At 40.7% G+C, this 72089-nt stretch overlaps 2 protein-coding genes and 1 long non-coding RNA gene across 6 annotated transcripts in view; 1 reads left to right on the forward strand and 2 right to left on the reverse strand.

Annotated features, from left to right (window-relative positions):
- Positions 1–11129: 11129 nt before the first annotated feature.
- On the forward strand, positions 11130–32911 carry LOC122082560 (multiple organellar RNA editing factor 1, mitochondrial-like). The gene is made up of 5 exons (XM_042650213.1): positions 11130–11677; positions 21992–22089; positions 22205–22270; positions 24327–24955; positions 32626–32911. Exons 1-5 carry the CDS (start codon positions 11277–11279, stop codon positions 32635–32637), a joined length of 1206 nt encoding a protein of 401 aa, XP_042506147.1. The 5' UTR covers positions 11130–11276; the 3' UTR covers positions 32638–32911.
- Positions 32912–36861: 3950 nt separating this feature from the next.
- Positions 36862–38137, reverse strand: LOC122080639. 2 transcript variants are annotated; one of them, XR_006140871.1, is made up of 4 exons: positions 37766–38137; positions 37440–37638; positions 37005–37072; positions 36862–36918 (listed from the first exon to the last, which is right to left on the reverse strand). It is a non-coding gene; the product is annotated as an uncharacterized LOC122080639 (long non-coding RNA). The 2 variants fall into 2 exon arrangements; XR_006140861.1 differs by having other exon boundaries at positions 36862–37072.
- A 17484-nt stretch (positions 38138–55621) lies between these two features.
- LOC122082569 (TOM1-like protein 5) overlaps positions 55622–72089 on the reverse strand; it is a 19286-nt gene continuing 2818 nt past the window's right edge. For all 3 annotated transcript variants that reach the window (XM_042650240.1, XM_042650225.1, XM_042650234.1), the window contains 9 exons: positions 72021–72089; positions 71250–71328; positions 67609–67707; positions 67380–67493; positions 64971–65134; positions 63270–63345; positions 62150–62235; positions 58008–58166; positions 55622–56472 (listed from right to left, as the gene is read on the reverse strand). The exon at positions 72021–72089 is cut by the window's right edge and continues 106 nt beyond it. In XM_042650240.1, the coding sequence (XP_042506174.1) occupies positions 56169–56472; positions 58008–58166; positions 62150–62235; positions 63270–63345; positions 64971–65134; positions 67380–67493; positions 67609–67707; positions 71250–71328; positions 72021–72089 (1150 nt within the window). In that variant the 3' untranslated portion in view covers positions 55622–56168. The remainder of the gene's footprint in view (positions 56473–58007; positions 58167–62149; positions 62236–63269; positions 63346–64970; positions 65135–67379; positions 67494–67608; positions 67708–71249; positions 71329–72020) is intronic.

Here is a 72089-nt window from a genome sequence, read left to right on the forward strand (position 1 = left end):
TTCCTGTGGGAGTAATCAAATTTTTTGTCATCTTTTCTCTTTTCCCTTTTTTTTTTTTGCGTCCCTTCAGCCTTATTCCTTCGGCTTGGCTTTAGTTCTGCTTGCGACCGAGACCTTCGGCCAGCAGTCGTGAAGACCTTCGATCAATTTGGCTCGGCCTTACCTGAGCCCCCGACCGAGGTGGGGACCTTCGATCAGGTCTGCTCGGCCTTTGCCTGAGCCTCGAACCGAGATGAGGACCTTCGGTCAGATCCGCTCGGCCTTTGCCTGAGCCGCCAACAGAGGTAAGGACCTTCGGTTAGTTCGGCTTGGCCTTGCCTGAGCCCCCAACCGAGGTGAGGACCTTCGGTCAAGTCCGTTCGGCCTTGGTCTGAACTCCCAACCAAGGTAAGGACCTTCGATCAGGTCCGTTCGGCCTTGGCCTGAACTCCCAACCGAGGTAAGGACCTTTGATCAGGTCCACTCGCCCTTTAACTGAACTCCCGATCGAGGTAAGGACCTTCGGTTAGGTCCGTTCGGCCTTAGCCTGAACTCCCGACCGAGGTAAGGACCTTCGGTCAGGTCTGTTCAGCCTTGGCTTGAACTCCCGACCGAGGTAAGAACCTTCGGTCAAGTCCGTTCGGCCTTGGCCTGAACTCCCAATCAAGGTAAGGACCTTCGATCAGGTCTGCTCGGCCTTTGCCTAAGCTCCCAACCGAGGTATGGACCTTTGGTTAGTTTAGCTCGGCCTTGCCTGAGCCCCCGATCGAGGTGAGGACCTTCGGTCAGGTCCGTTCAGCCTTGGCCTGAACTCCCAACTGAGGTAAGGACCTTCGATCAGTTCGGCTCGACTTTACCTGAGCCCCCAACCTAGGTGAGGACCTTTGGTCAGGTCCGCTCGGCCTTGGCCTGAGCCCCCAACCGAGGTGAAGACCTTCGGTCAGGTCTGCTCGGCCTTTGCCTGAGCCCCCAACTGAGGTAAGGACCTTCAATCAGTTCGGCTCGGCCTTGCCTGAGCCCCCGATCGAGGTGAGGACCTTCGGTCAGGTCTACTCGGCCTTGGCCTGAGCCCCCAACCGAGGTGAGGACCTTCGGCTGTATCCGTCCGGCAGAGTTAAGGTCACCAAACAGGAGAGTTCCTCTTAATTGCCGTAAACCAGCTTACGTATTTTTCATGAATAAGACCCTCCGGAGTTTAGGATGAGGAATTACAACTTGAAAGTGCATAGGAGCAAAAATTGTAAAAATTACAAAAACAAGTGTGCTTGCTACTTCACTACTGATAGAAATTTCTTACCACTGTTACCAAGGCATATGCCACTTTCTCCGTCTTTCTGTATCTTGTTTCGGCATCTAGCAAGGTTCGGTTGACGTAGTATATTGGCCGTTGTTGCCTTCCTTCTTCCTTCATCAGTACTGCACTTACCGCCACTGCTGATACAGCAAGGTACATCTACAAAGTATCCCCGGTGTTTGGCTTCGTCAGCAGTGGGGGTGCGGCCAGGTACTCCTTCAGTTGTTCAAATGACTTTTCGCACTCCTCTGTCCATTCGAACATTTTGGTCCCCTTCAAGGCTTTGAAGAATGGAGGCACCTGTCAGTCGACCGAGACATGAATCGCCCTAGGGCGGCAACTCGACCTGTTAGCTCCTGGACTTGCTTCACATTCTGGGGTGACCTCATATCCCGAATGGCTTGTATTTTCACCGGGTTGGTTTCAATTCCCCTCATCGAGACAATGAAGCCAAGGAACTTTCCCAAGGCTACTCCAAATGCACACTTTGCCGGGTTCAGCTTCATGTCGTACCGCCTTAGCACCTGGAACGCCTTTTCTAAGTCTTAAATGTGTCGTTCCCCCTTCAGGATTTTTACGAGCATATCGTCCATGTACACCTCCATGGTTTTGCCGATCATCCCCTTGAAGATTTTATTCACCAACCTTTGATAGGTGGCCCCCGCGTTTTTTAACCCGAAGGGCATGACTTCATAGCAGTACAATCCTCCCTCGGTCACGAAGGATGTTTTCGGGACATCAACCTCTGACATCTTGATCTGATTGTACCCCGAGTATGCATCCATGAAGCTCAGCGCCTCGTATCCTGTCGTGGAATCAATGAGGATGTCTATTTTCGGCAAGAGGTATGCATCCTTCGGGCAGGCCTTGTTCAAGTCGGTGAAGTCGATGCAGATCCTCCACTTTCCATTTGCCTTCGGGACCATCACCACGTTGGTTATCCACTCCGGGTATTAGATTTCACGGATGAACTGGGCCTTCAGCATCTTCTCTACTTCTTCGTCTATTTTCTACTACCTTTCGGGGGTGAAAGTCCTCTTCTTCTGTTGCACCGGCTTCTTCACTGGGTTAACATTCAGATGATGCTCTATTACCTCTCGATCTATTCCAGGCATGTCTGAAGCCGACCAGGTGAAGACGTCAGAGTTGTTTTGGAGGAATGAGATTGGTTTTTCTCGTTGTTGCCTTGGCATTGAAGCCCCGATCTGGAATTGCCGAGCGTTATCCCCCTCTTTGGCCTCAACTTGTACCAGATCCTTAATCGGTTCTCCCCATTGATAACTGGCGTCATCGCGCAGATCTTCTATCGGGAGGGCCTCGCCCACCTTTTCTCTTCCCCACAAGGTAGTGGCGTAGCACCTCCGGGATTCCTCCTGATTGCCTCGACATTCCCCGACATCGTTCTTGGTTGGGAATTTCATCTTAAGATGGGGTATGGAGACGACAGCCTTTAGTAGGTTCAAACCAACCTTCCCTAGTATGGCGTTGTATGTCGAGGTAGTGCCTACTACCAGGAAGTTGATTATGACTGTTACTTGGCGATCTCCGGTGCTGGCTCTTACTGACAACTTAATTGATCCTTCCACTTTTACTGGGACACCGGAGAATCCTTGCAACGGGTGTTCGACTTTCTTTAACTTTCCCTCATCCAGGGCCATCTTCTGGAAAGCCTCAAGGAACAGGATATCAGTTGAACTACCGTTATCCACTAAGATCCTCTTCACTCTGCAATCCTCTATGGTCATGGTGACTACCAGGGCATCATCGTGCGAAGTGTGCACCCCTTCCAGATCGTCGTCTGAGAAAGAAATAACCGTCCCGGTCCTCGCCTTTTTATTCGACCATTCAGCCACATGTATGCTTCTCGCATAGGCTTTTGCTTTCCTGGCTGAGATTGAACTTTCTCCAGCTGCTAGGCCTCCACATATGGTCGCTATAACTCTATTTGGGCTCTTATTCTCGTCCCGGAGGGGATGGTCAGCTTCTTCAGGTGTTCGGTCCCTTTGTCATTCCTGATTGCCTCTGCGGGCTGCTCCCTTCTCTCATAGCAGCCTCTGCCATCTCTACGACGGTTGTCCCTATAGTCATTACCGTCTTGGGCATCCTCCTTTTCGCGGTCCATGAATCGGCCTAGATATCCTCTTCGGATCATTCGTTCTATTTCCCCCTTGTGGTGCCAACAATCTTCGGTGTCGTGGCCGTGGTCCCTATGGAAGTGGCAATATCTGTCCATATTGCGTCTCTCGGGGTGCCGTCCCATCTTCCCTGGCCACTTCATGACTCTGGCATCCGGGGAGTCCTTTATCTGCATCAGTACATCCGTTCGTCTTCGGTTCAGGGTGCATATTTCTCAAACTTCCTTAGTGGACTGGGTGCCCGACCGCGCTCAGACTTTCGTCTTTTGCCTTCTTCGGAGTGTTTGTCGTCACCCCTAGAGATCTTTTTCCTTCCCGTCTTCCTTTTAGCTTCTTCATCGGCTTGGAGGGTTTCTTCCATCTGGATGTACTTATTGCACCGAGCTCTCAGCTCAGCCAGGTTCCTCGGTGTATACTTCGCCAAAGACCTTTTCAGCTCCTTATCCTTGACGCCTCCCAACAGGGCTGTGAACTCTTCTTTTGGGTCCAGACCTCTAATCGTGATCTTCTCTTGTTGGAAGCGCTCATTGATTCTCCTTCATGTTGCTTGACGTTGGTCAAGTTCAACGTAGTCTTCTGAAGGGGTTGGCTGAAGCTGTGGATCGACTTCGTCGGTAGACGGTTGTACCATAGCCTTGTCGCTCCTCTGAACGTCAATGGCAGGGTGTGACACATAATGTTTTTTGAGACTCGATGGAACTGCATAGCGACCTTGAAGCCTTCCAAATGATCGACGGGGTCCCCAGACCTGTCGTAAGTGTCATACTTTGGCAGGTGAAAGCTGATCGGGAGCGGGTCCCTCATGACCTCATCAGTTAGAGGCATGTCATTAGTGAGGTTTGGCTCGCGAGCTCCCGTCTGATTTTCTGTCACCTTCTTGATCTCGTCTTTTAGGTCCAGGATCATCTGCTTTAACCCTAGTCCTCATGTCTCTGTTTGTCTCCTTGGCGTGGTTCCCCATGTCGGTCTCCGGTGGCATGCCGCGTCCTTCCCCTGGGTGCGGGACTTTCCCTCATTGCTCGGTTTCAAAAATTATGACCAGACCTTATCGATCCTGTACTGCTTCGGTCCTCGTCTCGAGCTCTCTAGGCTAGATGTGGGGGCCTTGCGGTGCTCTGCTGGTCTTCTGAGAGACAACTTTGGAGACCTCCTTCATTGCCTCGGCCATTCGGTCATATTTGTCCTGGAGGGCTTCGAACTACTCCCTTGTCACATATTCCTGTGCTCCAAGAGGGGGCGGAGGATTACTATCTCCGCGTACCAAATATCCGGCCAAACGCTGGTACCTCACGGAACTTTCCTGATCATCGTTCCCCCTTTCTCGTCCAATTTCCATTAAGGGAGGGAGCCCTCCTGAAGGTTCCTCCTCCCCTATGTTCATGTTCGATGTTGCTCTCGTTTTCTTACGATTGGAGGTTCTCCCCATCATTACTGTCGTTCCCACAGATGACGCCAATCTATTGCTGCCAAAAATTCGTATGAGCTGATCCTGCACAAGTACAGACGCAGAGGCCCGGAGCTCTGTCCGGGGTTAGTCCTCCGACACTCAAGTTAGAGATCGGCCTCACAGTTTTTTTACAAGAGTAATGGTGTGGGTTTTGATGCTTACCTTCTTCCCTCCTCTCGGGCCCTCTTATATTGCTCGTAGGGTTTTAGGCTTTCCCCTTTCCTTGGAGGAGTCCTCCTCGGGTCCACCTCCTTTCCTTTTAGAGTCCTACTGGGAGACATCCTATCCCCTTCGTGGGGAATATTCTCTTCACGCGGTTGATGTGGTAGAGTCCTTGCAGCCTCTATCAGGTGGGTGACACATGTCCAGGTGAACGACGCGTGTCCTTACCCTACTGGGCAATCAATTTGGCCGTATCAAAATGCTTTAAAAATGCACCTTTACTCACCTATCTTCCTTGGCATTCATAGGCTCCATTGAAGCCACCTTGAAGTGTTAATGAAATTCCATTGATAAAATAGTATTTTCCCTACAAGAAAGTAGAGTGGAAGAAGAAAAGAAAAGAGAAGGAAGAGGAAGGAGGAAAGAAAGGGAAGAAAGCAAAGAAACGAAAGAGCGAAAGAAGAGAGAGTGTATGTATCATACACTACTGCTAGAGGGTTTCAGGCACTGTCAGATCTATGGTCCATTATACATTTGAAAATTTCAGTTTCTCTATCAAATGGTGGAAAATGAATATTCCAATAGCCAATTAGAGTTCCCAATTCGATCTCCGAAAACCAGTGATCAGAGACAATACAGGGTTGTAAGTTATTCTACACCCATTGACCTGCACATTTGATTTACTGTATTTCCATTGTATGCTTGGTTAAGTTATACTAACATAGACCTATGTTATGTGGGATTTTATTGTAGAACATTGATATACGCCCAACCCTAATTTTGTATTTGGTGTCTAGTGGGTGTTGGACACAGGGACAATGTGTTCCTTAGTAGTTAACACTACCTAAACATATCTCTCATGGGTGTGGCCTCTCAAATCATTCTAACATTTGTTTGGTCAATGATGAAAATAGAGAATGTGTTCCCTAGTTGTGGGTGCAATTATAATTGGTATTGAGTAAATGCTAAGCCTAACAGTAGGCATTACTCTATGCATGTAGGCAACTGGCCAAAGCACATATTTTTTTTATTATGGTTATGCTTATGTTTATTATATATTAGAGCGTTTGTCTACAGTATGGGGTGTGTATATTTGGTAGACCTAGCCACTTGTTTGTGTAGTATGGATGTGTATACGATTGTGTATGTATAATGCGATAGAACTTGCAGTGTAAGGGTTGTGAGATAGCTCTGGGTAGCATCGGTAGACTATGTGTATATCTATTAAAATATCAACAATGATTGCCATATCATGGGTACATTTGGAAAATGAAAAATGATGTGGCATATTGATTCACCCTTCTCCCTCAGTGTCAGTTGGGACCCAACAGATTATGTTCCTCAGATTATGGTCCTCCTTATTGTTGCTTTTGTTAGGCATGGTTGGAAAGTAAGGATCACCTATTTCCCCATGCTCATTCACTATCAAGATATATGGTGATACCTTGATTGATTGCTTCCTAAATAAGCTCCCTTTCTCTTCTATGTTGTCAGAGTCAGCTTAGGTATCAACTTTTGGTAGGGACAACATTGGAGATATTGGAAAATTGGCCTTTTGCTCCACCATATATCATATACAGGTTGAGAGTCCAGGAAATTTCCAGACAAAACTAGGACCCGCCCTCTCACTGTTTAAGATACCAGGGTTGATGTTCACTGTAAGGATGTGATCTTCAAAGAAGAATAATCTACCTCTAATGTGTTCCTTATCTGAAATTGAGGACCCCATGTGCTTTAGAACATTTTTTTTTTTGGCAAAGTGAATCCTTTGTTTATCCAAGCTTCTTGTAGATTCTTCCTCCTCTCTTTCTTTCCTCCGTAATAAATTTGATATAAAAAAAAAAAAAGCAACAACGACTAAAGAAGGGGAATGCCCATATATTCGACGGAGCATTAAGTTTAGATAAACCAATTAAGTGGATCTCAGATCTATTTAATGGGTTATATGTGCCAAATCATTTTTTTTTTTTATGGGTAAATATGATGTATCACTTAACCTGTTATAAATATATGAGGACATTCTCAAAATTGGACAAGGGGAAAAATAAATGCATTCCAGAAAAACTCTAAGCCATTAACAAGGTTCTACTCTACAATGGTAGAAAACAAAGTCACTGAGATATTACAAGAATTGGTAATATGCCAACTGCTGGGAGTATCCAAACAATTTCTACATTTAGAGTAGTTTTATTTTGAACCTCAAAAGCAAAAGAATTCCACAATTGTTAAATAATTCTTAAGTTGGTTGTCTTTCTTAGGGGTGTCAATTTCAAGCCCGTATCGGTAGGCCTGATCGAGCCTGACATGTTTATGGTTGATTTGGATAAGCCCGTTTATAAATAAGTAGTACACGGTGTAAGGGGTAAGGCCTATGGGTCTTCAAACCGGGCCGGCTAGTTTACAAGCCTGACTTAGAACGACACGTTTACCCCGACCATTTATATAGGTATTTTGATTTTTTTGGATAGAATATGATATATATTGATATATTTTTTTTTTATCAATTATTGACTGTAATTAAGTGTAATATCTTTTCAAAATTGTCGATAACTTAATAAAATAAATTAAAGTATCTTAAATCTAAGAAAAGTAAAGACCGTTTAAGACCCGTTTAAAGCTTTAGTGGTACATTACCCCGTTTAGGGCCCGATTATAGCCCGATTAGCCCAATTAGGAGAACCCCGATTAAAGCCCAGAACCCGATCAAGCCCGACACAATACCGATCGAGACCGACTCATTCCTTAAATAAGTAATTCATGGTCTGAGGATGTAGGCCTGCCAGGCTTGGCCCAACCGATTGACACCCCTAGTCCATCTTCTCATATTCTTCTCCACCCAAATGTGGCACACTGCTACACAAATCACCAGTTTATTCAAACTATAATAACATGATTTCCCTTTAAAAATCCTCTTCACCCATCTCCATTCTTCTTCAAAGGAGCTAATCCTCCCCAATCTAGGTCGACATTTCTGCAATAATCTTCCCTACACAGAAGCTGAGAAGGGACGACAAGAAAAAAAAAAAAAATGAGGCACATCCTCCACACCATTCCAACATAAACAACATCTGGAATATGCAATAGTTCCTTATATCTTGAAGAATATATTGAGTTGGAAGATATCATAACTAGGCTTTAGAATTATGGAAACATCTTCTCAAAATTTTTTTGCACAAATAAAGTATCACACACACACACTAAAAGTGTAGAATGGAATCTTACGTACATGCTAGCATCTTATTGATTGTTGGATGAATTAGGAAGCTTCTCAACCATTGATTGTTGCTGCCATGTATCACTCATGATCCGCCATTACAAGTTGCAACCATGATCCATGCATCCATCCACCGCTGCTACCCATGCACATGCCTGCCACGATGCTTCTTTACCTGTTAGAGAGTGGAGTACATGGATCAAGAAAATCTCTAGTGTCGAGGAAGAACCCGACCCGTTTGAGGTTAAGTTTTAAAGGGTTAAAGAATGAAATTCAGGAGACATTGATCGGGTCGACCAATGTTTGGGATTCCACACTTGATAGAAAAGGGATCATGGATCCAAACTCAGGCGGTAAAAGAGTAGAGTGGACGACAAATTTTATCACGTGGCAGGAGTTTAAGGATAAGGGAGTAGAGCAGCATATGTCAACTACAAACATCCACGTAGACTCCCCTTCAGAGGGATCATACCTTTTCCATTTTACTTGGAATTATTTTTTACAGAGAGATCTAATTGAGATATCAGAGAGTCCCTTAAGTCTCTGTGCTTTAGGACTCATGGACTCTATAATGCTTAGGAAATGACCAAATGCCTTTAAAGCCCTCCATTATGGCAGTATATAGGCCATATAAAACTCAAAAGGCACATATTTGTGACATCTTGAATCTTTCTGCGAGGTTTGCTGAAGACTTGTATTTGATTCAAACTCATTCTTTATGCTCTCTCCCACCTAGGAGTCGTCCAGTTGGAAAAACATGACAGCTATTTCATCAACACAACAAGCTTGATCTATGCCTCACAATTGACATGAGGAATCCCTTGAACCATCTAGTTGATCTGAAATATGTAGGCGTTGCCCTATTTTTAGTTGGAATTTGGGAAAACTTTTACCACCATTATATCCTTTCAAGAATAAAAGGGAAAGATGACCATGGATATAAGATCCCCAAGGGAGGTATGCTCATTCAGTATGGGTACCATTTTGTACTTGATTGGAAGGAGTTATGCTACAAGAAAATGGGACCTCTCCAAATTTGAGAGGATGCAAGCCAAACGAATGTAACTTAATTGAAGAACTTAGTTTTCAATACAAACCATTAACGTATTGGGAAATATATATATATATATATATATAGTAATATGAATCTGCCATACAGTAATTAAGCTTCAAAGTAGAATGAAACACATGTTGCACATAGGTAGGGAATTGGTGGATGAAGAATTGGAGACCAATCAAATCCTTGTGTGGGAGGGAGACTCGATACCAAGACAAGTCTTTGACCCTGGAAACTACTCCTGCACCCATGGCCATGGTTTGAGGAATTGGATTAGAACGGTATCAGCCTTGATTGATCTCGATTCTTGTCCAATGCTGTATCAAGTATCAATGTATTGGTACGAATGAAGGGTGAAACAATAAAAGAAACGATTTTGAAATTGAATCCAAGGGTATTTCAATCCAATCCAAGCAGATCCAAATTAGGATCGACCTTGATCGAACCCGATCCCAATTTTGTGTTCTTAAACTATGCCCAGGGCACAACCAATAGGCCTAGCCAGTGTCCTCCGAGTATGACTATTTCACCAACAGGTGTCAACCGGTCAGGTCAGGCCAGTCTCCGTCGGGCTTAGCTGGGCTTGACTACTTGGAAGCTTTGCACCGTGAATGCCGGTTAAAGTAATCGGACCTAGCTTTGGGGGGTATGGTATTGTTTATAATCGGGCCAGTTGGTATCGGGCTTTAATTGGGCTATGCACCTATTTAAATCTAAATGAGCTTTAAACGTGCCTACCCTAAAATTCTTTTTTCAAGTGGGTTGAATGCATAGAAATATGTGACACAAATCTTTAATAAATAAGAGAAATGATATGAAATTATGGTTGTCCTTAAAAAAAAAAAATTATGATCATTGCAATTTACAAAACAAAGCTTAATTAAATGAAATCCTTTTACGAAGCAAATGGTAAAAAATCTTAATTATTTACCTAAAAAAAGTTTAATTAGTTTCTTAAAAGCAATGGCAAAATAGAAAATTTATGTAGTAGTAAAGGGAGTCGAGTCGCGTTGGGCTACAACGAGTTAGTTCAAGCCAAGCGTATAAAGGTGTCGGTTTGATCAGACGACTTTCGTGCTAGCTACCTGCACCGTAAACGCTCGTTTAATAAACATATCATGCTCAATTGGACCAGTCTAAGTTGGGCAATAAATGTGTCGGGCTTGGTCGAGCCTATTAGTATGGGCTCAAAATTGACACCCCTAATTTCACTTATAAAGTATTGCATAACTGAGATTAGGAAAACGTGTTGAGTCGTTGAGTCGTTGAGTCGCGCTTCACCCGACCATTCACAAACCGCCTCAACCGGACATAGCCAATCTTAGGGGTGTCAATTCCTAAACCGAACCGGTAAAACCGGCCAGACCAAACCGATAACAACACGGACCAGACCAAACCGAACCAAAGCCTTATTGGTTCGGTTTGGTTTGGAGTATTGCAACCCCAAAACCAAATCGAATCGCACCGAAAACCGAATGAACCCGAAACCAAACCAAAATCGGCTCAAAACCCAGACCGAAATTGAAACCAAACCGGTAAGAAACCGAAACACTCCAAAATTCATTAAAAAAAATCAAAATTTGCATAGTTTTGTATACATTTGTATGGAAAGTCGAATCCAAACTGGACCAAAACCAAAACCAACCCGGTTACAAATCGTTTTAAGAAATCGAAGACAAATCGAAACCAAACCGCATCAAAACCGAAATTTTCTTATTGATTCGGTTTCGATTTCAACTTTTCCACACCGAAACCGACTCAACTCGGACCGAATCCGAGCCGGACCGACCGATTGACACCCCTAGCCAATCTATTATTATTCACTGTCGAAGTCCCGTGGACACTCTACGTTTCTACGTTCACTCCTGCCGCGCTCGCTGACTGCAATTTCTAAACCCTTCATTTCTAAAACCCTAGTAATCGCTCTCTCGCTCTATCTTCTAAACCCCTCATTTCTAAAACCCTGATTTCTCTCTGTCTTGTCAGCGATGGCACTGTCTGGACTGCGTCTTCGTCGATCTTTGACTCTCTCTTCTCTTGTCCGTCACCATCGTCTCTTCTCTTCAATTGCATCCTCTTCTTCTTCTGCTTTACACCACTGCATTTCTTCACCATCAATTTCGAATTCTGCTCGAAGCCCTAGCGTTCAGTTACCCATTAATCATCTCGCGAACCAAGCTTTATCTTTCCACTCTTCTTCTGTATCGTTTTTGTCGGCGAGATCACGCAACAACAACGACGATGAGAAGATATCCCCTGACACAATCCTATTCGAGGGTTGCGACTATAATCACTGGCTCATCACCATGGACTTCCCCAAAGATCCCAAACCCACTCCCGAGGAGATGGTTGAGACTTACGTTCAAACCTTAGCAAAAGTCTTCGGCAGGTAAATTTGTCCTTATTGTTATGTTGATTCTTTTAATTTCTTTCTCTCATTTGATTAATTGATTCCGCTGTTTTATCAGCTAATTACTGAAAAGTTTTGGGGTATCTACGAACTTTGTTAGAAATCGGATGCTGATGGTTGAAGGAATTTTAAATGAATGTTTAGTTGTAATCTAGTTTTTATGTATTCTGTCAGTTGGTAAGAGTTGTAGCGATACAGTCTTTTTTCACTTAGGTCCTGTTTGTTCATTGTGATTTTAATGGGTTGGAAATGAGTAAGGGAAAGTCTGATAACTTTCTCAGGTAGCCAAATACCACATTTTTCCATGTTTCTGAAACTTGTTAGATGGGTTCAGTAGGTCGGGTTTTCTTTGTGGTGGGTTTTTTTTTTTTTGGGGGGGGGGGGTTTGCTATCTTCTCCATCCAATCCGTTTCAAAATCCCACTGATTCGGTGGGATTCATGAAGGGGAAACTGAAGGGAAAGTTGCAACAGTCATAAATCTCACAAAGGGGTTTGATGGGGGCAGTGGTTGCAAGGGGCGGTGGTTGATTTCTCTTTGGTGCCTGAGATTGCATGAGGCTGAGCTGGGGGTAAAGACTTGCAACTGGAGAGTCAATGTGTTGCAAAGGACGAGAGATATTTTGGAATTGGGAGAGTTGGCCCAGAGGTAAAACGAGTCTGAGAGAAGATGCGACTGCAACAAGTGAACTAAAGGGGAGGTAATCGATGATGTGGAACCAGATCCAGTGATTTTGGGCTGGTTCAGCCTAGAGGAAGGAGATTCTGAGAGAAACTGAGAGAACATTGTCTCTAGTCTGCCCTTTCTTGCTTCAGACTCTCTCTCTCTCTCTCTCTCTCTCTCTCTCTCTTTTCTCTCTCCTCTCTCCTCTCTCCTCTCTCCTCACCCCCCTGTCACCTTGTTCTTTGCTTTGACCTCTTTCTCCTCATCTCCGTTTCTTTGGAACATTAGTAGTAAAAATCTAGCCAAACGACATGTAGTGGTAATAAATAGTGATTTTCTCTCCATTTCATAGGGAGGTGGGTCCCACATGTTGGGGGGTGGGATAATAGGGATAGGTAAATGGAGGATACATCATTATTCATTTCCGCCCTATTTTGTTTGGTTGGCCTAGAGGAGGGTGTTAGGAGAGAAAGAGAAAGAGTGTGGATAGAGTGTGGGTAGAGCTGAGAACCATATTTGAGCTTTGTGGAACTGCATTAAAACAGAGATTGTCATCTTTCTTGTTAGCATTTTCCTTATGAAGAAAGGAACTGGCGAGAAGTTGGTGGCGGATAAACTTCCAATATCTTTTGACATGAGTAGCACTTCTCAAATCTTATGAAATGAGTTGCTTACATTATAGAGCTTGTGTAGTTTCTAATTTGGTGATTACACTTCCATTAGGGTTTTGAGCTAATGACTTTATTCTTGGATTGTCGTTTAGATATTTGGGATCTATCATTAATATAGAAGGTGATATAGAGGATGACGTTTCATATAGGATTAAGGTGGGATGGATGAAGTGGAGGAGTGCATATGGAGTTTTATGTGACAAATGCGTTCCGGTAAAACTTAAGGGAAAATTCTATCGGATTTTCGTGCGCTCGGCTATGATGTATGGGTCGGAACGTTGGGCCGTTAAGAAGCAACATATTGATAAGCTAGGGGTAGCGGAAATGAGAATGCTAAGATGGATGTGCGGGAAAACTAGAAGAGATAAGGTTAGGAATGATCATATTAGAGTAGACCCCTGGAGGTTGCCCCAATTTCTGACAAGCTTCGAGAATACTGTTTGAGGTGGTTCAGGCATGTTCAACGAAGGCCACCTGATGCACCGATAAGGAGGAGTGAGTTGATTCAGATAGAAGGATCCAAAAGAGCAAAAGGCAGACCTAAAATGACAATAGGAGAGGTTGTGAGAAAAGATATGCACAAATTAGGTCTAGTCCCAAGTATGGTTTCGAATAGAGCATATTGGAGGGCTAGGATTCAGGTAGCGGACTTTTTGTAGCTGTGTTCTACTTTTGTCTGTGATTATCAATATGTCCCTATTTAATGCCTTTTATTTTCTCTTCCTTTGGCTTTCTTTGGATCCATGTAGCTGACCCCATTAAGTTGGGACAAGGCTTTGTTGACTTCATTCTTGGATTGCTCTCATCCTTCACAAGCTCGTTGGTCTACAATATTGGCTTGTTACACTTACCGCCCCATTCACTTTCGTTTGCCTCAATTCCACAAATGTGCAAGCCCTGAAAATCATGCTTTAAAACCTGATGCACAGTTTGAACAGTCTTCAACCCCCCCCCGAAAAAGAAAAAAAGTTTGAACAGTCACACCTTTGTCTTCTGCGATTGTCACCTCCTCACAGATAATGGTTTGGATTCCGCATCTTTGGAAATTCGATACCAATCCATTTGGACATAAAAAATTCATATAGTAAAACGTTTCTTGGTTATCAAACACTCATTTGATAGTCTTGTTGATCAAATCATCCTTTATGGAAGGTCAAAATCTTCTTCAATCCTTTGTTCTTTTGCTTAAGATTATTTGACTTATCTCCGGGATAGATAAGATCTACATCTCTACCATTTCGATGGAGTGGATTTGAAGTCTATGTGTACAAGATAATTTATTTATCACTGAATATATCATTGTTTAGAGTATTGAAAGAGAGCTTTCTCCTGCTGCCCCCATTCATGTTCCCTCTAATTTCTTCTCCTAACCCTATTCCACTTGATAAAGCCTTTGCTCAAGCGTTCTCCCCATTGTGACCACCACCCCCTTCGTGACATCTCAGGTTCCCAATTCAACTATTGCAACTTTCCCTATCTTATGCAAGAATGCGACTGCAATTAGTATGATTTAAGATGAATGGGGTGGAGAAGATGGCCTCCGACAAGGAGATCCTAACATATTAAGCATGTCTAACAACTTCCCCACCCTAAGTATTTAAACACCTTCATTTTCCTATGTTTTTGGATAAGTCATCAGACTTTTTCTCACTGTTTATTCCCATTTCTTTAAAATCCTGACAAACAAACAAGGTCTATGGGGAAGTTGGGAGATTTCGCCCCACATGATGGAGGGTGAATGGTAAAGATAATAAAGTGCAAGAACAAGGCACAATTTTGCTGCACCGATGCTTGTTTGGTTGGCCTTTTCTACGGGTATGGGATAATTTTTTATAGGACTGTAACATACTAACATCCCTACCTTTTTTTCCACATTGTTTCTTGGGTTGGCCTTTTCCTTAGGTATGGTATAATTATTTAATCTTAAAATTTACAGCATGATCTTATCTGATTAAATGGGGAAGAAATCGGTTGCATCCCATATGTGTATGTGTGTTGGGGGGGGGTTGGGACAAAGATGAGAAAAAGAAGAGCGAAAGAGGAGAGAGGCAGAGCAGAGAGGGAGGAGAGAGGGGGGGGGGTGAGGAGGAGTCTAATCTCTGCACTTCTTTTAAAAGTACAAACTTGGAGATGATCCAAAAGCATTTGTTGTTGAGTTTGAGGCGGCAGCCATGCAAGACAAACCCAACTCATTATAACATTTGCTAATGTTGGAAAGTAGCCATTCCAATATCTTGGCATATTTGTTATTGATGGAACCGTTTGACCGCCAATCCTCTATGGATAGAGCAAAGGAGCTATGGTTTGAGCAACAATGGAGGAGGAGATTCACCTCTCGATGGTTGATTATTGAAACCAGCAGTCCCCACTCAGGATTGAGGACTGTGGTATGGGTCTTACAAGTTGATTTGGTGTCATTATGTGGTAATGTTCCCTGCTAGGGGTGTCAATCGGTTGGGTTTGGTTTTCACCAATTTTGGTGTGAGAATGGATGAATCTGAAGCCAATCCAATAGGGGAAGATTCATTTTCGGCTTGGTTTCTTATCGGTTTGATATCTGGTTCGATCCGGTTTACCATGTATATATAAACATATTTATGGGTTTTCTTTTTAGTGATTTTTGGGTTGGTATCGGATTCTTATCGGTTTGGGCTTGATTCTGGCATAGTTTTTAAGGCGGTAAGGCGACAGGCGTTTGAGGGTCTTTCGGAGCGCCTTAGCGATAAGGCGGGCATAAAGCGTCGCCTTATCGACTAAAGTGTTCTTGTGTAATTTTTTTATAAAACTAATCTATTTGGTTCAAATCCTAGTTGAATTCTATTACTTATATGTTAAATAAATATTAAAGTTTCATATTCATACCCATGTAAGATATTCATCAAAAAACAAATCAATTAAGTGAATAAACTAAGTTCATCTTCATCAATCATCAATCATCAATCATCATAATATTAACATATAATATAAATACATAATTATGAAACAAAATTATAAATATAAAGAAAAGAAGACAAAAAATATAAGTATTTATTATACTTACCTCTGATGCAAAAATGAGTGCCTAAGCTCTAAGGTCATCCACTATATTTCTACTCTTGTTAAAGAAGAATGAAGCTCACCACTGCCAGAGCAAGCTCACCGTTGCCGGAACAAAATGGTCACCTGGATCAGTGGTTCTTACTTGTTCCTTGATTCCTTCTCAAAGCCCTTTCTTAAACCCTTGACAAAATCCAAACCCTGTTTGTGAATCGTGTTTTTGTTTTGTTTGTTTTGGTTATTTTTGGTGGAGTAAAGCTGGTCTCATACATCCCAAGTGTTAACCAAATCATACACCTACCAATAAAAAATCTATATTTGGAATCTTCATCAAGTAATTTTAAAATGTGTTAAAAAAAAAAAAACCCATAAGGCGCCACTTCACATAAGGCGGAGCACTGCCTTACCATCTCTAGACCGCATCACCTTAGCAGCGCCTTAAAAACTATGGATGCTGGAATGCTTTCCATGTTCGGTTTGATTTTGGTCGGTTCTGGTGCGGATCGGTTTTCTGTCGCCTTACCAACGCCTTAAAAACTATGGATTCTGGAATGCTTTCCATGTTCGGTTTGATTTTGGTCGGTTCTGGTGCGGATCGGTTTTCAACCGGCTTCACAATCCCTCAATCGGAAGCCAATCCAATAAGCCTGGTTTGGTTTGTTTCGGGCTAGTTCGTTCACATTTTTGACACTTGTAGTCCTTGCTATGATCTTAGCTCCCTTACCTTTGCTCCACCCCCTCCCCACTGCAACCATCGCCCCCTCCTTGAAGTCTTACAAGCTTATGACATTCCTTTGATTCCTGCAAGATTCCTACCAAAATGGGTGGGATTTTGAGAAGGTGGTGAAGTGTAATGCCAGAAATGAGAAATCCCGCCCCATGGATACCAAACAACTCCATGTTTTAAAACCGCAGTATAAGTTGTCAAACTTTCCTTCACTATTCATTTTCATCCCACCAACTCACAGCGAAACAGATGGAGCCTAAGGGCTCGTTTTGTTGTTAGAGAAGCGGTGAGGCTAGATGCTACAATGTGGAAAAGCTGTCAAACTTTCCCAAAAATATGGGATATAAGGCTCTTTGTACGTCTAAGGTGGGAAAGTTGTCAGACTTTCTTGTTGGTTCCTGTCCTATCCACCCCCCTTCTCAAACTCCCTTCATTTTTAGTAGGGATATCATAGGGAAGTAGAGGGTAGGTGCAACAATCGGTTCTTCCCCCTCTTTGTTTCACTTGTCTCATCAGTTTCAATCATAGCATAATTGATGATTGTTTGAGAAAATCAGCAACTCATTACTTATCCCCAACCCCCTAGGATGTATGCAGATGCCTTAAATAACAATCAGGGTCGCTCTTTTTTACTTATCAAATCTAGAGAGATCGTTTTTTTTTTTCAGGGGAAAATTTTGCTTTTTGAAGGAGCTGTTAGTGTCTCAAGGATCTTCCTTTTCCTTCATTAATGGAAGGTTTTCCAACCCTCACCGACCTCTATGCTTTGGGACCCTTGTTAAACTCGTGCATTCTTTTGAGATTTCTCCATTGATTCTTTTGCGGGTGCATTATGAGTTCACCTGATTTAGGACATGGGTTCTTTCTGGAGGAAGTTGTTCTTCAGATACTTGCAAGATTGCCCAATGAGTCCCTCTTTCAATGCAAGTGTGTCTGTTAGTCTTGGTACAGATTGCTTTCCAACAAGTACTTTATTAAACTCTATAATGAAGTATTGTCAAAAAAAACCCTTGGTGTTGCTAGAAGTCCTGGTGGGTTTCTAACCCCTTTTGGCTGCAGCCCGCTTGATTCATTCTTTGACTCATTTTTTATTTGGAGATCAACGCATGGTGAAGTCTCTTTCCTCTCTATCCTATGCGTGATTTCACCATAAGAACAAGAACCAAGTTTTGTTTGTTAGCGGGCTTACCACTGGTTGACGGCCAGTATCTTGTATATCCTTGTGCTTGATTTCGATGATGTGGTTGCTGGCTGAAGTGTGGAGATTGAGGTTTGGTGGCTGCCGATTGAGTTGAGGCAACTCCCCAAGCCAACCAAACATGCAATGTGGTGGGAAGTGTTAATTTTCCCCACTTTACTATCTTTGTCACTCACCCCTGCAGCATGTGGGGTCCACTTTCCAAACTTTCCACCCCACTGGCCCTGCCAACCAATCAGGCTCTTAAGGCTCTGTCTTGTTGCAAGGTAAATAAAGGAAGGGAAGTGAAATTAAATCAAAACTAAAAAAGAAACTTTTGTAATCATTTTCTAACATGATTGTGTAACTAACTACAACTCCTTGTAAATTTATTAGATTTTACTTTACTTCGTAAGCAAATTCCCTTGGGCTGGAAAAGGAAAATAAAGAGGACATCTGAAAAGTATAATTTTCAAATATTGTAAGAGTTTTAAGTAGGTTATGCAATAATGATTACAATTTACAAAAGTTTCTCCTCTCTTTTTTCAAACGAATTTTACTTCCCTTCCCTTCATTTTACGTGCAAGCAGATGGTACCTGTGGAAATTGGTCAGGGATCCATCTTAATTGGCTTGTTCTGAATGGGATCAGTGGTGTCGTTATGGTCTCTGATCTCGGACGAAATCCTTGGTTTCATCTGTTTTCCAAACTTGAAGCGCCTGGTTTTTTTCACTTATTTTCAGTTTTCTAATTGCTTTTCTGTCTCAATTCTGCGTAGTTTAATCTCAGATTTCATATATTAGTTTCTGGATATATTTAATATTCAGAGTTGTGGTCCACAACTCTGAATATTACTGTTGGAATCTCAGTTCTATACATTTCACCCCTTTTTTCTAGTGTTACTAGGATTGTGTCCCACAGTTTTGATCTCAGATCTTTGAGATCTTCTGTTGATTGCTAATGCCCCTAGAGTAGAGTACATAACCATGATATTGGTCCTACAGTTCTCTCCTTAAATTGCGTAGTTTTCTATGTTTTGGAGATCCTGTGATTGCAAACATGCAAGTATCTTTTCTAGTTCTCTAGTTTGGAACTGGTTTTGATGCAGTAGCACTAGCGGGATGGGTTGATATGAACCAGTTTGGCAGCCCAGACCATGGAGAACAAGGCCTAAACTAGGTTTTCAGTTCCAGTAGGGGTATTTTGGGTATTTCATTTTTATTTCGGGTTACTTTTGTAAATTGAAATCAATTTTTTTATTACGGGAGAGTGGCTGTCGATTGGTAGGAGTATATTTTATTTCAGTCTTCCAAGTTGAGTCACTCTTGTTTATCAATAAGCTATACATATGTAAGCATCCCCTGCCTCTCCAAAGAGCCAAAAAAAAAAAAAAAGAAGAGAAAATTGCAACGCCACCCCCTGAACTTTGGTCTTTATTCAATGCCACCCCCTGGACTTTTCGAAATACCAAAGACACCCCATAAAAATTCAAACAATATTAAATCTGTCCGTGCTGTTAGCAGACCCTGTTAAGTGATGGAATGTTTGTTAGTTTTTGTTTAAAATGCCCAAAACACCCTCATATGATGTGAGTGGACCATATTACCCTTGCCCCTTCTAAACTCATAAGCATATGAATGCTTCACAAAACCGAGAAGAGAAAGAAGCTACAACCATCGCCCTCCCTGAAACCTGCAATTATCCCTTCTCCTTCGTACGACCGTGTGCACCTCTCCCCTCTGGCGACTATCCATCATGTCCGGCCAAGGTATTTCCTTCAATGGTTGTTAGTTCTCTTAGGGGTTTTTATAAACACAGGATCACTAGGGTTCTTTTGTCTTTATAATCATCTTCAAACTTGCATAGCAGATTGGAATTGATTATAAACAATATACCCAGATGGCGCTTTACTCCATCGATGGCGAAGAAGGTTCATACTTGCACTCAATCCATCCACTCCTTTTCCTTTTTCGTTTAACTTGATATTTACTTACACGTTACATGCTCTGCTGCAGAAATCTTAAGAACAGTAAGAAAAGAACCTCCAACTCACTTTGCACTTAGGATTAAATCATTTTCCTTGCTCTCAAACTCCTCACTTGAAAGATATGATTCTGGAGATTTCGAATCTGGTGGATACAAATGGTCACTTTATTCATCTTATTACTTTTGCTTATTAAGTCTTCCAATACCCTTTTCTTTTCTGTGAATAATATTGGACACACACATATAATTGGTGCATTACAGGAAACTGTGTCTTTACCCAAAAGGAAATAAGGATAAAAATGCTGAAGGGCACATCTTTCTCTACTTGGTAATGTCAGAGACAGACTCCCTCTCTTCAGTTTCAGAGGTCCATGCCATTTTCAGGTTGTTGGTGCTTGACCAACTTAGGGACAAGTACTTGATCCTCCAAGGTTGATGTTAATACTAATAGCTTTATTTGATGATCATGACTTATAATGAGACCCAAATCTAACAGAAATTCCTCTGATAACTCTGGGTTATTTTTACTCTAGATGCCAATGGAAGAGCAAGAAGATTCTGTACAACAAAGACTGAATCTGGGTTTGACAGATATGAGGATGTTTTGGGCATTTTAAACAAAAAAAACTAACAGACATTCCATCTCTTAACAGGGTCTGCTAACGGCAGGGACTGATTTGGAATTGTATAAAGACCAAAGTTCAGGGGTTGGCGTTGCAATTTTCTCAAAAAAAAAAAAAAAAAAAAAAACCATCGATTGCAACTGGATTGAATAGTCATCTTTGAGTTTCATATGTGGCGATGTGTTGCTGTGCACGTCTGGATTCTTCTTCTTTCTTTGCTCGACTCCATAACCAATTCTTCTTCTTTCTCTGCTTGATGCCATAACCAATTCTTCTCTTAGATGTGATCTTCCCCTTCTCACCATCTTCTAATTCTTCTTCTCCTATGATCTCTTCATTGATTCCTTGTTTTCTTCTTTGTTTTTTTACTTCCTTCCCTGCCATTGGTAACACAGGGCTGAACAGAATGGTCTGCCAATTCACCCTAATGGATTGGTTTAGCCTGAGATTCTGTGTATATGTTGCTCTTACTTATGCTACCCAAATCCTAAGACCTTGCCTCCTAAGTCCCCCTCTGTTATGAGAGAATCGTTGGCAAGTGGGGTTGACTCTGAAACTTTTGCCTGGTACCACTTGCAAGATTTTCCTCCACTTACTTTGGGTAATTGTCGATTGGATTCAATCATCCTATGAGTTAGGGACCTTCACCTGAATTTTCAGACTGAACAGAGTCCATATGGGTGAGTTCTATCAACTGTAATTTAGGTTCACCACTGGTTTCTGTTCTATTGTGGGAAGCAGACCCACTTTCATTCTTTGCAAGCAAGGACAGAACTTATTTCAATTACTTAAAAGCCCTTCTTGTCATAAGTTTCTTATATATTACCCCATTCTAATTTTGAATATCCATAAAGGTCATTCCCTTGAGTTTATTTACTTATTGTCCAAGGTCCTATTCTTTCCTAAAAAAAAAACCCTGTTCTGAAAATTACAGCATTTCCACTGTCCTCTTAGTTTGAGATGTTGTCACTTGGGGTGGGCTTTAGTGACCTAAATTAGAGTTTTGGAACCCTAGATTGCTTTGAATTAGTTGACCAATGTGTATATGTACTCTCTATAGAGTCTTTAGTTAGTCTTGCTGTATCAAGTAAATTTTGGCCTGGGACTGTGCAATCAAGCCTTCCAACATGCACCAGGGTGGTTGTGTTCCCCATTGTTCGTAAACCGTGTTTTGTAGTCAATATGAAAAGAGACTCTAGAGTTTTCTTGTGGATTGAGCAGCCATTTGTTGGTGGCTAATGGTTTGCATCCCCAAAATGTTTTTTCCACTGAAGTACTGTTGTGCTTTCTGGACGTTCTCTTTGGGAGACTTTGTGCTGTTTTCTACTCGGGTCTATATGGACTTTGTGTTCTGTGGAACTATAAAATAGGCAACTTCATTTGTCTGAATGTCCTCCTTGTATGATTGTAGTGTGGAAGAGGCAAAAAACAGGATGTATGCTTGTAGCACGACAACATATAATGGCTTTCAAGCTGTGATGACAGAGGAAGAGTCTGAAAAGTTTCGAGGTAAGCTTCTGTAACTCTCACTTTCTGTGTGAGAAATGAGTTTGGATTACTGATGGTTCTTATTTCTCCTGCTGCACCCTTAATTCCGCCCATTAACGTTGTTAGCTATAATCAGGTTTGCCTGGAGTTGTTTTCATTCTGCCGGATTCCTACATTGATCCAGTGAACAAGGAGTATGGAGGTAAGACTTTCTTACTGAATCCCTTTTAGTTCTTGTAGGCTCATACAGTCTTAGTGATGCAGATCCGGGTTCCAAAATCGGAATCTGATTGCTTATGGGCCCACAAAAGAGCAGTTTACTTCAACCTCAAACAAATCAGGGGCAATATTGTAATTTCAGAAGCACTCATTCACATCATATGTAAAATAATAAGTGAAGGGGACAAACTGGAATAGAAAATTAGAAGAGGGGTTTTCTGGAGTTATAAAAGAAAAGGGTAATAACAGAAATCATTCTTTAAAACAATAGAAGAACCTTCTTCTTCCTCTCGATGGGGTACCAGCGGTATCCCAAAACTTGTGGGGTATCGATTCTCTGCCACCACTCTACGACTCAAGCCTCAACAGTCCTAGGTCAGATGTATCTTCGACCCTGCAACTGGATCTGGCGGTAGCAAAGCTCAGATCTGAATCTGGCTTTTATTTTTCACCAGCAGGATCAAGCTTTGGAGGAGATACTCTAGGGTCTGTGTCACCTAGGAGGTAGCAACCTTCGGTCCAAATCTCAGACCTGATTGATGGGTTTTCAAGGTTCAGCAACACTTTTTGTACACCTGTGATCACTGCCCAGAACAGAGCATGGACAGCAAGCAAAGAAGGAAAAGAGAGAAACAAGAGAAGAAGATAAGAGAGGGAAAAGAAGAGGAGATCAGGAAAGGGAAGGAAGGTTCACACAATTCATGGCAGCCATAGCTTTAACCAAACGATCAATCAATTCTCAAAATTCTAAAATCTCCGTCATCTTACATGACTAACATAGAGGCAAAAAAACAAAACACTTAAGGAAAATATTTGAAAATGGAAGCTACTCTAAATTAGTAACTAGATTCCTACTCAAATAATCTCGACTCCCAAGCTAATGTAAATTGTTCCAACTCTAAGAAAGAAATAAATCAAACTCAAAAGGTAACTAAAGAATCCATTGCCCAAACTGCCAAACTGCATTACTTAGAATGTGGAAAATACCTGCTGGTCACAAAGGGCAAAAATGTAATGTGGTACATGCATTAGGAAAGTTGGAATATTTGGTTATTTGCTATGTTAACAGGGGGTTGGGTATGTACTGGTCGAAGACTAAGTTCCACTTCATCCTGACCCTGATAATTAGATACGAGGGCTTGTTCCTAGCTGGGTTTTTTTTTTTTTTTGGGTGAATACCAAACTGGGTATTGGTATGGCCTTTTGCTAAAATGTGTGATAAGAGGGGCTGATAGTCTTCGTTTTATTTTCTTCATAGTGACATTTGATTGCCAACTGTTGTATGCATGTTAGACACATATCTGACCCGATACTCATGTCATGTTGCGTTGAGACTTGAGGGTACCGTGGGGGTACATGAAGTGTCCTAAGTGTCCTGGTGGATGGTTGAGAACTTTTATTTTATGGAAGTATCTAATCCATTAATTAAAGAATTATATCTAAAACCCTAATATATAAGCTAAATAATCTATTATACACAGCTAGTCATTAATAGAAGAGTGAAACCCTATCTTCTAATCCCTCTTCAAGGCACTTTAGTTGCTAAGATTTATAAGATGACAGGACAGCCCATTAGCTCACAATTTTACATATAACTAGTATCCTTGAAAATTATAAATCTTGTAACTTTTTGAAGACTTTTGGTGGTTATAATATGCTAGTGTTAGAAATACAGAGACACAAATTTTCATTTTGGAGAGTTATCGACTTGGGGGTGGCGGAGGGGGAAGAAAAGCCATTTTGGAATTATTCTTTTGTGTATTTGGGTCATTATATGATTAAAGGATCAAATTTCTGTAACAAGAGTGAGAGAGAGTGTATTTGAATGGGTTTGATGGACATGCAAATTAAACACGGATTTTTATATAGGGTTCTTTCATGGAAGGTTCTTTTGAGATATTCTCCCCCCCCCCCCTCCCCCTCCCCTTCTGTGTCTCTGGTAAATAGACCTGCTGGTTAGGACTAAGCAGAATGTGACATGTTACTGGCGTCTTATGTTGGAACATTTGGTTATATATGTCTTGTATTTTTTTCCTCAGGGGACAAATACATCAATGGGGTGATCATACCCAGGCCTCCCCCTGTTCAATATGGGAGGTCTCAAGGGCGATATGGTGATCGAAACAGAAGCTATGACAGGCCCAGGTATGACAGACAAAGAGATCCACTGCCAGCACAAGGGAACCCACCCTATGGTCGGCAGGGATCTATGCAAGGAGATGGAAGGAATTATGGAGCACAGCAGAACTTTTCCCCACAGCAAAACTATTCCCCTCAGCCAAATTACCCACAGCAGAACCATGCACCACAACAACACTACCCACCTCAGCAGAACTACCCGCCCCAGCAGAACTACCCGCCACAGCAGAACTTTGCACCTCAGCAGAACTACCCGCCACAGCAGAATCATGGACCCCAGCAGAACTACCCCCCACAGCAAAGCTATTCACCACAACAAAGCTATGGTCCAACTGGACAGGGTGAACGAAGAGATCCCATGCCAATGGGCAATAGGGATTATACTGGAGACAATAGGAACTTTGGCCCTTCACGTGGTGGAGAATATGGGCAAGGAGCAGGCACTGGCTATGGGCAGGTGGGACAAAGGGATGCTAATCAAGGAGAGCAGACGAACTATGGATCCCAAGGACAATTTGGGACTGAACAGGTACTTACTGTCTTTTCAATGATAAAACCTGTACTCTTCTTCTAATTTGAGGAAAACAGGACCCTATATTTCAGCTTGCTGGGTTGGGTTAATGGGCAAGTCTCTTTTGTGAGCAAATTGCCCTATTGAGTGGCTAATGAATACTAATCTCAAATCAGAAGCAGATACTAGTTCAAATAGGATTGCTCGCAGAACAGGGAATATAAACCAGAATCTGGAGAAAACATATTACTCGGAACCATGGATTTAAATCATGGTATCGAGATTGGTTATCGGTCCTATCAGACAGTTTTGCCCTCATTTTTTGTAAAAGGGCCACTTTTTGGACCATTTTGCCCTCATTACTGACTGATACACTGCTACTGTATCAGTCAGGTTATGGTTTCAGGTACCAGCGATACTGATACATACCAATACCTTGAACCGTCCTCAGAATAGAAAGTTTAGAACAGCCTAAGTTCTAGTCAAGTGGTCTAATTCTGCATTCTGCCAGTGGAATAGGCCTGTAGAATCTGAAGAATTTCTGACAACAGAACAAGTAGTTATAGGAAAGTCCTAGTGCTACTAGGAGTGATAAGTAGCAGAACTAGAACTTCCAGAATTGATTAGAATTCTTTAGAAACCCTAACTGAGTTTCGAAGAGCAGGATAGCAGGAATTCATCCCAGTTTATAGTTAAAATAGTGCAGTAACTAGAGAGAAATGTAGTTTGAAAAGCAAGCTGTAAATTGATCTTGAACAGGGGTACCACAGCTTAAAAGTAGAAAAGTAGGAGAAGAAGAATAGAAGAAAGGATTAAAGAGATATCACCTCATTTGCAGTAGAATTCAGAATTAGAAGAAAGCAGCAGTAGGCTAGAACACTTAACTTATAAAAAAAATCCTAATTACTCTCGCACACTGAATAAAGTAAATAGATTCAACATAGAACTCTTTTACTTGTTATCTTAGTTTACTAGGATTGCTGGTTTTCTTAAGTTCATTTCCTCATTTCGAGAGATTCTGCTCTTACTTTTGTTCACTACGAGTCTAGTTTTCAGCTGAGTTTCCGAACCTAATCCCTTAGGCTTCTAGAAACCCATCAGTTTTGGGTATACTCGAACTATACCTCTAAGTTTGAATCTTGCACAAATCTTAATCAATTGCTGCAAATCTTCACTGTAGTAGTACCCTATACTTTGTTCTGCCAAGAAATGTAGGTGGTTTGGCCAAATCTTTTTTTTTCTCCTCAAGTTTTCCCCTCTAACAAGTGAAACACTTGAAACTCATGAAATGGGTTAAAAATTTGACCCATTTCGATTAAAACAGTGGTTTTTGTATGCACTGTTTTGTACCAAAACCAAAATTTTGGCCGAAATGCCAAAATTTAAGTTGAAATCCTGCATTCCTTCGAGTCGCACAAAGTTCTGTTTTGACTTTCATTGAAATCAAAATATTTCACGAAATCTCGGTGGTTTTGACTGAGATTTCGAACAATGGCTAACCCTTGGGGTTTCAATCGGTCAATCTTGATTGCATAAGTAGCCCCCCTATAGGGTGCATAGGTTGTGGATTCTTCTTGTTATCATACTATATGATTCGTCTTCCTTATTTGCAATAAAACTTACCATCTTCCTCCCCCCCCCCAACACACAAAAAATAAAAAATATTAGAAAAAAAGAAAAAGAAGAGCTCAAGTATAAGTTTCACTTCTTAAGATTGATTCATTTGTTTTGCTGATGACATAATGGGTTGATATAGTAAGGTATTCAACTCAACCCAGCCTTATCCCAACAAAGTGGGCTGGCTACATGGATCCTTACCCTCCAATCCGCTCTGCTCAAAATCATACTTGATACAAAGCCCGAGTTATGCGCATGTCTTTCCTCACTTCTCCCAGAGTCATTTTAGGTTTGTCCCTAGCTCTTTTAGCTCCTTCAATCTGAATCAAATCACTCATCCGTGCTGGAGCATCTTAAAGCTTTTGTCGTACATGGCCATGCCACCTCAAACGACTTTTTTGTAGCTTATCATGTATCAAAGCTACTCCCAAATCAACTCTATTTTGTTCATTCCTTACTTCATCCTTCTAGTTTTACTACACATCCATCTCAATATCCCCATCTCAGCTACACACTGAGTTTATTTGTATGATGTTTCTTAACTGCAGTATATTCCGCAGCGTACATCACAGTTGGTCGTATGACTGTCCTATAAAATCATCCTTAAGTTTTAAAGGAATTCACACGACAGTTTGGGTGCACCTCTCCACTTCATCCATCCTATTTTAATCCTCTATTTCTCTTTTATTTATGATTGATCCTAGATACATAAAATAATCATTTTGTGGAATCTCCTCTCGTCAATTTTCACCACCTCATTATCCATCCTAATGTAACTAAAGTTACACACCATATACTCTCTTCACATTCTACTTATATTAAAACATTTTGATTCCAAGGTTTATCTCTATAATTCCAACTTGGTGTTAACCTCTGCTTTTGTTTCATCCACTAAATCAATATCATCAGCAAAAAGCATACACCAAGGGACTCGATCTTTAATTTCTCTAGTTAAATCATCTATAATAAGGGCTTAAAGTTGATCCTTGATGCAACCCAATTGTGATTGAGAATTCACTACTGACACCCCCCACATAGATTTTACATTGGCCACCGCACCATTATACACACCTTTGATTATGTCTACATATGTTGAAACACTTCTCTTCTCTCGTACTTGCCAAATTAGCTCTCTGAGACTCTGTCATAAGATTTTTCTAGGTCAATAAAGACCATATGGAGACCTTTTTTGCAATATCTAAGTCTTTCAATGAGTTGAAACCAGAGGGCACACTACATGCCAGGGGTAGGTAGTCCGATACTTCTCTGATTTTAAAGAAAATAAACCTCCCAAAATTCATGTTGTACTGTATTAGGGGAGGTGGTCCGCAATACATCTCCATCACCATTCTTCCCCGGGGCCGATTAATTAGGCTAAGGAAAATATGAGGTGATCTTATTAAAAGAGAACATTCAAGGATACATTGAGTCTCTTGGATTTCACGTCATAGCATAAATACTTGGACTGAGCATTTCCAAGAAAGACACAAGATAAAATCAGATTGGTTCTTTGTAATAGTAGTTTCTTGTATCTGAGTGAGTTTTAATTAAATCTTTCCCATAAGTTATTGAACGTGAATATTTTAAATTGCAGTATTCTTATTTAACAGCCTTCTGTCCTCTTCTCCTAATTGAGATACCAATTGTGTCACATGAACTTGATTTACATGAGTTTATCAGAGTTATACCAATGTCACCTTCATACTTCATGATTTAATTGATTGCTGGAATGTTGCTGATGACCACAGCCATATGGTCCTAAGCTGAGAGTTTACTCCCTCCTAGTTGCAATTATCCCTTATGCTCGTACCTACTTGTGAATTTGATTTTAGTGGGTGGAAAAGTGATTAGAGGAGAATCGGAGGAAATGGGGATGGAATAGTCCAAAGTTTGTTCAGATGCTCTTTCCACACTACTTATTTGTTATTAGGCCGCTTAATTTTTTTGATTCAAAAAGAGGAAAAACCAGACTACATGGCATTCATAGTTTTGTACAGATCAGACGTATTCTTAAACTGAGATTTGCTAGTCATTGCCTCATAGGCAATGTGCTTAACCAGGAGGACTAGATTGTTGTTAGCCTTTACACAAAAAATAGGTTTAAACATAAAATGCTCTGTTTCTAAATGGAGAGGGATGGTAATCCATGGCCAAAAGTTAGTTTTGTTTTCTGTCAGAAAAAGTCCAAGATCTTCCTCATTGCTCCAGATCTCATTGGCTTCCCACCCTTCCTCATGAGCTTTTGTCATCCCACATAAAAGGCCCCATGCTGCTGCCTTAGAGCTTTTTCCTATCATCAAGTAGTTAGCATGAAAAACTAAGCATCTTGCTTGTGAGAATTAAGCAGTAGCCCAACCAGTGTTATTATTAGATTTATCAATTACTGCAGTAATAATTATGATTTTTTTAAATTTATTTAGACATCCAAAAAAAAAAAAATGACTTTTTTGTCAAAAAAGGCAAGACTTGTTAATTGAATAGGTATAGGTATGACAACATGCACCTGTGAAGCAACTGGTTTGATGTAGATAAGTCACTTGGGCTTATTTTATTGCAAATAAGCCTTGGGTTGTGTTCTGTATGTGTTGGGCCTTTGATCCCATGGGTTTTCTTTGAAATGTGCCATTTTAATATGCCTAAAATATGGGTAGAAGGTAGGAAAACGGGATTTTATTCATTAGTTTAATTAGTTGCTATATAATTCAATAAAAGCCCATTACGCCATTAGTTGGTTGTAAAGTCCCATATGGACTATTAGTTAGTTAGTCCTACTTCATGTTGGAGTCATAAAGTCAAGTCCTAGTCCTATTTTGAATTTCTAGTTGTAGTAGGAGTGTCTAATCCTATTGGAAAACTAGCTCCTAGTTGTAGGAGTGTCTAGTCCTATTGGAAAACTAGCTCCTAGTATTAGTATGATTGTAAACTTCCTCTCTATAAATAGAGAGGCATATGTACCATTATTGGACAGATTTGAATGAAAGAAAGTTTGCATTTATGAAAGAAAGTTGGAATTAAATGCTTAGAGTAGCTGAGATAGCTGTGGGTGAGAAGCTCAGGTTGAGATAGCCACTTCTTTTATTTTCTTTCACCCTTCTCAACCCCCCATTTGTTTTATTCTTCTTTTTTATTTTATTTGCTGTAACATTCAAGAGGTATAATTCAGATTCTGATAAAAGTCTCCAGAAATCAGAACCGATCAGCAATCCTAGTGGGAATAGGAGAGAGATCGATCTCCTCTCTTTCTCTTTTCTGTACTCTGTTCAGCCAGGTCTTCAATCAGGGTATTCCAGGCCTCATAAGGGTCCCACGATCCTTACCTAGTCACTGTTGGAAGCATTCAACTGTTGTTCTTGAAGTTTTTTCTCAGTTTTCTCTCCTAGGTCAGAAAATCAAAAAAAACTTGTAACTTCACAACCAGCCGCCAGAATCCTCTCAACTTTGGGGGTTTTTGTACCCTCCCTAGGGACTATCTACGCCCAAGAGTGCAACTCAATCGGACTCCTACAGCCCTGGCCGCACCTCTTTCTCTCCAGCTCTATAACAGGTCTTTCTCTCTCCTATCGGGTTAGGTTTTGGGCTGGTTTTGCTCCTATATGGGTATTGTATCCTTGGGGATTTATTTGATCGTATTATTTCTTTGTTTCTTACTCGTATTGTATTGTTTGGGGTTATAAACTGCGGAGTTAGTTACTTGTAATCTGCTCCTGCATTATGGTTGGTCTATAAGACCACTGGTAATCCAATCTCATACCTGATTTAAAATGGTACATGGGTTTGGTTGCTGAGATCCAAAAGTAACATGGTTTCTATGCTTCCATGAAATAGCAAATTATGATAAACTTGCTGAAAAAAGAAACCATATTATTTCTAGGAATATCATTAGAATTGAAAAAAATACATAATTAAGTGGGGAAGGGAAGATAAAGGAAGCTGATCAGTTTTGAGTCCCAATGGACCCGCAGCGCATACTCTTCTTGAAAAATCACAAGTAAGAAAGAACATACCAAATATTCTCATGGTGGTTGTGGCACAAACCACAAGTGGGATCAATATTCACCCATTTTCGTAGTATCTTTAGTGGGGATTCTTTCAAGTGCAACTCTCCAAAAGAAAATTTTAAATTTGGGTTAGATTTTGAGTTTTCAAAAAAACAGTCGCCATTGTGAGCATGGAGATAAGCAAGTACACCTGTTAGAGCATCCATTAGTGTTACTGAATACGTTGTTACGGAGAAATTTGGCAGCTAATTTAGTTGTGAGAGACCCCTCTTTTGAAAGATGGCACGACTTGTATGGTTATACCCTTGTCTTAACTTTTAGCTTTATCCCAACTAAATTGGGCTGGCACAAAATATGTAAACTAAAAGATAATACCTATTACGCAACAATAATATTTGCAATCTTTTCACTTTCAAGTTTTTCGTGTAACTGGGTCCTATAATGATCAAGGTACTCTCTTTTGCTTTCCAATGCATGTGAGGACTCAATGGATGGTTGCCTTGATTTTTCGTTCTTAGTGGCAAGCGCAAGATCTTTTTCCACATTTTTTGGGTTTCTAGGTCTAATTGCGGTCCTTTAGGAATTTTACTGCTATGTAGTGTGGTCTTATTTGTTGTTGTTCCATTCCAGAGTAGTTGAAGTACCCTGCGGGGACTAGTTGTCTCTGGATGTTATCTATGATTTTTGTTTCTCCATGAGAATTAAAAATTGGCTGGAACCAATTAACTAATGTTACAACTGCTTATCCCAAAAGCTTGAGCTTCTAAGTGGTCGTCACAACAACGTATATCAATACCACCCACACATGCAGACCCACATACACGGCCATCACATGGCGCCCAAGGTTAAGATGACAGCATAAAACCCTCGCACATATCAGGGATCATACACTCAAGCTCCTGGTTTTGATACCATGTCACGTCCTCTTATCCCAAAAGCTCAAGACGTCAAGGGGTCATGACAACGTTTATCAATATCAATATCAATATTTCAGGTTGGCCTGTAGCAACGATGTGAAACCAATTGCTTGAAAACCTGAAACAGGGACTTTATTGGATGTTTCATTGATTACTGTTTCCCTTTGATAAATTTTTTAGATGTATGTGATCCTTCTTTCATATGACTCGTACATTCCCTAGTATTATTAAGAAGGTATATGTAGTAGAATTAGTGGAGAGGATGGACGTTGGCTCAATGGTAAGGTTGCTCCATTGCGACCTAGTGGTCATGGATTCGAGTTGGTGCCCTTTTGTAGAATTAGTGGAAAGGGGACAAAGATACAGTAACTTGAGCATTACAAATTGTTATCTAGTAAAAATACCATCATCAAATGATGCACCTAAGCTTGGGAAGACAATTTCCAGATATCGTGGCTTTACATGCAGGTTCATACTCTCTAGTACGCCTTTCTAAACAACTTTTCATATTTGATAGTTCTGTTAAAGAATATGCAGATTGCATTGATGGTCTGTTTCAATCATATAATTCATTGTTTAATCTGGGACCTTGATGCATTCTTGTATGTTGTCCAGTGAGGTTTTGTTATTCGATGAGTGGTGGAGTAATTTATGGTTTGTGATTACTAAGATTTATCCCTTCTTTCAATGAAAGAATAGACACTGGTTGAAAATGTTTAATTTTATACTATAGATAGAGTGCCCATTACAAATCAAACAAAAATAAAATTACTTGTGTTCCAATCTATGTGAATGTCCTGTAGGCCCCCTCTAGCTAGTTTGTTAATTATACAGCCTAGATGGTTGCTTATAGTCAACCTCTCCAAGAATGAGATTTTCCTGCAGGATGTGTGCTAATTACGTGACCTTGAGTGATAATTTTGCCCCATTTCTTAATTATCTGATAATGTACACTTAAAACGGGTATGTCTAGGCATATCACATTGACTATACTATCTATGAAGCTGGACGACTCATGACACTATAATATAACCCTGCTATCCGATGTCTCTATATTTTAGCGTTGGCAGCATGGATGATGAAACAGTTGGTCAAAAACTCTCTGTTTCATGTGCTTTTACAGTGACTACTTTTAACTTAATGTGGGTTGGTGCAGGGGCGATACTGAGAAGAGTTTCTAATGTTGATTGATTGTGGGAGAAGACCTCAGAATTAAGTCAACGAAAGTAGCAAAGCTGATTTATCTGTGCTACAATCTTAGAACTGTAAAGAGACACGTGTCAAATGGTCTACATAGTGGATTTTTCTTGGTGTCATGCTGTGAGAATGGAGTAGTGATGGCCTGTTACAGTAGAAGAGCTGGAATTCTGTTCTACTCTCTTTTTCTTCTGCATTGTTCATCAGTATCCTATATAAGAAAATCGTGCTTGGAAATTGATTTATGGGAGAAGGAACGCTCAGGGGCTGTGAAAAGACCCCTGTGCCACTGGGCGTGGGGAATGCAGACGGGTAGCATTCCTCTACCCTTGATTTATTATCGATTTATGTGTTGAAAGAGTATAATCATATAAAACAATAGCCTTAAGAGGTAAAAGTTGGGGAATTCTAATCCTCTGGTATGACCCTAAACTTTATAACGACTAGAGAGGTGTTATGGTACTGAGGGTCAGGAATCTTAGAGAGGATATCTGCAAAGGGCGTGGACTCCATGAAACATCAGCCAAAAGGATGCAGTACTAGTTAAAATGTGAGACGAATCTCCATATACTTCTCAGAGTTCAAAAGACAAATGAAAAAAAAGAAAAAAAGCCTCTTAGGGACTCTATTGGGCGGCATCCCCTCAATTTCAATTGGAGTTTTGGCATTGGGAGTTTATTGAACTTTGTGCCACGCCATTTTCTTCTTGTACCCTTCTGTTAGTGCCATATCAAGTATCAACCCGGCTGAATGGCCTAATCATTTATATATATTTTACGGATGTAATTTAGTCACTTTTCATTACCTAACAAAAATATATATATATTATTCAATTGCGGAGCATTTAGGTTCTCTTTGGTATGATTTCTATTTGTATTTATTAACTATTTCTTAGAAATTATTTGTGATAAGAAATTATGGACCACAAATAGTATTTGTTTGGTTACTATTTATAAAATATATTACATAATGAGAAAATAGGGTTCATGTTTCAGCTTTGAGCTTCGAGTGAGAGAGATGATAAGATTTGGGGTTTTTTATTGAAAAAGTATAAAACATATTCAAGTTACCTATTTGCCTTTGTTTTTGAGTAGTTTAGTACACGTGCTCATTTAAGGTAACGTAAAAATCAACATAAATGATTTGTTGTCACAAATCACAAATAGTTTGAGAGTATTTTGTGATTTGTGATTTATTCTAATTTATTATAAATAGAAATAAGTGTTATAAATTATACTAAACACTTGAAAAAATAGTAATAAGCTAAATAAATACAAATAGAAATGAAACTAAAGAGAGCTTAGTAACATAAGGAGAGTTATTCTTAACTATGCATCATGATTGGGGTTGGATGGATCTATAATGTGTGAGTCTAGACCTTAGGAGAAATATGGAGTGACTCGGATGAACTAGAATCATTACTTTTTAATTGGTACAAACACGGCCTTGAAGCGTAATTCTTATACTTTTGAATGTCAACTCACTGTTTTACCATATTTTTGTCTTAAACCTAAAAATGAAGTGGTACTTCTAATGCATAGGGTAACCTATATGACTATGAACAAATAAACTCACATCACAAACTCAAGCCCAAACATTGATGTTCTAAGTTATCTTTCTTATTAATTGAAGTTTTTTTTCATAATAATAATAGTAATAATGTGAAAAGAGGTAGCTTGGACATTTGCCCTATAAGGGGAGTAAATAATGGAGAGATGAGATCTTGGGTTTTCTTTTTCCTAGTGGAGTACGATTCTCTCTCAAAAAGAAATATATGATATTATCACTACAGATAATGCTATAATTCCTATTGTTATGGGTAAAGGTACTTTATGCTTAAGGTATACGTTGTGCCTCTCAGATGGATTTTTATATTATTTTTTTAATTAAGAAGTGCATTATTCAATTCCACAGAATCCCTTCAGACTTCCCTTATATTTCACCCTTCATTGCATACCTGTTTCAGCCCACAGAGAAAACTCGGGTTACATGTGTTGGTATGTCTCATTTGTGATTTTTCAGTGGGCATCACTATTTACCATCATTTGATCCTACTATGCTTAGAAAAGGTATGTTTCGCTCTCTTTTTGGGATGGTGATTGTTCTCCAACGTAAACAAGTTAAACCATGTTTCTACTTTATGGTAAGAACTCTTTCTGGGAGTGTAGCATAATGACGCTAGCGTCTCCTTGAGCATTGATTGCACCAAAGTTGCCATCGAAAAGTTCTCAAACAATTAGCATGAACAATTGAAATGAAGCAACACACTCCTCTAGCTTCCATTAACATAAAAACCTGTTGATTTGAAGAACGCAACAGTGAAGGATATTGAACTAAGCCCTTCTAAAAGAACCAGATTTTTGGAATAGTATCCACTCGATGATTATAAATAAAAGGGATAATTACTTGGACACCCTTTGTACTATTGCCGGGTTGCTTGACACCTCAAACTATTGAACATATTACTTGAAGCCCCATGAAACCTAACGATGTTAGTCTGATGTTAGTGGTTGAAATGAAAAAGACCACTTTATCCTTATGAGTTATTCAACTAAAACTTGTGAGGTTAAAATGACAAACTTACCTTTTAAATGTATTAACCTTATAAAACTCAACGATTTAATTAGTGGGTGTCACTCCCATCTTCCAAATCAATTCCTTCACAAAATCATACCAGAAATTAGGCATATTCAGCTCTAAAGTTTTCCATTTCAACCACTAACAGCAGACTAACACTATCAGATTTCATTGGATAAATAATGAACAACAGTTCGGTAATTGTCTACACTTGCAATAGACATTAGAGGAACCTCTTCCTCCTTCTCTCGAACTAGATTTACCTGGTCAACAACAGTCATAGTCACAGTTGGATCAACATGAATTACCACTCCAAAGTCCAATCCCTCCTCCTTCAAAGAAGCCAAAGGAGCATAGGACACCAAGACCGGAACCCACCTCAGAAATACCCATGGTTTGTAAAGGAGCCAGGGCAAAGCAAAGCCTGGATTGTGCCTCAATTATATCAATTGTACTCACTACAAGAAAAGTCATTTTTAGTGACGGTGAAAAAGTGTCTCCGAAAATATATATCCGTCACAAAAAATAAGGGTGACGGAAATTTTATTCATGGACGTAGCCCATAATGCCGTGGCCGAAAATGGGCTACAACAAAAGGGCTACAGTAGAGATGTGCATTTTAGACGACACTTAATTTTTACCGTCACCTTAAGTTATATTTTTAGCGACGGTTTTTTTTTTTACCATCTCCATAGCTCATTTGTGGGAAACGATTGTACTTTTACCATCGCCTTTGATTACATTTTTGGAGACGGATTATTTTTTCAAATGTTTGGTATAATTTATAGCACTTATACCAAACGCTTCATTTTTAGGCCTAAGACAAAAATATGGTAAGACAGTGAGTTATAGACATTCAAAAGTATAAGAACTACGCTCCAAGGCCGTGTTGTACTACAATTAAAAAGTAATGATTCTAGTTCATCCGAGTCACTCCATATTTCTCCTAAGCTCCAGACTCACACATTATAGATCCATCCCACCCTAATCATGATTCATAGTTAAGAATACCTCCCCCTCCATTTTTTGTTACTAAGCTCTCTTAAGTTTCATTTCTATGTATATTTATTTGACTTATTTCTTTTTTTTCAAGTGTTTGGTATAATTTATAGCACTTATTTCTATTTATAATAAATTAGAATAAATCACAAATTATTCTCTCAAGTTATTTTTTATTTGTGGCAACAAATCATTTATGTTGATTTTTGCGTTACCTTAAATGAGCACGTGTGCTAAACTATCCAAAATCAAAGGTAAATAGGTAACTTGAATATGTTTTATACTTTTTCAATAAAAAAACCCCAAATCCTATAATCTGATCAACGAGAGAAAGGATAGATCAACAAGTCATCCAACACATTTACAAATGCAGTTAAGGTTTCATTGGACCATTTACATGATTATATCACACGGCCCCAACACACTCAACAGAGTCTTGATCAGAAATATAACTCAAGCCCCCTTCTACCTGTTCTATCTCACACTCACTACTTCCCTACTTGATACTATCGAAAGGCCTCAATCAAAATTCTTTTGTGTGTTTTAGTAGAAGTTCTCCCAAACAAAACAAAACGAAACCAGGATCACAACCTAAATCCATTTTGAAACCACCAAGACATGCACGATCAAAATCTCTAGTTTAGATGACCCCACAACTCAGTCCATGGTTTACAGACTGTACAAACAAAACCATTATCAGAACACTCACTCAGCTATGTACACAGTAAAGAACACAAGTACCCACTGCTGAAATTTCATTACCTCTCCACAGGATTAGAAGAGGATGCCTCTTGCCTCGGTTCTCTCAGATACCCAAGTAATGTTTCAGCCTGTGGAGTCGCACAACCAAACTCAAAGTTAGAATCAACTCACCTGTGAATTAGAAGAGGAAGAAAACAAGGATTCTGTGAGCTACACAGGCAAGAATTATTTAAATTGGCTGCAAGAACATAATCTCATCTCTAATTCTCTACCACTCTGTAACAATTGCAGATGTGATACAAAAACAATCACCAACTCATGGGGTATGTCCATTGTGTAGTTCGGGAGAGATGGAGGAAATCAAATTAGCCATATAACCTGTAAGCCTTTCAACTTTCAATCTCTATTTGCTACCATGACTTCAGTAGGTAGAACCTTGATAGAGAGTAAGAAAAGGGCAGATTTGTATCCCAAGCCCCAAACTATAATTCTTACCTTTTGCTTCGCTTGGGCACTTCCTGACTGTGAGAGAGCTACCAACGGAGGGATTCCACCTTCCCTTACAAGCAAACCCCTGTTCCGAACATACATAATTGCAGAAGCGTTAAGACTGCGAATTCCTTCCCTTTCATCGATCCGTCCTTGATAGCTTCGACCAGAACCAGAATTTCCTCGACAATAGCCGTTTTGCCATCTGGAAAAACATTGAGAGAGAGAGAGAGAGAGAGACTAATTTCTAAACCTTCAATATAAACAATGTTGTATCCTTTAAGATAATTTCTGCCATCAAAGGATCACACCCATAAAAGAGAGAGACTCACCAGCAGCTATGTTGTCTGTACCCTCGCTTCCAACGAGAACCACCGATGCAAAGCAACCTTTCAAAAGAATACCAAAAGGTTTGGGTAATTCGTGAGAGAGAGAGCAATAGGATGGACAAAAGATTTTGAGAGGGGAATGGAGGTTACGGTTCTCACTTCTGAGAAGAAGTTTGAGAGCAAGAGGGAGATCTAGAGAGAGAGAGAGAGAGAGACAGAGAGAGGAGTTTGAGAGGGAATGGAGGTTACTGTACTGATCCCGATCAATTCTGAGAAAATTCGAGAGCAAGAGGGAGATTTGGAGAGAGAAAGAGAGAAAATAGCAGGAAGGTGGAGGGAGAAAGGCAATACAAAGAATTAAGCCGCGAAAACTAAAATTCCTCCGCGACAACTAAAATTCCTCTTCTTGGAGTGACGGTCGTATATATTTTGTCATCCTAAATATTTTTAGAGGCGATAAATTTTGACGTTGCCCATTCCAATCACATTCTTACTAATTAAATTCAATAATTAAACACAGCCTTATATTACCGTCTCTATAAATAATATATAAATATATATATAATATATGGTGATGGTAAAAGTATTACAATCACCCAAAATAATTTTATGGCGATACTTATTTTTTCCATGGCAGTATATTATATTCGGAGACGAAAAAAAAAAATACCATCACCCAAAATTGTGGCCGAAAATTGCTTTTCGTGTAGTGACTCAAATTGTTAGATAATGATAATCGGTCATAACAACACTGTTCACATCGCTATTACAGAACCGTACATGAGACTTCAGCTTCATAAGGCTCCTCGAAGAACTTGTCCAAGATATAACCATGTTGGACCTAGATTTGTAGGCCAACCAGTTTGGACGTTTAACTTAAATAACTTTGCCAAGAAAAAATTGTAGGCTGTCCACATCATCAGAATCCTAAACAGAAGGATCACTATTTGGAAAATGGATCCACTATTCGTTCGATTACCTGGTCATACAGGTGAGCATCCAACACATGTCCCATTTCTAACTATTACATGGGTGAATAGGGGTATATTTGAAAGTAAAAAAGAACAGGTGTTAGATGTTCACCTGTATGACCTAGTGATTGTATTAGCACTGATTCAATCTCACCACACACGGCCTCCATTCCTGACTCCAGCAAAGAGTCACCCTCTCTTCCATATAATCCAACCTTAGCACCTCAATGGGCACATCTGGTTGGTGGGTTCTCAAACACCACCACCTGTTTAAAAGCATATGATTTTACCGAATCAGGTTGTTCCCTCTCCAACCCCAAGGGGTAGCCAGTTGCAAGGGATCTTTACCTCAGGAAGTGTGTGGTTCTGAGTTCGACTCCTCTTGCCTCTTTGGGCTCACTCACACAGGGTGTTTAGTACTATTCATTGCTTTCAGTGAAAATTAAATGACTTTCATTCAACCCTAGTATGATTCGATCCATGCAATTGTGGGGTTAGTATGGGCCCTTGGGATTTTAGTCATGCCGAAGGCCAGGATACCCATCGTTAGCAAAAGAAAAAAAAGATGGCTCCCTCTTCAAATACACCTCCACTTAGGGATCCGTATCTTCAAGATCAATACAAACTCAAGCAAAGTAACTATAATGTGAGTCTGAAGTACGTCAAACAATTAGCAATTGGATGCCCCCATAGCTTTGGCCAGCGATAAAAGAATCTCTTCTACCTGGGTTAATCTATATGTAATATTTTCATCATCGATTTTGAAGTCTGGACACAAGAGAAAGAGATGGCCTTCCACTCTCAGTGGGCCACATTGCAAACGATTTTTATTTTTTTTATTTTTTTGGTAAAGAAAAAATGGTGCTTCATGGTAGTGATAATAGCCCCAGGACAAGCCCCCATATGGCGGGTGGCAAACGATTCTGATATCTACCTTAGATTGAAAGTTTCCAATGACGTCCATTGAGAATACTTGAAAATTAATCCTACCAAGTTGCATGAGTCAATTCTTAACCATTTATTCTACATAAGCGTATTGCTGGATCTTGATACACATGAGAGTGCCATCATTAACAGGAGAAGGCAGGTTCTCAGCTGCTAGAAGAGTAGGTCTTCCAACTATAGACGCATATGAATATATGATGTGGTGGTGGAGGTTAAGGGACTACCCTGATAGGCTCGAGTGGTCCATCAGATCTTTGATTTTTCTTAATCCACCGTCTGACCGATAGTTGAAGCTTCCACAATAGGAATCGTAAGCAAAACATGTTGGAGAGTACCCACCCAACATGGGGGTGAAATGCTAAGCAGATGTGATCAAATTCTTTGAAATGCATGTATTCATGATTTTAGCTTTCAAAGATGAAAATGAGATCAACAAGTGGGATTCTGAGTTTGTTAATAATAATGATGAAGCTACCTTGCTCGGTTTCAGCTTCGCTGCTGAGTTTTTCCAAATAAAGATACTGTAGGTGCTAATTGCATCCAAGATGCCAAGAGACGGTCAGACATGTATAAAAACATGTTTGCCTTCGAAGAAGAGGAACAATATTGTGTAGAGAACATCAATGAAATTTCTTTTTTATTGAAACAACAAATTTTTTTCATGATGCATGTATGTGTGTCTGTGTGTGACAATAATAGGACATTAGAGTTGTGCCAAACCCACCATCTTTGGTGGTTAAATTTTACAAGAAATAAACATCTAATTTAACATTTTATTTGAAAAAAAAATGTAACATTAATATCTATAATATGGCACCGCTACATTTGGAAGCCAAGAAAAGAAAATAAAAAATATAATAAGAAAAAAAAAATGGTGAGGTAAGATTTATGTCTCTCTCTCTTCAAATTTTAAATTTTTTTTTTGGAGAAAAATATTGTTACCTAGTCATGTGACCCCCGCACTAGAGAGTGCATACACAATCTGAATAGGTTCAACCCTAAATAAAATGAAGTGAAGGGAAGGGAAATTAAATTGGTTTTAAAACGAAAAAATATATATATTTCTATAGTCAAAACCTAACATGATGGTAATACATGTTTAAAATATTTATCAAATTTTTATTTTTCAATATATATATATATATATGTTTCAAATCTAAGGGATCAATGAATATTAAGTAAAGTAAAATTTAATAACTAAATTTTAAATGCTTTGAAATTAATCACATAATAATATTAGGTGATTACAAAGATTTCTATTTTAGGTTTGAAATTTCGTAGTTTCTTTTCTTTATTTCCCTTTCAAACATTAAGGGTTTGAAGGGATATTATCATCAAAGGAGAATAAAAGCATATTACATATTTTGTTATATTGGGCTTTAAATCTTGTATTGTATAGTGGCCCACAAACCCAATCCTTGGGTCGGGTTTTAGGCCTATTATATATACATGGTTAAAATTATAATTAAGTAAGAATTAGGGTTTTTAGATTTTCTTATATATTCTCTCTATGGGAAATTCCTTGCCTACAAGCAAGAGAGCATATTGTGAGGTGAAGAGTAATGAAAAATATTTTCTGGCTTAGTGTAATTTTTTTGGGTTTTCTTAAGTGGATATAGACATTCGTGCTAAACCACATTAAATCCACATGTTTGTATGATTTTTTGTTTAGCTTTTTTCTTGTGTTTGTACTTTTTTTTTTTTTTTTTCTTCTTCTAATAAGCGGTGGTGATTTGGAAAAACAAGCGGTGCACAAGAAGAGCTAAAGAAGGTACGACAATATGTAAATTTTTTTTTTTCACAAGAGTGCAATTCCCTTTTTCCGAAGAAGGTGTGCATTCTTACCAAAAAAGAAGAAGAAGAAGAAGGTATGCATAGAATAAAGAAAAAATATATATATATTAGAAGTGATGTTGTATGGCTACAAGAAGACCAAAAGGGGCCTACAATAAGATAACGAAAGGAGAGAAAGTGATACGGCCAAATTAATTACCCAGCAAGGTAAGAACACGTGGTATCCAAGGAAAGGACACGTGCTACCCACCTGGTAGAGGCTGCGAGGATTCTAACCACGTAAACCCCGTGAAGAGAAGATACCCGAAGGGGGAATATTCCCCACGAATAGGATAGGACGTATCAAAGTAGGACTCAGAAAGGAAAAGAGGCGGACCTGAGGGAGACTCCCAAAAAGAAACCCTAAACCCTAAGCACTATAAGAGAGAGCCCGAAAGGAGGGGAGAGGTAAGTGAATAGACCCACATCATTACTCCTGTGAAAAACTGTTCTTCCGGTCTCTAACTTGAGCATCGGAGGACTAATCCCAGAGATACCTATGGGCCTCTGCCTTCTATGCTTGTGCAGGATCAGCTCATACAGATTTTCGACAGCAACAGATTGGCGCCGTCTGTGGGAACGACAATAATGGTGGGGAAAACCTACAATCGTAAGAAAACAAGGGCAGCTTCGAGTATAGACATGGATGAGGAGGAACCTTCAGGAGGGCTCCCTCCCCTGATGAAAATCGACAAAGAACGGGGAAACGATGATCGGGAAGGTTCCGCAAGGGACTAGTGTTCAGTCGGATATTCGATGCGTAGAGATAGTAATCCTCCACCCCCTCCTAGGGTGCAAGAATATATGACACGGGAGTAGTTCGAAGCCCTTCAGGAGAAGTATGATCGATTGGCCGAGGCAATGAAGGAGGTCTCCAAATCCGTCTCTCAGAAGACCGGCGGAGCACCGTAAGGTCCCCATATCCGACCAAAACAAGCTCAAGATGAGGAACAGAGTAGTACAGGATCGATAAGGTCCAATCGAAATCCTCGAAACCGAGCAAGGAGAAAAAGCCCCGCACCCAAAGAAAGGACGTGGCACGTCACTGGGGCCAGGCATGGGGAACCACACCAAGGAGACGGACAGAGACATGAGGACTCGGGGTTGAAGCAGATGATCCTAGACCTGAAAGACGAGATCCGAAAGGTAACAGAAAATCAGATAGGAACTCATGAGCCAGACCTCACTAATGAGACGACTCTAGCTGATGAGGTCATGAGGGATCCGCTCCCAGTCGGTTTTCGTCTACCCAAATACGGCACCTACGACGGGTCTGGGGACCCCGTCGATCATCTGGAAGGCTTCAAGGTTGCTATGCAGTTCCATCGAGTCTCGAAAGACATCATGTGTCACGCCTTACCTTTGACGTTCAGAGGAGCGGTAAGGTTATGGTACAACCGCTTACCGACGAAATCGATCCACAGCTTCAGGGATTTGAGTTACTTCTTCGTGAAGGGATTCTCTAGTAGCCAATCCCTTCAGAAGACCACGTTGAACCTGACCAACATCAAACAACATGAAGGAGAGTCATTACGAAACTACATGAAGCGCTTCCAGCAGGAGAAGATCACGATCAGAGGTCTAGACTCGAAAGAAGAGTTCACAGCCCTACTGAGAGGTGTCAAGGATTAAGAGCTAAAAATGTCTTTGGCGAAGCATACACCAAGGGACCTAGGAAAGTTGAGGGCTCGGTGTGATAAGTACATCCAGATGGAAGAAACCCTTCAAGCCTATGAAGAGGCTGCAAAGAAGACGGGGAGGAAGAGGATCTCAAGAGGCGATGAAAAACCTTCCAAAGAGGGTAAAAGGTGAAAGTCCGAACATGGTCTGGCACTCAGTCCACCGAAGAAGTTTGAGAAATAAGCGCCCCTGAACCGAAAATGAATGGATGTGCTAATGCAGATAAAGGACTCCCCAGATGCCAGAGCCATAAAGTGGCCAAGGAAGATGGGACGACACCTTAAGAGACACAATATGGACAAATATTGCCACTTACACAGGGACCACGGTCACGACACCTAAGATTGTTGGCACTTGAAGGGGAAAATAGAAGGAATGATCCGAAGAGGATATCTAGGCTTCGTAGACCGTAAAAAGGAGGATGCCCAAGATGGTAATGACTGCAAGGACAACTACTGTAGAAACGGCAGAGGCCTCCATGAAAGAAGGGGGATCGAACCCCCATGGAAGCTGACCATCACCTCCAGGACGATCATAAAAGCCCGACTAGGGTTATAGCGACAATCTGTGGAGGCCTGGCCACTAGAGGAAGTTCAATCTTAGCAAAGAAAAGGAAAAGCCTATACGAGAAGCGTGCATGTGGCTAAATGGTCAAACAAGAAGGCGAGGACGGGGATAGTTATTTCCTTCTCGGATGGCGACCGGGAAGGAGTGCACATACCACACGACGACGCCCTGGCAATCACCATGACCATAGCCGATTGCAGAGTAAAAAGGATCTTGGTGGATAATGGCAGTTCAGCTGATATCCTGTTCCTTGAGGCTTTCCAGAAGATGGGCCTAGATGAGGGAAGGTTGAAGAAGGTCGAACATCCATTGTAAGGATTCTCCAGCACTCCGGTCAAAGTGGAGGGATCGATTGAGTTGCCAGTAAGAGCTGGCATGGGAGACTGCCAAGTAACAGTCATGATCAACTTCCTGGTGGTAGGCATTATTTCGGCGTACAACGCCATACTAGGGAGAGTTGGTTTAAACCTGCTAAAGGCTGTCGTCTCCACAAGACACCTCAAGATGAAGTTTCCAACCAAAAATGGTGTCGGTGAGTGTCGAGGCGATCAGTAGGCAACCCGAAGGTGCTACGCCACTTCCTTATGGAGAAAAGAGAAGGCTGGCGAGATGCTCCCAATAGAAGATCTGTGCGACGAGACCAGTTATCAAAGGGGGGGAACTGGCTGAGGAGCTGGTACAAGTTAAAGCCGAAGAGGGGGATAACACTTGCCAATTCCAAGTGGGGGCTACAATGCCGAGGCAACAACAAGAAAAAATCATCTCATTCCTCTGACATAATTCTAACGTCTTCGCTTGGTTAGCCTTAGACATGCCTAGAATAGACTGAGAAGTAATAGAGTATCATCTGAGTGTTAACCCGACTAAGAAACCGATACAGCAGAAGAAGAGGACCTTCGCCCCTGAAAGGTAGCAGAAGATAGATGAAGAGGTAGAGAAGTTGCTGAAGGCCTAGTTCATCCGTGAAATCCAATACCCGGAGTGGATATCCAACGTGGTGATGATCCCAAAGGCAAATGAAAAGTGGAGGATCTACATCGACTTCACAGATCTGAACAAGGCCTGCCCAAAGGACGGCTACCCCCTACCGAAGATAGACCTCCTCATCGATGCCACAGCAGGACATGAGGCGCTGAGCTTTATGGATGCCTACTCGGGGTACAATCAGATCAAGATGTCTGAGGCTGATGCCCCAAATACATTCTTCATGACCGAGGGGGGATTGCACTCCTATGAAGTCATGCCCTTCGGGCTAAAAAATGCAGGGGCCACCTATCAAAGGTTGGTGAATAAGATCTTCAAGGAGATGATCGGAAAAACCATGGAGGTATACGTGGATGACATGCTTGTGAAAAGCCTGAAGGCAGAACACCATATTTGAGACTTAGAAAAGGCATTCCAGGTGCTGAGGCAGTATGGCATGAAGCTGAACCTAATAAAGTGTGCATTCAGAGTAGCATCAGAAAAGTTCCTCGATTTTATTGTCTCGGAGAGGGGAATTGAAGTCTATCCGCTGAAAATACAAGCCATTCGAGATATGAGGTCACCACAGAATGTGAAACAAGTCCAGGAGCTAACAGGTAGAGTCGTCGCCCTAGGACGGTTCATGTCTCGATCAGTTGACAAGTGCCTCCCCTTCTTCAAAGCCTTAAAGGGATCCAAAAAGTTCGAATGGACAGAGGAATACGAAAAATTCTTTGAACAACTGAAGGAGTACTTGGCCGCACCCCTGCTACTGACGAAGCCAGACGTCGGGGATACTTTGCAATTGTACCTTGTTGTATCAATAGTGGCGGTAAGCGCGATACTGACGAAGGAAGAAGGAAGACAACAGTGGCCAATATATTACGTTAGTCGAACCCTATTGGATGCCAAAACAAGATACAGAAAGACAAAGAAAGTGTTGTATGCCCTAGTAACAGTGGCAAGAAAGCTGAGGCCCTATTTTTAATCACACACAGTATGCGTGCTCACGGACCAGTCCTTGAAGAAGATATTGTAGAGACCAGATATGTCCGGTCGCCTGGTAAATTGGGCCATAGAGTTGGGAAAATTTGACATCCAGTATAAACTGAGAACCGCAATAAAAGCACAGGCCCTAGCAGACTTCATAGTCGAGACAACGCTCCTCGATGATCCCCAGGAGTTTTTCGAGGCCCGAGCAGAAAAGACTTGGACATTGTACTTAGATGGTGCTTCCAACAACGCAGGAAGCGGCGTAAGGATCATATTGGTCAGCCCTGAAGGTTTCAAGATCGAGTATGCCCTACGGTTCAACTTCGATGCCTCCAACAATGAAGCAGAGTACAAAGCGCTAATAACCGAAATTAATTTAGGTGCGGGCTTTAATGGTACAAGAGTTAGTGATGCACAATGACTCAAAACTCGTGGTACGACAGGTGAATAGAGACTACGAAGCCAAAGAACAAAAGATAACTGAGTACTTAAAGACAGTGCGAGAGAGAATAACAAGCTTCAAGGAGTTCGAGGTGAGGCAGGTGCCACGAGAAGAGAATGCCAGTGCAGATGCACTGTCACAGTTGGCCACCTCTGATTTCACAGACCTCAGATGATCGGTGTATTTTGAAGTGTTACCCCAACCAAGTACCGAAAGACCCTAAGAGGTGTTACCCGTTGGTGAGAACGGGCCCAGCTGGATGGATGCCATAATCAGGTACCTAAAAGAAGGTGTACTCCCCAAAGATAGGGACGAGGCAAGGAAGATACAAATGCGGTTAGCACGCTTCATGCTAAAAGATGAGACACTGTATAAGATAGGGTTTACCACACCATACCTCAAATGCCTGAACCTTGTTGACGCCGAGTACGCACTCCGAGAAGTATATGAAGGGATATGTGACCAACATCTCAGAGCCTGGGCTTTGGCCCACAAAGTGTTGAGGCAGGGCCTATTCTGGCCATCCATGAGGAGGGATACAGAAGAGTTCGTCAAGAAGTGTGTTAAGTGCCAGATGTTCGCCCCTGCCCATCGGCAGCACTCTACTTAGCTTTCCTCCCTATCAAGCCTGATACCATTTGTCATGTGGGGAATGGACATCCTAGGCCCATTCCCCCTGGCGACGAGGCAAAGAAAGTTTGTTGTGGTGGCGGTAGACTACTTCACGAAGTAGGCGAAGGCCGAAGCATTGGCTACCATATTTGAAAAGAATGTAAAGGACTTCTTCGAGAAGGTGGTAGTCTATCAATTCGGCATCCCCCGAGTGGTGGTAACAGACAATGGAACACAATTCGTCAACCTGACTTTTGGTTTGTTTTGTGATGCCCTCGGCATTGACCATAGGAAAACATCCATCGGTTACCCATCGACCAATGGGCTGACAAAGGTAACCAATCGTACCCTGCTCTAAGGAATAAAGAAGAGACTGGATGATGTCAAAGGGTTATGGGCAGAAGAGTTAAAAAACATCCTCTGGGCTTACCGCACTACTGAGAGATCAACCATCGGAGAAACACCCTTCATTTTAACCTACAGCATCGAAGCTGTGCTCCTAGTGGAGGTAGGAGCCATGACCCATCGGATTCAGTATTACGATGAAGAAGAAAACGATAAAGGACTTTGAGCAAATTTAGACCTCTTGACTGAAGTCAGAGACGCGTCGCAAGAAAGGATCGCCACCTACCAGCAAAAGGTTACGAGGCATTACAATTCTAAAGTCTGAAGAAACTAGTTCAGAATGGGTGACCTCGTCCTCAAAAGGGCAAAGCTATCAGATCCGAAGCATCAAGGAAAGTTGGCTCCAAATTAGGAAGGACCTTCTAGAGTCACTAGGATAATACGACCAGGGTCCTATCACCTGGAGACTACAGGGGGAGAAGGGGTACCCCGATCATGGAACTCGAGGAACCTAAGGAAATTTTATCAGTAGTCATAGAATACATGCATATTTGCTTAGTTTTTGTTTTGGCTTCTTAAAACAGTCTTAGTTTGTAGTTTTACACCCCCCGGGCACTTCCGAGGATTTTTATTATGAAAAATAAATAAGTTGGTTTACGGCAATCGATTTTGGATAAGTCTCTAAGAACTATTCCTTGATTGGAGGGCTCAGGCTAAGGCCAGGGGACCCAACCGAAGGTCCATGCCTCGATTGTGGGCTCAGGCCAAACCTGAGGGAATACGATCGAAAGCCATTACCTCGACGGTCATTACCTCGGTTGGGTTCTCGACCCAAGGCCGAAATGGTCAATGGCACCCCCTAATCTTCGTACATAAGGAAAACTCCCTTGACTGGAGCTGAAGGGAGACACAAAAATCCTACTTGTACAAGGCCTCCCTCCAAGGCTCCTGCCCTTGAACCGGTCGACGCAACAGGACCAAGCCTCGTACTAAGACAGGCCGAGGCACATATTACATTTGGGAATAAGTATTGCCATAAGGGCTCTCGGCCTTCGTATACCAACTGGAGGGCTAAAGATCCATTAGTGGACTTAAAAAAAAAAAAAAAAAAGACAAGATGAGGAGTAAAGGGAACCGAAGAAACTGAAACATTCATTCTATGAAAAATCCCAAAGGATGAGATTACATGAAAAAGCCCGAAGGATGAGATTATAAAAAAAGAGCTCGAAGGCTTAAAAAAAAAAGGCTTCAGGGGGTGTTCATCTGGTTCACAGCCACATCCTCGGCATGGTAGGGGTTCTCCTGATCGGAGCCATTATAACCAGGAGTCAGAGGCACCTCGCATTGCAGCTGAACCTCACCTTCCTCGCTATGGCCTTCGTCGTCAGCATCGGCCACCTCGGTGGCTATCGGGGCTGCCTCAACACCGTCCTCTTCGAAAATGAGCTCGCTGTCCTCAAAGGAAACCTCTGGGTAATGCTCGAGGACCTAGTCTCGGACCTCGGTAGCACCCATTGTGACCCAGGGGCGATGGCACGTGTGACCTCCTCCTGAAAGTCCTCAGAGGCCCTATACCTCTCGGCCCCTCGGACCTCGGCCTCCTGAACCCTCACGGCCATCTGCGCCTTCAGCTCAACAAGCTTTCGATCGCATTCCTGGCGAGTACGAAGAAGGTCTGCTTCCAGGTGCTTCACCTTCTCAAGGAGGACCGAACGCTCATTCTGAAGGATAGAGTTCTCGCGTTTAGAAGCCTCGAGGTCTCGGGCCAAGGCTTCTGCCCCGATCGCCAGCTGACCCACTTGGTTTTGAGCCTGTGTAAGACACCGATGGTCATAATTTCAGAAGGATAATAAATTAAGGTTTTGAAGACTGAAGCTTACCCCTGCCATGAAGATGCAGGTGCTAGTTATCATGGCCGTCGTCCCCTGGCATTGTGCTTCAACAGCATCTCGGGGGAGACTGCCCTTTTGTACCAGCTCACGAGCTACACGCCCGAAGGACAGAGTGTCGTCCTCCTTGACCGACCATCAAGGGACGAAGCCAACCTCGGCTCATATATTCGTGACCCTCGGGCTTCTGAAGTCAACACCGGAGAAGCATCTCAGGCAGACTATGGCCCGAAAAAGCTAGGGCCTAGACCGCTTCGATGTTGGGTCCTTCGACCCTGGCCCTTTTCTTCGAAGAGGGAGCTTCGGAGAAGGGGGCCCCTTTCTTCTTCTCCTTCCTCTTCTGCTTCTGTTGCTGATGTGCATCCCGTGCCCTGGCCTCCCTTATTTGGGCCTACCTCTCCGTAGCTACAGTCCTAGCCTCAGCCCTAGAGATTTGCACTGCATGACGACATGAAGGAATTTAATACGACGTATGAAGACCTGAGGCAAATTAACTTAGGATGGCCTAAGACTCACCCGGGGCTAAGCCCGAATCTGAATAAAACAGCATCAGACTTGAGGCTGTCGGACTCAACTGGAGGGCAAGTGTCTTGATGCCTCGCCATGGCCATCGACTGTGCGTTCTTCCCCACAAAGGGCAGGGGTGGAGTTCACCATCCTCAAATCAGGGATATCCTAGACAGTGTTGAAGGACACCCCCTCAGTCGACCTCACGAAGAATAATTTCTCCTTCCACCTGTGGATCGATGTTGGGTAACTGTTCAGCAACCAAAGGTCTTTCCAAGGGCTGAAATAGTATTAGCACGAAAACCCCTTACTAGCCTAGAGGAGGAAGCAATTGACAAAGAGGGGGAGGGAGAGAGACCTTTGGTGCCTAGAGACGAGGACGACGAAGTTGAGCATCTGCCGCCATCCGTTCAGCGTAAGCTGGGTCGAACAAATCACATAATGTCGAAACACTCGGACGAAGAAGGGTGGAAGGGAAGCCGAAAGCCGGCCTTGAAGGCCTCCTTGTATAAGCACAGCTCTTTGGAGTTCTGATAGCTGGCTCGATCGGTCGGATTCGGTAGTCGGAGCTCGAAAGCATCCGAAATACTGAAGGAGGCCCTTAGTTCCCCCAACTCCAGCTCGTCCATGGTGGAAACGATGTGGAGAGCTTCCACCTCAAGGGGGTCTTGGGTCTGGGCTTGGGATTCAAGCACCCTCTCTCTGAACCCCTCACCGTTTGAGCCACCCTCGGACCCAGACGGCGAGGCCACAGACGATGAGTCGCGAGATGAGGGTAAATCAGGGGAGGAGCCCGAGGACATCCTTGGGATCCCCTAGGGGCTTTAACCCCTTCGGTTGGACATTATCCTCTCGGAGGACAAGGGGCTGTACCCAGATGAACTGGACCTTGTACTTACTCTTGATCCGGATGAGATGCTAAAGGAAAAGGAAATTGAGACCGAGGGGAAGCTCTCCGAGAGAAACATCTAAACCAAAGTAAGGTTCTCCGAGGAAAAAACAAAAGTGGACCATAAATGGACCCCCACACTTTATAAATGGAAGAAAAATGATACGACTGCCTGAGCATTAATGGCTCTGTCACGTCATCAATCACCGACCTCTAGGTTTGAGCTTGAACAGACTTGACCGAATGCCCTTACCTCGGTTGGGAGCTCAGGCAAAGGCCAAGCGGACCTGACTGAAGGTCCTTAACTCGGTTGGGGGCTCAGGCAAAGGCTGAGTGGACCTGACCGAAGGTCCTCACCTCGGTTGGGAGCTCTGGCCCAGGCCGATCGGACCTGACCGAAGGTCACCTCAGTTGGGAACTCAGGCCCAAGCCGAGCGGACCTGATCGAAGGTCCTTACCTCGGTTGGGAGCTCTGGCAAAGGCCGAGTGGACCTGATCGAAGGTCCTTACCTCGGTTGGGAGCTCAGGCAAAGGGCGAGTGGACCTAACCGAAGGTCCTTACCTCGGTTAGGAGTTCTGACAAATGCCGAGCAGACCTGATCGAAGGTCCTTACCTCGGTTGGGAGCTCAGGCCTAGGCCGATCGGACCTAACCGAAGGTCCTTACCTCGATTGGGAGTTTTGGCAAAGGTCAAGCGGACTTTACCGAAGGTCCTTACCTCGGTTGGGAGCTCTGGCAAAGGCCGAGTGGACCTGACCAAAGGTCCTTACTTCAATTAGGGACTCAAGCCCAGGTCGAGCGAACCTAACCGAAGGTCCTTACCTCGGTTGGGTGCTCGGGCAAAGGCCGAGCGGACCTAACCAAAGGTCCTTACCTCGGTTGGGGGCTCAGGCAAAAGCCGAGCGGACCTGACCAAAGGTCCTTACCTCGATTGGGAGTTTTGGCAAAGGCCGAGAGGACCTGACCGAAGGTCCTTACCTAGGTTGGGAGTTTTAGAAAAGGTCGAGCGGACCTGACCGAAGGTCCTTACCTCAGTTGGGAGCTTTGGTAAAGGCCGAGTGGACCTGACCAAAGGTCCTTACCTCGGTTGGGGGCTCAGGCGAATGCCGAGCGGACCTGACCGAAGGTCCTTACTTCGGTTGGGGACTCAAGCCTAAGCCGAGCAAACCTGACCCAAGGTCCTTACCTCAATTGGGTGCTCGGGCAAAGGCCGAGTGGACCTAATCGAAGGTCCTGGCAAAGGCCCAGTGGACCTAAACGAAGGTCCTTACCTCCGTTGGGGGCTCAGGAAAAAGTCGAGCAAACCTGACTGAAGGTCCTTACCTCGGTTGGGTGCTCATACAAAAGCCGAGCGGACCTGACCGAAGGTCCTTACCTCAGTTGAGTGCTCAGACAAAGGCCGAGCAGACCTGACTGAAGGTCCTTACCTCGGTTGGGGGCTCAGCAAGGGCCGAGCGGGCTTGACCAAAGGCCTTGGTCGCGGACGGTACGAAAGTCGAGGCCGAAGGAATAAGGCCTAAGGGACACATGAATGGGAAAGAAAATGACGAAAGGCATGATTACTCCCACAGGAAAAGCCTCCTAGTGGAAGTAAGGGGGCTGTTGATACGGCCAAATTAATTACCCAGTAGGTAAGAACACGTGGTATCCAAGGAAATGACATGTGCCGCCCACTTGGTAGAAGCTGCAAGGATTCTAACCACGTAAATCCCGTGAAAAGAAGATATCCGAAGGGAAAATATTCCCCACGAAGGGGATAGGACGTATCCAAGTAGGACTCAAAAAGGGAAAGAGGCGGACTCGAGGGGGACTCCCAAAAAGAAACCCTAAACCCTAAGCACTATAAGAGAGCCCGAATGGAGGGGAGAGGTAATTGAATAGACCCACACCATTACTCTTATGAAAAACTGTTCTGTCGGTCTCTAACTTGGTCGTTGGAGGACTAATCTTGGAGATACCTCCAAGCCTCTGCCTTCGGTGCTTGTGCAGGATCAGCTCATACGGATTTTCGGCAGCAACAGAAAGGAAGAAAAAAATATAATAATAATAAACACACAAAAAGGTTCCCACAATTTGACAAGTAGAAAATGATAAGGTGGTTGTAGAAAATGATAAGGTGGTTGTTACATGCTCTTAGAGAGAAGTAAAAGAAGGTGTAAGGAAAAGTGAGAAAAATATTTTATATGTACAATTCTAGGGGAAAAAAATATATAGCTTATGACTTCGATTGGTTGCAATGGGAATTTAAAGGGAAGGGAAGTGAAATTTTCATACTTTAAAAAGAAATATTTATAATCATTACCCAATATGACTGTATTAACTACTTAATTTTTTTAACCATATTTAGTAATGATATATTTTACATATTAAAGCAAAGGGTTTTTTATGCAAAATAAAGTGAAATTTTATAACCAAATATAGAATGATTTGAACTTAATGCTAAAGTCACATGGGTAATGATTACATATATTTCTTTTTGAACTATGAAAATTTCACTTTCCTTCCCTTTAAGCTATGTTTGGTAGCTAAGAGAAGAAAAGAAAAAAGTACAAAGTGTACTTTTTTCCTTGGGTTAAGAATTTTTCTTTGCATTTGGTATTTCTTCACCGAAGAGAAGATTTCCCTTTTCAAATTCAAAATTCCTCTTAGGAATTGTGAAATTTTATTTTTCTCCCCCAAAAATTTTCTTGCCAAAAACACAAGAAAACATGAGAAAATATGAAAACATAATAAGACAAAAAATGAATAATTACACAATGATTTCCTATGTGTCTATCTCTCTCTTAAAATTCAAAATTTTTTGAATTTTTTTTCTTTTCTTTTCTTCTCTTGGTAATCAAACATACATACTCTTTTTATTTTCTCACCATTTCTACTCTTTTCTTTTCTAGATTCTTTTTTCTTTTCTTTTCTTCTCTTGGCTACCAAACACAGCCTTAATTTCCCTTACAACCAAACATAACCTATGTAAAGTAGAGCTTACTTAAGGTGGAACTTGGTGAAGTTTACGTAAGGCGAAATTGATAAGTTCTTACGCTTGAAGCTTGGTGTTCCGAAGGGTTTTCTAGTGCTATATATGGATCAATGTATGGAAAGAATTGCATAAATTCTACTTTGTTGATATAAATATTGCAAGTTTACAAGATTAAAGGTGAAAAGGTCTTTTGAGGTTGATGGTAGGCAAAAAGTGCAAAGATCAAATAAATCTGATGGTGGTGAAAAGTTAAAGCTTCTCCATAAAATATTTCAATATCCATAATGACTTCACCTAGTGACAACAATGAGTAAATAATATTTTTACTTGGGAAGGGATAGCCAAGGCTCTTAGGAAGAAATCAGACAAGCCAAATATAAGATGACGAAAATGAGTGGGTAGAGTTGAGGGATCTAGCGAAACACATGATCTAGTTGTATCTTATAGATAACACGTTTCACTAGGTGATCCGGTCGTTGAATCTAGAGGAAGTTTGGGCTAAGCTGGATAGTAGGTAAAAACCTTAGTCCCTAACAAACTGACAGTTTTTTAACAAACTAGTGTATAGTCTTTGGTCGTCAGATGGAGCAAAATTTGAGGTACACTCAGATGAGTTTAACAGGATAATAATAGAATTGTCCTCTAGATGTTAAGATCGAAAAGCATAAGATATTTCTTATGTTAACTTGGCTAACTCATTAATTGATCACATTATGACTACACTTCTTTTCGATAAAGATATCTTAAACTTGATGAAGTTATCGTTGTTTTGCTGATGAACGAGACATGCCACAAAAATAATGTTGAGGGAATGTCAGAGGAGGGTAGTGCATTGGTTACAATTAGTGTCAAAGCTGAGAAAACCAAATCAAAGACATGAGGATTTCAACAAGGAAAAAGGTCTTTCCAAGTAGAAAGATTGCAAAATAATTGTTATTATTGTACGAGAAAGGTCATTTAAAGAGGATTAATTTGTCTAAGACATAAAGAAGGTAAAAAAGAGTAAGACAAGAAAGATAATGGAGATGCTATCGGAAAAGAGTGGTAGAGTAGTGGAGATATCTTTCTCACTACTTTCAAGTATGAAAACTTCAAATTGGATTTAGATCCTGGTTGTTCATATGCGTTGAGTTAGGGATTATTTTACTATATAACCTGCATGTGATAATGGTAATATAAAAATGACAAATAATTCTGAAAAACAGATTGTCTGATTGTAACTATGCAAATTCATATGTTTGGTGGGATTGTGCAATACTAGACTAGGTTTAGACATGTATCAGATCTAAAGAGAAATTTGATTCATTGGGAATAATGGGTTCACGAGATTAGATGCTCATTTGAAGGTAGAGTACTTATGGTCTCTAAAGGGGCCATGGTTATGAAGCATAGCCAGATGATTAAGAATCTAGACTTGCAGGGAGTATTGAAATAAGTGGAACACATGTAGATCTGGAAATAAGTGAATCTCTTATCACTTTAGATCTTTTGAGTGCAAATGATCTCTCCAACCAGGTTGCAGTGTTAGGAGAGGTGGAATCACATCACATCGTGTGACGACGAATTGTGCTGGACACCCCAGATGGAGTTATAGGCCATGCAGGTTTGGGTGTGGTAGGCAGGCAAAGACAATGGTGGATTTTGTTCGAATTGACATCAACACCGTTTTCTTTAGTGTGGCTTGCAGAATTCAAACTAATGTAGAGATGTTGGGTTTTATATTTTTGTAGTAACCCCCACATAATTATTATTGAGTTTATATATGTTTCAATAAGATTTTCAATGCACTGCAAGTAAATGAGTAAAATTGAAATTATGTGAGATTAAGTTTTCCTATATACATTCTGTGTAGGAAAACTCTAGATACAAGCAAGGAAATTCACATTCTGAGGTGAAAGTGTTTTTCTGACTTGGTGAAATTTTTTTTGATTTTCTTGAGTAAATAGACATTAAATCCTCATTTCTGTGATTGATTTTTATGATTTCTTCCCCCCTAGGAAAGATAATAAAAGGGTATGTTTGATCAAAATAAAGAATTTCAAATATCCAATACAATGGAATCAAAGACTCCCATCATGCTTGGTGTAATGGGCTTGGCACCCAAAATAACTAAAATTTTGTAGTAACCAAATTGGTGAAAAAGAAATTAAAACCCTACATTTTTATGATACACACAATAAAATAAAATAACATAAAATAAAAAAATCAAATCTTTGGCATTTCACATGAGACAATGAGTCAACCACAGCTCAAAATGAAAACTACTTGTCAACTTTATTTAAAAATCCTTCTATACCCTTACCTTAACTAATTTTTTAGAATACGACAAGGGGCAATCAAAATAAGTTACAACTTCTCAACTCTCCACTTTGGTGATGACAAGAAGCACCAACACTAAAAGGTCCATTCTTGATTTCACCTAGTACCACAAACATTCAGTACAATGGACTTGCAGAATCCCCTTTACAGATATAGAAAATATTATTAAAAAAAAAAATAAAGGACAAAGGAACAGTCATATGGAAGGACATAACTCTAAAGGTGATTTCTTCCTTCTTCCCATAGAAGGCCACTACAAATACCCAGCAACACTAGAGTCCGAGCAATCTTTGGTGAACATAAGAGCAGTGCAAGGCACCAAATGAGCAGAGACTTAAAATCAAGGGAACATGAACTTTTGAGAACCAACCCCTTCTGCAACCTCATAAAGGCAGGCCATTACATAAAGAGTACAACCTCGATTGCTCCATATACCAATTCTAACAGCCACTCAAGAAAGACCAATGCAATCAGGCTTCAGTCACTGGAATAAATACTTCCGCTGTTTGAACTGCTAGGATTGCGACTATGCAATGAGAGACCCCTCATGTGACCAGATAATGTTGAACCATCCACCCTTTTATCCTGAAAAAATCTCTCCCTCTCAACATGTCTGGCCGGTGGGGGAGGAATGACAACTGGAGGTGACATATTGGATACTTGCGGTTCCAAATTTAATGGTCGTATAAGTGGACGGTGAAGCCTTTCTGCATGAATAGATCCAAGTAGATCCAGGTGGACTTCGTCTTCAGCCTTTGCACATGCTTTCCCTTTTTGGATTCTGTAAAATTGCATGGTAAAAGGGCAAAGTCAATATTGGGACAAACATTACAGATGTAGGGGACTAGTAACATCATATATTCTCTAGCTGAATGAGAAAGAACACTGTTACTGTTGAATCCCAATCCAACAGGCCATTGCCTAAGATGAGCTCCATTGCATAATTGTAACAAAGTAATCTTACATTGGTATTAACATAGACATGATTAATAAGTATTAGGACTTCAACAATTAGTACCCCAATGAGATTTTCACTAGTCCTGAATGTAAAAGACAAACCAAACGAGGAACGGGGGAATTGTCTCCTTTGATGTTTAGGCTACTTAAAGGGATGAATCACCTAGTATACATAATATAATAATGTATTCTCCAAAATCACAAACATGATGACCAATATGTTCAAATGCAAGGTACAACTCTAGTGGTTTTAGGACTATAAAAATCCCACAGTATCACAAATCTCTCTCTATTTCTATCTATATATATATAGGGAAAATCTTGTTGCAAACAAAGTTGGTGAAAAAGAAATTGAAACCTCACTCTGTTGCCCTGTTAGGATAACACAATTTTTTTTTCCAATGATGGTAAATCCTACCATTTCATATAAGACAACGATGGCCATAATGATAAGTCACTTTTAACTTGTGTATATATATATGGTGCTATCATATACTTTACTTTTGTATCGTCTAAAGTTCACTAGCTGGAGATAAGCAAACTCGAACTGCCAACATCCACTACAGGGTAAATTACAGCCTCTCAGACCTCCCGACTGATTCTACCAGATATATATATATATATATATTAGATTTATAAATATTTACTGTATTACACCTGCTGCTCCTATTACATAATTAGCATTTCCAAAATCCACTCAAGACACCAGCAACTTTAGGGATTTTCTAGCAAATGTTGAACAATTTCAAACAGGGAAGAAACAATCTCTGCGATGGTTGATTTACTATAGTCATGGTAATGCCTCTAGTCCTTTGCATCCCATCCTCCTTTTCTCCTTTAGTGTTACTTGCTTTTATTTCCTGTGCAATGCACTATAGATATCCAACAGCCAGAACTGATTGAAATGTATTGGCATTCACCCTCCCGGCAGTCCTGATTATCAACGCTTCATGTTGCCACTTAGCCAACTCTGCTTGAGCTGAAACTTAACGTGAGTGGGGGATGTTGGGGTCTACCTGTACATAAAATTTCAGCTCCATCCTAACTGCCACATTGCCAGATGTTTCTGCCAATCAAAAGATAACTTTGGACTGCACAGACCAGGGAAACTGTTCTGAAACAATGAATGCAACTCCTGTGGCAAAAAATCAGGTGGCCTCAAAACCTGGTCTTCAAGTTCCAACAATCCAAGTCAAGGAACGTACAGTCACATGCTTGTAAACTCAGTTACTACTGATTGGACCAATTTGAGAGAAAGACCAGTGGAAATTTCCATGACCTTTATATATTTATTATAGAAGACTAACACAGGAAAGCGGAAGGGTTAAGGGGCCTTACATAAGTTAAAGTGAAGCATACCTTCGGAAAAGCAGTTCAGCCTCCTCTTCCTCCAATTCTTCATGGTCAAAATGAGTAGCGGTGGAGGTAGCCTTAACTGACAGAAGAACATCATGTCTGGCAAGTACCTTGTGCAGCTTCTCATTTAATTCAATTGCTTGAGAAACTACCCTTTCATCCCTGTGAAGAAATGATTTGTCACTTTATCATGCCACGTTAATGGCATTGAATATTTATGAATCTTGATGTGCACAGATAAATAATACATTAAATAGGGAAAAAAATCTCTTTTTTCCTATAACTGAAATTCAAGTAGTCGAGCAGGAGAAGGGTTGGTGAAAAGGTCCCAAAGTAACAAAATCATGTCCAGACAACCTCAGATTTCACCATTTCAGTCTAAAGGGTTTACAAGTAACACAAGCAATGTCTGCGAAAGAAGGAACAAAGAAAGTATGACTATTGTTATAAGCATGGGAAAAAAGACCATATCCATGAGTATGTTTTCCTATGTGCAAAATGTCATTTGTTTTCTAATATTGTTGGACCGGTGTGTTCCAGCGAAGCACCTGGTTGTTGGTAAGGAGCGTGAGCAAGCAGGTGGGTGGCTCACACAAGTGAAGGGCCCCCATTTTCAGTGCTTCAAACAACTTTGTTTTGTCTTCTCCATATCACCATATCTCTAGAGTTTCATTCGAAGCAAGCATATGTCGATCTGGCTTTCTATTCGAAGAAATTGGGGTGGGTTGGGGGGGGGGGGGGGGGGGGACAGGAAACTGATCAAACTTCCCCCTTCTGGATTTGAAAAGCCTTACCGTAGGATCAACTCTACGATGGAGGATAGGTTTACCAACCTTTGGAACCTTGCCAAGAGTGGGCCCAATTATAGCCCTAATGCTAACTACAATAAAGGCTAAGAGGATAGGGTTGGCTTTTAACTTCCTAAAATAGAAACCCTTACTTTTCAACAAATCTGGGAATTGCAGGATCTTGGTCCTGTTGAAGCTTCCAGAGGCAACTAAGCTTCCAAATGACTCCAAATTTGATTACACAGACTAGTCTTCACCTTCCAAAAAAAAAAAAATATCTCTATGGTTCCATTTGGCTCCACAGAAAACATTTCAATGATTGCCTTAAAAGCATAAGGATTTTTTTTTTTTTTTTTGGGGGGGGGGGGTTGGTTGGTGTTAAAGAATGTTAGTTGTAGGCATGGTTTAAAGTATCGGTCTGTATCATACCGTATCGGTCCTTACCGATACGATACTGACCAAGATGATACATGAAATTTTTAAAACCCTTTTGTATCGATACGTATCTTACGATACACACCGATACACCACCGATACGCACTGATACTCACCGATACGTACCGATACTCTATGAAAAATTCAAAATTGAAGTGAAATGTACGTTTCGGTATTTATCGGTATGTATCAGTACGTATCGGTATGTATCGACCGATACACACCGATACGTACCGATACGGTCATAAAATGGCCAAAATGGGTAATTTTTTAGAAAAACACAATTTTTTGAGGTGTTTTTGTTCCAAAGTTGCTGCCAACCATTTTTCTCTCTAACTAAAGTGGAAATCAAGGCTGGGAACAAGGATTTTACATTTATGGGACAACTATAAACCTTGGATTCTTAGTACGATACTCTCAATTTACTGTTTATGCATAAATAATGTTATATATAACTTTTTTTAACTATTTTTTTATGCAAAAGTGTATAAAAAAATGTTTCCTATCCATTTATGTGCGTATCTTTAGCGTATCTCCGATACGATACGATACCGTCCGATACGTATCTTAATTTTGGCCGATTGATACGACGACCGATACCGATACTTTAATCCTTGGCTGTAGGTGAGTCAACCTACCTTTTATACGATACTAGTTGTAGTCACTATCCTATCGAGTCAGCCTACTTTATATATTCATCGTTATCCTGTATAGTCACCCTACCTTGTTTAGGAATTCCCCATTGTATTTATACCTCTATACACACAGAATTACAGAAATCTAATTCATTCTCATGGAGAGGCCTTCTTGCTTTGAGATCACCAGAGAGCACTACTGTCCAGCTTTGAGATCACTGGAGACCTGTTCTTGTGAATTCGCTGCCCCTGCTGCAAGTCAATACTGTGCATCGCCGACTCTGTTAACTAACCACTGGATCTATTACTGTGAATCCGTTGCCTCTGCTGCAAGCCAGCACCCAGTTCATCTCATTTACAGTCGCAAGTTTCTCCAGTCACGCATCCAGTCGCTGTTTCCAGTTGCAGCCTCCATTCAATCGCTGCTACCACATCCAGTTGCCACATCCACTGCCAGCTCCTTGTGCGCATCAGTTCCTCTCCACAGTGCACCACCGCCCTGGCCTGCTCCAAGTCGCTGTTCAGGTTTGTTTCAGATTTTAGGTTGGTCTCAAGAGGGTTGGGATGGCTGTAATATTTTAGGTTGGGTTGGGTCAAATATAACGATTACAACATCAATATAATAGAAAGATCCAATACAACGACTACAATATTGATATAATAGGGAAGTTTCTGGGAAGAGAGGAAGTTCTGGCTGTGGGTGCCGACTTTGGATGGTGATGGCGGACAGAGCTTGTACATGATGATGCACGGTGATGGCAGAGAGCAGCTTGGAGGTCGGCTGGGCAGAACAGAGAGCATATACATGGTGATGCATGACAATGGGGGCAGCGGCTTAGAGCTGGAGTGGGTTGAACAGAGACTTGGAGCAGGCTGGGCGGTGACGCACAGTGATGATGAACTGACATGTGCAAAGGGCTGGCTCTGGATGCAGCAACTGAATGTGGTAGCAGCGACTAAGAGTGTGACTAGAGAAACTTGTGGCTGTAAATGAAATAAACTGAGTGCTGGCTTGCAGCAGAGGCAACGATTCACGGGAACAGATCCAGTGGTCAGTTAACAGAGTCGGCGATGTACAGTACTGACATGCAGCAGGGGAAGCAGATTCACAATAAAAGGTCTTCAGTGATCTCAAAGCTGGACAGTAGTGTTCTCCGGTGATCTCAAAGCAAGAAGTGCTCTGATACCATGAGAATAAACTATATTTCTGTAATTATGTGTGTATTATTCACTGTATAGAGAGGTGTAAACACAGTGGAGAATACCCTAAATAAGGTAGGGTGACTATACAAGATAACCACGAGTATAAAAGGTAGGATGACTTACCTACAACTAACACACTCATCTACAGCTAACAAAGATAAGGAACATGTTTCACTACAAAAGAAGATGGATAAGAGTAAAAACTACAGAAGATTATTATCCTCAACTGCAATACAAAAATTTATAAGGCGGCTTTCAGTTTATATCTTATAGAGCATACGATTGCCAACCATGGAAGACACCACCCCAATCATGTGGCTGAATTTTTCTTAACCTCCCATACCAAATACGTGCTTCCTCAGCATATTCAATTGCAGAAAATATATATATATATATATATTTAAGACTAAAAGTAAATTTTTTGGGGAAATAATTATCCCTGAAACTAATATAGCGTAAGACTTCATTTTTACTAGAAACGATGTAAAATGAAATTTTCAGATAATGTAAAAATATAATATTTTACTTGAAAATTTTCTGTTTTACTTCATTTTTACCTGGACACAAGCACAACCTTGATATATTTTATGGAAATACCCAATATAATGACTTTAAATAAAAAAAGAAAATAGACCATGTTGTTCCTCATGCACACGACATCCCTTGAGTTGATCATGACTTCCTGGAAAAAAAAAGATTTCGGAAGTAGCATTCCTCAGTTAAAGTTACAATTTGATCATTGTAGTTTATTAGGTGAACTCATCACCCGAACTCATCACCCACAAGGGTTGTCACTTAAAACCACACTAAGCCATATGAATGTGTTCAACAACTTTTACGACTGTCTGGCATTGTTTGTCTTATTGAAATTTGGAATTGGATTCAATGGAGAGAATCATACTTGAATTTACAAGTGTAATAGGGAAGATGGGGGAAATCCCAACTAATCAAAATCTAAAGTTCATGAGAAGAACTGTATAGTGCATCCAGCAGAAACAACAGCAACTTCCTTCCAGCAATGAATGCAATTCAAATGCCGAGTAACCATCAAACAGCAATGAAGTTAATATTAAGGCAACTTTACCGAGATGTCATCACAAGATGCATTACTCGTTGTTTTTGAAATGAACATTGCTCCACAAGATCCAGAGTGAACTCATCCTTTGCTTCCTACATAATATGATGGCATAGTCCAGAGTTCCAAGTCAAATAAGAAAATTTAAACAAATAGATGCATCTCTCTGAGAACATCAACCAAACAAAAACTCAAATGCTAGTATTTTCTTATTCATCAAAGAAGGGAGAGTTTCAAAAACGAAAAGAGGTTTCAGGCTGCACTTAATACAAGGCAGACAATTGCCTGCACTTAATACAAGGCAGACAATTGCTACCCTCCACACCCCACCCCCAACCCCGGCTAAAAAAAAAAAAAAGGGCTTAAACAAAATTACTTATGACAGACAAGAAACTTGTCTCCAAATAGAGAAACGTGTTACCGGGGCTCAAAAGTCAAACCAGGAAGAGTGAAAGACTACAATTAAAAGTATAGTAACCCAAAAATGCAAATATGGCAGAATGAGCACCCCTTTGGGAAAACAAGGGCTACTATACAACAAAATATGGTTGACAACTAGACATGTAGATACAGACAAAAAAGGACACCAATAATCAATATGTTAATTAGAAACACATCTGTCAAAATCATAGTTCCTTTAACTCAGAAATCATCCCAAGTAAAAGGCTATAGCTTAGTCAACTGTTCAAGGATGCTCTTAAGGCTTCGAAACATTTAAGTTGTTCAAAACCAAAATCCGATAAGATTCACCATTAAGTCCTGTGAACAACATATCCTCACAACGCTTAAAAGCATCAAAACAATTTGACTGAAAGTTTCTGAGTGAGTTGAGTTCAACGTTGTCTCTGTTCAAATGAGAAAGTCCAATGGGTGTTATAGGTTTTTTCCCAGCTGTAGGGGGTTTCTGATGGGTCATGGAGGCTTTCTTTAGTCCAGATGGGTGTGTTATGATGTTCCATTCTTTATCTGCCCTATCAAAAAGCAAAAAAGGAAGTCCAATAAAATGGGAAAAATGGACTTGGGGGTCATCATAACCAAACAAAGTATCCCCAACCACAACAACCAGTGCTTTCGGAAATGACTCTTTTGCGAGCTGAAAATGAGGCCAACAATATTTTCCAGAACATACCTCAGGATGTTGCATGTCAATTGCATCCAATACTTCTCTCAAAACCTCCAGGGCAACACCAGCCTTCTGAATAATGCTGTAACAGAAAGATAAATATAAGAAATGGGCAAAAAGCTTAAACTCCGTGTATCCTTGAAACATTTACTGAGAGCTACGCATCATGATAAATGTAAAAGGCCTCATCAATATGCAAACCATTAAACAACCATCTAGGTAAACATGGCACATGAAAATGTTAAAATAGAAAGAAAATAAAGAATTCAAAAATCATGGTTCCTAAATGACCCACTGAAGGTGTAACAATGATAATTGACAATTATGATGTTCAAACATACAAGTCAAGAGACTTGGAGCATACGAGAGAGCTAAGAGTAACTCAAAGAGGTGAATAATGAGCCAGTCATATTGAGATGGTTGAAACATGTGAAACCACTGACAGTATAGTTATCAAGGTGTTGCCTAGGCATCCAGGTGGGCTCAGCCCGGACTGGCGCCTTGGTTGCCTAGGTGGCGCCTTATTTTTTACCATACTCCATAGCCCTGGGTTGCCTTACGCCTTGATAACATATACATAGGTGTAAGGAGGAAAGGGACAGAATCAAGGCAATGAGATATGACTTGATTCCATATGTATGGGGATTGTTGAATAGAAAGGTAGGTAAAATGTGATCCAAATCACGATAAGACAGCCTTCAAAGATGTGGCTACAAGACATTTATCAAAAATAGGAAAAAAATGTGATTGTACAATCATGTATAAATATCTAATGATTAATGAACTTCGGTCCTTTACTTTCAGTTTTCCACAGAATTCTCCAATCAATAATTAGGACTTTCATGGGAGCAGTAGAAAAAAATTATTAAGGCTCCATTTGGTTGCAAGTAAAGGGAAGTGAAAATCACTTTCAAAAAGAAGAAGTAAGGTTTTGTGATCATAATTATGTAACCTACCTACAACTCTTACCATATTTGGTAAATATACTTTCAATGTAGACCTATTTTACTTTTCAACTCAAAGGAATTTGATTGCAAAGTCAAGTGAGAACTAATAACCAAATTTGGTATGTTTTGGAGTCAGTTACACCATCATGTGAGTTGATGATTACAAAAACTTCTACTGAGGAAAATGTGACAAGCATTTTTTTCCCCCAAGTAAAAATAGTGCAAAAGTTGGTTCAAGTAATGCACAGAAAAAACTTATTCAGACATTTATTGTGTTGGCCCTCACTTAGGTATGCCAAACAGCCCCCCCCCCAGCTATAATATTTAGGGAGAGGGTTCCCTGAAGGGAAGCGTGGCCCCAATGCCAGCTCAGAGGCCAATGGGAGCATGCGTGGAAGCATCAACTGGGGCAGGATTTCCACGGTCATTCCCCCCAACCCACCCCCCGTGTTTGGGCACAGGGACCACACTGCCTTTCATGCTTCCTTTTCCCTAATATTTAATAACAATTTTTCCTTCTTTCATTAAAAATTTCTGCTGAGAGAAGGAGAAAATGGGATAACTTGACATTGGTTGATAAAGTTTCTTTTTCCATAGTTGTCATACGGTGAGAATAGGAAATAGATGGAAGACAATTCTCAGAGACAGCTCAAGAGAAAAAAAAAATGAGTGAATGGTGCACAAGGTATAGGAAAGGTAGAGGCCACTAGAAGAGTACAGGTGCATCAAAACACCAAAACCCATTGCTATCAAATCATACCTAGATTCAGGCACAATCTGAGGATTTTCTGGCTGAATATCCCTTTCAGATTTTGGAGGTACAGATTTCTCTCCAGCCCCAAGTAAACTCCTTTTGGTGTCCTTCAGCACAGAATTACCTGAAGCGACAGCAGGCGGCCTTTGAGGAAACTGTACACCAGCACTCTGGAAGAAGAAAAGCAATCATGAATTAATATTTTTGAGTGTGTACTCGATATTAACAGCGTACAACACTAGATTAATGTGTTCCAAATTCTCTTATAATTTTCAGATTGCCACAATCTCTAATAACAGAAGCACATTAAAATCTGTTCAACTTCATTTTCTACAAGAACAGGCCAGTGAAAGAAGAAGTTACAAACATACGGAACACAGTTGAACATGTGCATTAAATAAAAGGTACATGACAAATGAAAGACCACATAACAAACAAGCAACTAAACACATACAACAGACTAACAGGACTAAGCTAATGAAACAAATAAAAGAAGATAAAAACAGTTGATCCATATAAAAAAGGGCAATAACACATTACATATGGAGTATGATATGAAGTCAGGGGAAAAGTTTCCCAAGCAGCCAATGTACTGTAACCCCTACATTTTTTCTTTTTCTTTTCTGGCCTCCCCTTGCCATGTGGGGCCCATGTGGATGATACCATTCCCTGCATTGCCATTGGTGTGGCATGGGAAATTCCTCCCACACTGGCAGTGTGGGGAACCCTCTCCCACCAAGTTATTACCGCAGGTTAAAAGCACATGCAAACGAATGGATGTAATAATTGACTAAAGCCTTGGTATCAGTCACCGCATAGCCAATTTGAGGCACTAGGCTAGTTAAAATCCCTCAATTAATACCTCAGTTGCTATGTATATGAACACGAGTAACTATTAAGTAGCTGTTTTTTGAATGAAACTTTGTGAGAAGAAGAAAGCAAATTTCTCCAATTTCTCCATTCTCAAGGTGATTTTACATTTGAAAGAAAAAAATTATTTCTTTGAAAAAAGCATCAAAGAGACCCAAAAAAAGAGGAAAAAAAATTTCTTGCAAACCTTTTCAATTTTGGAATGAAACTTTGTGAGAAGAGAGCAAGCAGAATACTCCATTTCCAAGGTGATTTCAAATTTGAAAGAAGAATATTATCTTTTTTCTTTTCTTTTCTTTTCTGTTCAATTGGCAAACAACTAGAACAATAGAATGTTCATACTTCTCTATTCATTTCTTGCCAAGCAAACATAGCCATAAACCCTCAGCCTGATTGAACCTGATGCTTTAACTTACCTTTCTACTTCACTTTTTATATGCCAATTTTTTTTCCAACTTCCAACCTTTTTTTTTCCATACCAAAACCCATCTCAAACTTCAACTCTGGCCTTTCCTCCTGGCCCAAAATACCAGAGATACACATACCAAGTGTTTGACCAATCTATCCATCAACTTCTTTGGGTTTTCTACCCATCAAAATATCCATCCTCCACAACAGTAATCCACTTAACTGTTGTTGCAGTTTGGTTTTAAACAAAAAAATTCAATTCATTTGCATGCAAGATATCACTTCATAGGCTTTAAAAGAAAATTTGAACTCCACATAATAGGATTTCTTCTGATCTTACTACAATGAATTAAGAAAAAATAACTTATAATAAACTGAAAAACAAAAAAAATAAATAAGTGACAAATATTTATCAAACTCTAAATTGAAGTCCTAATAGAAGTAGGACTGCTACAGCCAAAAGAATAGGTAGATAACAACTTAAAAAGACTCCTAGCTCAACTAGGACTAATACAAAAATAATAATTGTCAAGAAAGAGATCTACAAGAGAGACCCAACAGTCTTAGGTGCTAGCCCAACTTGCCCACAGCTGATCAGGGGCATTCTAAGCCCTCCTTTTGGCCTTCTAACACCCATCCAGAATGCTTGGAGTTCACTGAGACATGCCTCACAGCCTGAGGTGGTTGATCTTATGTTCACCACCCTTCTGATAAGCAGAGCTCATATACAGGGGAAGAAAACTTATATCAATATATTTCCCCCTACCCACTCCACCTCCTAAAAAGAGCAAGAATTGCAAAAAACAAACAAACAAAAAAAGAAGTAATCCAACTACCAGAACAATCACTCGTTCTCAAATCAGTTGGGATTATCCCGGACTGTTCCTCTAGGGGAACTCTTTTCCCTCTTCAAGTAAACTCTCCATTATTAATCAAATAAAAAAATAACCATTCTACATAATAGAAACGACTATTTATGGTTTTCACTTTTCACCAGGTCTCCATTGTACAAACTAAACTATACAATACTGTGGTGTCTTTTTCCCTTTGCACTTAGAACAGCAATAATCAATAAAAGAATTTTGGTGTTTGTAAAGAAGGCCCTACAGATTACACAATTTGTACGTTGGTACCCACCACCAAATCATAATATGCAGCATAATATTGAGGAAACTTTCCAGAAGCACCACCAAGGGATGTTTGCATAGCATCTAAAAGTAGAAATATCTTCTCTCTTACAGGAAGACCTGACTGAAAGCAGAAAAAGAAAATAATTTAGATCATAAAATCTTTATATATGACACAGCAACATGAGAAGAAACTGAAGCTAACAGCAGCTTATGGTGTTTCTGTGAATTATGTGTACCTTTTTCTTCACTATCTTCACCAGTATCGGAAGAATTCCATTACTTATCACCTGCTTGTGAATATGTTCTCCACAATTATTCATCAACATCTCCAATAACTGCAAAACCATATTACAATTGAATGAAAAAAGCACCAGTCAAAGCAAAAATAAAAAATATACAAATCCCAGTTTGGAACACGATGTTAATTAGTTTTGCTAATGAATGGTTTGTATTATTTTGATGCTACAGCAGCGTAGTAATGCACATGATTAACCTCCAGAACCAAAGAAGAAATGCACAACCACTCAACCGTCAATCAAACAAAATATCCAAAACAAAAAAGACATACTTGTACAATAATTAGCTGCTTCTTTGTTTATCAGCAGCAAAAGCATTTCATTTCATTATTATGGTGGCAATACATGTCTTATCATCCAATACAAAGACAAATACTGGGGTCCAGAGGGTTAAATTCGGACGACAAAACCCCCTCCTAAATTTGGGATCTTCGAGTCCCAACAATTATTTTTGTTGCCATAGCCCAATCCATCAAATATGCGTCAAGTCAGAACATACTCTAACCATATTACTTCAACACCAGATAAGTACCTTCTCAACATCTCTCAGAATACAGAAACATGTGTTGTCAGAGTCTCAGTTCTTTCCCTGATGAGTAACAGTGGGTCAGAAATTTGAAATTTTTTTTTATAAGCCAGCCGTGAGCAGCCTGTCAGAAAGAAACACACATGCAAAAATTCATACCCTCGGAAGAGCCTAGAGTCCCAAACTTTGGGCAGGTCCTGAAGAAAGTTCTAACATGATTTAACATTAAATATGCCTTATTGCATCTTTCCACTATTGTCCTCCTAGTGTCTTCACCGTAACAGTGTTCACTCAGGGGTGGGGGTCAGCTCTTCTCATCAGCCAACATATACCATAATGTAATCAAGGAAATTACTGTGAAGTTTTTAAACAAGGATGTCCTTTGCTGATTGTTAATATCTATACTCAACTGCCATGAAATGGCATCTGGGTGACAAGGGTGAAATAACCTAGAGGGGGGGTGAATAGGTTATACTAGTGGAATTTAACTATTTTCGACAAAAAGGTTACAAGTGTGACTATAAGTTAAAAGCGATGCTGAATAAATAAGATAACAACAACCACAACACAAGATTTATAATGGTTCAACTCAATTTGAGTCTAGTCCACTCCCTACAAGAATCCTCTTGTAAGGTATTCCACTAGTTTTCCCTTTCAGTACAGTAGGTAGGGAAGAAACCTTTACAATCTTTTTATGGATAAGAGTATCCTTACAAATCTCCTTTCCAGGCAGAGAGATGTCTTCACAATCTCTTTAAGAGGTAGAGAGAGACCTTTCTCTTTTTAGGATAAGAGTATCCTTACAATCCTAAGTACAGTCTAGAATTGTAAAAACAGAAAAATAAGAAATAGTGGAATAAGAGGAATACCTCAAGTGTGGTGCAAATGAAAATGAATAATAAATGATGAGTGATGCACCTTTTGTAAAGTCCTCTCTTATGGCTTTGACTTGCACAGGAGAGAGTAGAGGACTTGATTGAGACTTGAGCCTCTTGATTTGGATTTGTGTAATAGAATAACTCAAGTAGAAATAATCTTCTCTAATGCTTGCAACAATGCTCTTAAAGCTCTTTCTTAATGAATTATTAATTAAGAGTGATTAGGTTATTTATAGGTGAACTTAGTGAAGCATTTTAGGCAGGGAATCAAGCTCTAACGGACATATTCTGGATCCACCGGTCGACCGCCATTAATAGCCGGTCGACCGCCAAGAGCCGTTGTAGGCAAAAAAAATCCGTTGGAGTACTTCCAGGTAGGCACCGGTCGATCGGGACTTTCAACCGGTCGACCGCCTATGGTCTCAGACAGGTCCGGTCGACCGGGGCTTCCAGCCGGTCGACCGCCTATGGTCTCGGGTGGTTCCGATCGACTGGGGCTTCCAGCCGGTCGACCGCCAACATGACATGCTTTGTCATACTGACCAGTCATCAGTGTTTTGACCATAACTTTTTTGTCCGACTTCAGAATGATCTGAGATCAGTTGCGTTAGAATCACAACTCAATTTCCTACAGCTTCTATGAAGGATTCATCTCCTAATACTAATCTTAAGATTCCCTAAAATACCCTTAAGTCAGATTACTGTGTGTTCCACGCCACTTAGTGACTTTCCATACCTGGTCAAGGCATGCTCTATGGTCATTCTAATATGATATAATGCACATGCATGAGGTGAGTGCATATAAGTAGGTGGAAATTACAAATTACATTGTAAATAACTTAATCTATCCTAGTGATCTTCTTCTTCACTTGAATCTTCCATTCTTTGGCCCTTCATCTTCTTTCCTTCTTGTTTGTTGTTTCATGTCTTTAAGCTTAGCTTCATGTCTTGATTCGACCTTCGATCTTCTAAGGGTTTCTTCAAGCTAATCACACTTTATCAATCAAGTTAAAGATGTATGTTTGTTTGTTAACACCAAAACATGGCAAGGAGTGTGGACATGTTTCCCAACAAAGGGAAACAACTAAATTACATTCAAGTAATGACGAGTGAAAAATAAACACTCTAAGAGATTATTAGCCAACATTGCCTGGATGGACTTATCCAGATTAGGATCAGCAAAGGTCCGTCAGGAAAGGATTAGTCAATTCACTGCTTGGATCTGTTGAATCCAGACTGAACCAGATCTGGATTGGTCTGCATCAATTTTTCAATCCTTGCTTTCAATTTAGGGAACAGAGGAAAAAACCTTAACTCGTGTTTGGTTTTGCATTTTTGACATATAATAATAAGAGAATATATATTTATTTCTCAAGTTCTTCCTTAAAAAAAATAAGAGGGGAATCACTGCCAAGCTGCATGGCCCCGCACAATGATAGTCGGGGACATCCAACGGGGGTGGGGTGGTCATTTTGCTCTTCCTGTGTCTGGCTACAGGCACCACCCAGCCTTTGTTTACCAAAACAAAATACTTCCCAAAATGCTTCTAGAGTGATGCTTAGATGAGCCCTTTGTCTCTTTTCTGCATTTCTAATCATCAATCATCCCATCTAAAAACTCAAAACCAGCATACATCTATCTTCCACCACCTCTTTGTCATTTGGATGAATGAAATTGCAAGCACAGTCTCTCTCCACCTTCCCTCACAGGAGATAATATATAGCAGCCTTCTTAAGCATATAAGTGTAGCATAGGTTTGGCAATGGAGCAGAAAAAGTTTAAAACTATACCAAAAGGGAAAATATGGAAACAGATTCTCAGAAAAGATCTAGCCAAGAATTATGGACCCATGTCGGAAAAAAGGAAAAGGCAAAAGACCAGAAGTATCTAGATTTCAGCTGCATACATAACAACTATTCAGGGAGGGGGGGCAAAAGAAAAAAACTAGATTCTTCACTTCATGGTACAATGATTCTCATACATATACACAGATGTGGCAATGGACAAACACACAAGGACCATGGTTCTTATAGTCAGAGTATGGTGTTTAAGTCTTTAAGAACTTTAAATTGATACAAGAACCAAGAAAGATTTTTCCTCCTTTTTTAACCAGACACAGAAAAAAGCAAGTGCTAACATAAAACTGAGCCAAGGTCCATGACCACTCAAAAACTCACCAGGACAGAAAAAAGTTGAATACTAGGGTTTTTATTTCCCAATCGTTTCTTAATAGCTTTGATGACATCTTTGGATTTCCTGCACGTCCAAAGGAAGAAACCATAGTCAGCAAACAATGTGGTTAAATAGTTAATTTCTTGGTACAATATTGTTCAATAAATCAGATAAAGAGAGTATTAAGAAACAACTCATAGATAAGAAACGGACTTGAATTGAAGTAAGCACTTTATTCCAAAATAGAATTTAGGAATGAATCAATGTTAGATGCGTATGGGTGCTAGGTGTCAGAATCAGAACCAGAAACAATGTGGCAGACTCGGCAATGCTCCAAAAACAGGATACAGGGTCTTTGGGGCAATACAGCAGATTTATATTCAATTATTCCAAAGAAAATCCCATAAAATATATACATAAATAATTCTGTCAGTGTTACAAAAGAGATCAAATACATTTATGTATTTCAACTAACTTACCTTCATTTTCTTCATATTAAGTGGTCAAAATTTTCTTTATCACATAAAAAATACCCACATTTTTTATGAAAGAGGGAAACTACTAATGCAATGTGTGTATGTAACTAATTTATCATACTGCTGACCAGAGAGCAAAGGGAAAAAAAATGTTGTATTTCAATTGAAGATTATAGATTTGGTCCAAATTATTTTGTGGTATATATAACTCCAAACAGACCAATTAAGAAACCAGTCAGCAAATAATGTGCTTAAAAAGTTAATTATTTTGTTAGTAACAAAGAGGCGGTAATAATATACCCTTGATCATATGCGACTAGTTCGCAGATTTCAATGTTCTTCATCCAATCCATTTCTGTCAGTTTATCG

This window comes from Macadamia integrifolia, chromosome 1 (assembly GCF_013358625.1).
Source record: "Macadamia integrifolia cultivar HAES 741 chromosome 1, SCU_Mint_v3, whole genome shotgun sequence".
NCBI classification, from domain to species: Eukaryota; Viridiplantae; Streptophyta; class Magnoliopsida; order Proteales; family Proteaceae; genus Macadamia; species Macadamia integrifolia.

Excerpts from the sequence above, each read along its gene's own strand:
- LOC122082560 (XM_042650213.1), top strand. The coding sequence starts at position 11,277 with ATGGCACTGTCTGGACTGCGTCTTCGTCGATCTTTGACTCTCTCTTCT. Across the intron at positions 11,678-21,991 it reads TTAGCAAAAGTCTTCGGCAG|TGTGGAAGAGGCAAAAAACA; the intron begins GTAAATTTGTCC and ends GTATGATTGTAG. Across the intron at positions 22,271-24,326 it reads AGTGAACAAGGAGTATGGAG|GGGACAAATACATCAATGGG; the intron begins GTAAGACTTTCT and ends TTTTTTCCTCAG.